The sequence below is a fragment of the Gouania willdenowi genome, chromosome 22 (assembly GCF_900634775.1).
Source record: "Gouania willdenowi chromosome 22, fGouWil2.1, whole genome shotgun sequence".
In the NCBI taxonomy this organism is placed as follows: Eukaryota; Metazoa; Chordata; class Actinopteri; order Blenniiformes; family Gobiesocidae; genus Gouania; species Gouania willdenowi.
The window spans coordinates 22,013,817-22,085,905 of NC_041065.1; the positions used below are offsets into that span (position 1 = coordinate 22,013,817).

At 37.5% G+C, this 72,089-nt stretch overlaps 3 protein-coding genes across 4 annotated transcripts in view; 2 read left to right on the top strand and 1 right to left on the bottom strand.

Moving 5' to 3' along the window:
• Window positions 1–13,366: 13,366 nt before the first annotated feature.
• Window positions 13,367–50,977, bottom strand: tfb1m (transcription factor B1, mitochondrial). 2 transcript variants are annotated; one of them, XM_028438279.1, is made up of 8 exons: window positions 50,920–50,977; window positions 48,251–48,400; window positions 47,550–47,701; window positions 46,231–46,339; window positions 45,980–46,131; window positions 44,606–44,725; window positions 18,602–18,729; window positions 13,367–14,153 (listed from the first exon to the last, which is right to left on the bottom strand). In XM_028438279.1, the coding sequence occupies exons 2-8, from the start codon at window positions 48,381–48,383 to the stop codon at window positions 13,886–13,888; spliced, it is 1,062 nt and encodes a 353-aa protein (XP_028294080.1). In that variant the 5' UTR covers window positions 48,384–48,400; window positions 50,920–50,977; the 3' UTR covers window positions 13,367–13,885. The 2 variants fall into 2 exon arrangements, with proteins under 2 accessions (XP_028294080.1, XP_028294081.1); XM_028438280.1 differs by having other exon boundaries at window positions 50,916–50,967.
• LOC114456495 (claudin-20) lies at window positions 29,320–33,704 on the top strand. The gene is made up of 2 exons (XM_028438281.1): window positions 29,320–29,548; window positions 30,103–33,704. The coding sequence occupies exon 2, from the start codon at window positions 30,201–30,203 to the stop codon at window positions 30,975–30,977; it is 777 nt and encodes a 258-aa protein (XP_028294082.1). The 5' UTR covers window positions 29,320–29,548; window positions 30,103–30,200; the 3' UTR covers window positions 30,978–33,704.
• A 6,518-nt stretch (window positions 50,978–57,495) lies between the features above and the next one.
• The window catches only part of LOC114456788 (filamin-A-interacting protein 1-like), a 22,172-nt gene continuing 7,578 nt past the window's right edge, over window positions 57,496–72,089 (top strand). The window contains exons 1-4 of the mRNA XM_028438770.1: window positions 57,496–57,701; window positions 69,345–69,625; window positions 69,858–70,031; window positions 70,147–70,325. Of these exons, the coding sequence (XP_028294571.1) occupies window positions 69,350–69,625; window positions 69,858–70,031; window positions 70,147–70,325 (629 nt within the window). The 5' untranslated portion in view covers window positions 57,496–57,701; window positions 69,345–69,349. The remainder of the gene's footprint in view (window positions 57,702–69,344; window positions 69,626–69,857; window positions 70,032–70,146; window positions 70,326–72,089) is intronic.

A 72,089-nucleotide genomic window follows, 5' to 3' on the forward strand; every position in this document is an offset into this window, starting at 1 on the left:
CTAAGAAAGCAGTAAGACACAAAAAATGACAAAAAACTATAATCACCCAAAATCAAAAGTAAGGCTATAACAAGGCATATTTTTTCAAAAATTTCAAAAAAAAAAAAATTGAGTTAGGACCATCTTTAGATCCTAAAAACTACTGCAAATATAATGCACATACTTAAAATGGGCTAAGAAAGCAGTAAGACACAAAAAACGACAAAAACACTAAAATCACCCAAAATTAAAAGTAAGGCTATAACAAGGCATTATTTTCAAAAATTTCAAAAAAAAAAAAAATTGAGTTAGGGCTATCATTAGACCCTAAAAACCACTGCAAATATAATGCACATACTTAAAATGGGCTAAGAAAGCAATAAGACACAAAAAATGACAAAAAACTAAAATCACTTAAAATCAAAAGTAAGGCTATAACAAGGCATATTTTTTCAAAAATTTCAAAAAAAAAAAAAATTGAGTTAGGACCATCATTAGACCCTAAAAACCACTGCAAGTATAATGCACATACCTAAACAGGGCTAAGAAAGCAGTATAGCCTTATCTCAGAAAAAAATATCCCACTTTTTAAAATGTTCATGCCTTACCTCTGAAAATCATGACATTTTCAAATATTTCTCACTTTTCATGCCTAACTGCACTTTTACCATAGTTTAAGTGTGCTCATCATATTCAAACTGGTTTTAAGGGTCCTATGATAACTTCATCTGAAAAAAAAAAAATTCCAAATGTTTTCCGTTTTTATGCCTTACTATAGCCTTACCTCCAAAATTTGGGAGATTTTCTATTTTTTCATGCACTACTGAATTTTCACCCCAGTTTAAGTGTGCACATTGCATTTGAACTAGTTTTCAGAGTCTTATAGGTTGCCTTATGTCTTTAAAAAATACAATCTCTCCCTACAATAGCTTCAGTGAGCAAAAACCCTTCCAAAATACGGGACCTGGAAGTCAAAGAGGTCTCCCATCCAATTACTAACCAGACCTGGCCCTGCTGCTCATTGGAGATCTGACAAGATCAGGCAATAACACCATAGTTTAAGTTTTCTCATTATAATGAAACGAGTTTTAGGGGTCATGTGATAGCCTTATCTCAGGACAAATCATTAGACCCTAAAAACTACTGCAAATATAATGCACATAATTACAATGGGCTAAGAAAGCAGTAAGACACAAAAAATGACAAAAAACTATAATCACCCAAAATCAAAAGTAAGGCTATAACAAGTCATTTTTTTTCAAAAATTTAAAAAAAAAAAAAAATTGAGTTAGGACCATCTTTAGACTCTAAAAACTACTGCAAATATAATGCACATACTTAAAATGGGCTAAGAAAGCAGTAAGACACAAAAAATGACAAAAAAACTAAAATCACCCAAAATTAAAAGTAAGGCTATAACAAGGCATTATTTTCAAAAATTTCAAAAAAAAAAAAAATTGAGTTAGGACCATCATTAGACCCTAAAAACCACTGCAAGTATAATGCACATACTTAAAATTGGCTGAGAAAGCAGTAAGACACAAAAAATGACAAAAAACTATGATCACCCAAAATCAAAAGTAAGGCTATAACAAGGCATATTTTTTCAAAAATTTAAAAAAAAAAAAAAATTGAGTTAAGACCATCATTAGACCCTAAAAACCACTGCAAGTATAATGCACATACTTAAAATTGGCTGAGAAAGCAGTAAGACACAAAAAATGACAAAAAACTATAATCACCCAAAATCAAAAGTAAGGCTATAACAAGGCATATTTTTTCAAAAACTTCAAAAAAAAAAAATTGAGTTAGGACCATCTTTAGACTCTAAAAGCTACTGGAAATATAATGCACATACTTAAAATGGGCTAAGAAAGCAGTAAGACACAAAAAATGACAAAAAACTATGATCACCCAAAATCAAAAGTAAGGCTATAACAAGGCATATTTTTTCAAAAATTTCAAAAAAAAAAAAATTGAGTTCGGACTATCATTAGACCCTAAAAACTACTGCAAATATAATGCACATACTTAAAATGGGCTAAGAAAGCAGTAAGACACAAAAATCGACAAAAAACTACAATCACCCAAAATTAAAAGTAAGGCTATAACAAGGCATATTTTTCAAAAATTTCAAAAAAAAAAAAATTGAGTTAGGACCATCTTTAGACTCTAAAAACTACTGCAAATATAATGCACATACTTAAAATGGGCTAAGAAAGCAGTAAGACACAAAAAATGACAAAAAACTATAATCACAAAATCAAAAGTAAGGCTATAACAAGGCATATTTTTTCAAAAATTTCAAAAAAAAAAAAAATTGAGTTAGGACCATCTTTAGACTCTAAAAACTACTGGAAATATAATGCACATACTTAAAATGGGCTAAGAAAGCAGTAAGACACAAAAAATGACAAAAAACTATGATCACCCAAAATCAAAAGGCATATTTTTTCAAAAATTAAAAAAAAAAAAAATTGAGTTAGGACCATCTTTAGACTCTAAAAACTACTGCAAATATAATGCACATACTTAAAATGGGCTAAGAAAGCAGTAAGACACAAAAAATGACAAAAAACTATAATCACCCAAAATCAAAAGTAAGGCTATAACAAGTCATATTTTTTCAAAAATTTAAAAAAAAAGAAAATTGAGTTAGGACCATCTTTAGACTCTAAAAACTACTGGAAATATATTGCACATACTTAAAATGGGCTAAGAAAGCAGTAAGACACAAAAAATGACAAAAAACTATAATCACAAAATCAAAAGTAAGGCTATAACAAGGCATATTCTTTCAAAAAAAAAAAAAAAAAAAAAAAATTGAGTTACGACCATCTTTAGACTCTAAAAACTACTGGAAATATAATGCACATACTTAAAATGGGCTAAGAAAGCAGTAAGACACAAAAAATGACAAAAAACTATAATCACCCAAAATCAAAAGTAAGGCTATAACAAGGCATATTTTTTCAAAAATTTCAAAAAAAAAAAATTGAGTTAGGACCATCTTTAGACTCTAAAAACTACTGGAAATATAATGCACATAATTAAAATGGGCTAAGAAAGCAGTAAGACACAAAAATCGACAAAAAACTACAATCACCCAAAATTAAAAGTAAGGCTATAACAAGGCATATTTTTTCAAAAATTTCAAAAAAAAAAAATTGAGTTAGGACCATCTTTAGACTCTAAAAACCACTGCAAGTATAATGCACATACTTAAAATTGGCTGAGAAAGCAGTAAGACACAAAAAATGACAAAAAACTATGATCACCCAAAATCAAAAGTAAGGCTATAACAAGGCATATTTTTTCAAAAATTTAAAAAAAAAAAAATTGAGTTAAGACCATCATTAGACCCTAAAAACCACTGCAAGTATAATGCACATACTTAAAATTGGCTGAGAAAGCAGTAAGGCAGAAAAAATGACAAAAAAACTATAATCACCCAAAATCAAAAGTAAGGCTATAACAAGGCATATTTTTCAAAAATTTCAAAAAAAAAAAAATTGAGTTAGGACCATCTTTAGACTCTAAAAACTACTGCAAATATAATGCACATACTTAAAATGGGCTAAGAAAGCAGTAAGACACAAAAAATGACAAAAAACTAAAATCACCCAAAATTAAAAGTAAGGCTATAACAAGGCATTATTTTCAAAAATTTCAAAAAAAAAAAAATTGAGTTAGGACTGCCATTAGACCCTAAAAACCACTGCAAGTATAATGCACATACTTAAAATGGGCTAAGAAAGCAGTAAGACACAAAAAATGACAAAAAACTATAATCACCCGAAATTAAAAGTAAGGCTATAACAAGGCATATTTTTCAAAAATTAAAAAAAAAAAAAAATTGAGTTAGGACTATCATTAGACCCTAAAAACCACTGCAAGTATAATGCACATACTTAAAATGGGCTAAGAAAGCAGTAAGACACAAAAAATGACAAAAAACTATAATCACCCAAAATCAAAAGTAAGGCTATAACAAGGCATATTTTTTCAAAAATTAAAAAAAAAAAAAAAACTGAGTTAAGACCATCATTAGACCCTAAAAACTACTGCAAATATAATGCACATACTTAAAATGGGCTAAGAAAGCAGTAAGACACAAAAAATGACAAAAAACTATAATCACCCAAAATCAAAAGTAAGGCTATAACAAGGCATATTTTTTCAAAAAATTTCAAAAAAAAAAAAATGAGTTAGGACCACCTTTAGACCCTAAAAACCACTGCAAGTATAATGCACATACTTAAAATTGGCTGAGAAAGCAGTAAGACACAAAAAATGACAAAAAACTATAATCACCCAAAATCAAAAGTAAGGCTATAAGAAGGCATATTTTTTCAAAAATTTCAAAAAAAAAAAATTGAGTTAGGACCATCTTTAGACTCTAAAAACTACTGCAAATATAATGCACATACTTAAAATGGGCTAAGAAAGCAGTAAGACACAAAAAATGACAAAAAACTAAAATCACCCAAAATTAAAAGTAAGGCTATAACAAGGCATTATTTTCAAAAATTTCAAAAAAAAAAAAAAATTGAGTTAGGACCATCTTTAGACTCTAAAAACTACTGCAAATATAATGCACATACTTAAAATGGGCTAAGAAAGCAGTAAGACACAAAAAATGACAAAAAACTATAATCACCCGAAATTAAAAGTAAGGCTATAACAAGGCATATTTTTTCAAAAATTAAAAAAAAAAAAAAATTGAGTTAGGACTATCATTAGACCCTAAAAACCACTGCAAGTATAATGCACATACTTAAAATGGGCTAAGAAAGCAGTAAGACACATAAAAAGACAAAAAACAAAAATCACTTAAAATCGGAGGTAAGGCATAGTTTTCAAAAATAAAAAATAAAAAAATTGAGTTAAGACCATCATTAGACCCTAAAAACGATTGCAAATATAATGCACAAACTTAAACATGGCTAATAAGCAGTAAAGCACAAAAAATGAATAACAAAAACAAAACAAAAATCACACAAAATCGGAGGTAAGGCATATTTTTCAAAAATTAAACAAAAAAAAAAAAATTAAGTTAAGACCATCATTAGACCCTAAAAACTACTGCAAATAAAATGCACATACTTAAACATGGCTAAAAAGCAGTAAGGCACAAAAAATGACGAAAAATAAAAATCACCCAAAATCAAAAGTAAGGCTATAACAAGGCATATTTTTTCAAAAATTTCAAAAAAAAAAAAATTGAGTTCGGACTATCATTAGACCCTAAAAACTACTGCAAATAAAATGCACATACTTAAACATGGCTAAAAAGCAGTAAGGCACAAAAAATGAATCAAAAAAAAAAAAAAAAAAAAAATTATACAAAATCGAAAGTAAGGCTATAACAAGGCATATTTTTTCAAAAATTTCAAAAAACAAAAAATTGAGTTAGGACCATCTTTAGACCCTAAAAACTACTGCAAATAAAATGCACATACTTAAACATGGCTAAAAAGCAGTAAGGCACAAAAAATGAATCAAAAAAAAAAAAAAAAAAAAAAATTATACAAAATCAAAAGTAAGGCTATAACAAGGCATATTTTTTCAAAAATTTCAAAAAACAAAAAATTGAGTTAGGACCATCTTTAGACCCTAAAAACTACTGCAAATATAATGCACATACTTAAACAGGGCTAAGAAAGCAGTAAGGCACAAAAAATGACGAAAAATAAAAATCACCCAAAATCAAAAGTAAGGCTATAACAAGGCATATTTTTTCAAAAATTTAAAAAAAAAAAAATTGAGTTAGGACCATCTTTAGACCCTAAAAACTACTGCAAATATAATGCACATAATTAAAATGGGCTAAGAAAGCAGTAAGACACAAAAAATGACAAAAAATAAAAATCACCCAAAATTAAAAGTAAGGCTATAACAAGGCATTATTTTCAAAAATTTCAAAAAAAAAAAAAATTGAGTTAGGACTATCATTAGACCCTAAAAACCACTGCAAGTATAATGCACATACTTAAAATGGGCTAAGAAAGCAGTAAGACACAAAAATCGACAAAAAACTACAATCACCCAAAATTAAAAGTAAGGCTATAACAAGGCATATTTTTCAAAAATTTCAAAAAAAAAAATTGAGTTAGGACCATCTTTAGACTCTAAAAACCACTGCAAGTATAATGCACATACTTAAAATTGGCTGAGAAAGCAGTAAGACACAAAAAATGACAAAAAACTATAATCACTTAAAATCAAAAGTAAGGCTATAAAAAGGCATATTTTTCAAAAATTTCAAAAAAAAAAAAAATTGAGTTAGGACCATCTTTAGACTCTAAAAACTACTGGAAATATAATGCACATACTTAAAATGGGTTAAGAAAGCAGTAAGACACAAAAAATGACAAAAAACTATAATCACCCAAAATCAAAAGTAAGGCTTATTTTTCAAAAATTTAAAAAAAAAAAAAAAAATTGAGTTAGGACCATCATTAGACCCTAAAAACCACTGCAAGTATGATGCACATACTTAAAATTGGCTGAGAAAGCAGTAAGACACAAAAAATGACAAAAAACGAAAATCACCCAAAATCAAAAGTCAGGCTATAACAAGGCATATTTTTTCAAAAATTTAAAAAAAAAAAATTGAGTTAGGACCATCATTAGATCCTAAAAACCACTGCAAATATAATGCACATACCTAAACAGGGCTAAGAAAGCAGTAAGACACTTAAAAAGACAAAAAACAAAAATCACTTAAAATCGGAGGTAAGGCATAGTTTTCAAAAATAAAAAATAAAAAAATTGAGTTAAGACCATCATTAGACCCTAAAAACGATTGCAAATATAATGCACAAACTTAAACATGGCTAATAAGCAGTAAAGCACAAAAAATGAATAACAAAAACAAAACAAAAATCACACAAAATCGGAGGTAAGGCATATTTTTCAAAAATTAAACATAAAAAAAAAAATTGAGTTAAGACCATCATTAGACCCTAAAAACTACTGCAAATAAAATGCACATACTTAAACATGGCTAAAAAGCAGTAAGACACAAAAAATGACGAAAAATAAAAATCACCCAAAATCAAAAGTAAGGCTATAACAAGGCATATTTTTTCAAAAATTTCAAAAAAAAAAAATTGAGTTAGGACCATCTTTAGACCCTAAAAACTACTGCAAATATAATGCACATAATTAAAATGGGCTAAGAAAGCAGTAAGACACAAAAAATGACAAAAAATAAAAATCACCCAAAATCAAAATTAAGGCTATAACAAGGCATATTTTTTCAAAAATTTCCAAAAAAAAAAAAACTGAGTTAAGACCATCATTAGACCCTAAAATCTACTGCAAATATAATGCACATACCTAAACAGGGCGAAGAAAGTAGTAAGGCACTTAAAAAGACAAAAAACAAAAATCACTTAAAATCGGAGGTAAGGCATAATTTTCAAAAATAAAAAATAAAAAAATTGAGTTAAGACCATCATTAGACCCTAAAAACGACTGCAAATATAATGCACATACTTAAACATGGCTAAAAAGCAGTAAAGCACAAAAACTGAATAAAACAAAACAAAACAAAAATCACACAAAATTGGAGGTAGTAAGGCATATTTTTCAAAAATTTCAAAGAAAAAATAAAATTGAGTTAAGACCATCATTAGACCTTCAAAACTACTGCGAACATAATGCATATTCCTAAAAAGGGCTAAGAAAGCAGTAAGGCACAAAAAATGACAAAAAACAAAAATCACACAAAATCAGAGGTTAGGTTATAACAAGGCATATTTTTCAAAAATAAAAAAAAATAAAAAAAATTGAGTTAAGACCATTATTAGACCCTAAAAACTACTGCAAGTATAATGCACATACTTAAACAAGGCTAAGAAAGCAGTAAGGCACAAAAGATGACAAAAAACTAAAATCACACAAAATCGGAGGTAAGGCTTTAGTAAAGCATATTTTTCTAAAATTTCAACAAAAAAACAAAAAAACAAAAAAACTGAGTTAAGACCATCAGTAGACCCTAAAAACTACTGCAAATATAATGCACATACCTAAACAGGGATAAGAAAGCAGTAAGACACTTAAAAAAACAAAAAACAAAAATCACCCAAAATCAGAGGTAAGGCGATAGTAAAGCATATTTTTCAAAAATTTCAAAAAAAAAAAAAACTGAGTCAAGACCATCTTTAGACCCTAAAAACTACTGCAAATATAATGCACATACTTAAACAGGGCTAAGATAGCTGTAAGGGACAAAAAATGACAAAAAACAAAAATAACGCAAAATCGGAGGTAAGGCTATAGTAAGGCATATTTTTCAAAAATTTCAAAAAAAAAAATGTTTTCGTTAAGACCATCATTAGACCCTAAAAACTACTGAAAACATAATGCACATACTTAAACAGGGCTAAGAAATTACTAAGGCACTTAAAAAGACAATAAACAAAAATCACTCAAAATCGGAGATAAGGCTGAAAAAAAATTCCCAATTTTTTCCATTTTTGTCTTACTTGAATGCATAAATTTGAAAAAAATTCGATTTTTTTTCCAGAGATATGGCTGTCATAAGACCCTAAATATTTGTTCAAATATGATGAGCACACTTAAACTGGGCTGAAAAAGCAGTTCGGCATGAAAAATGACAAAATGTGAAAACCGCCAAATTTCGGAGGTATGGCTATGTAAGGCATAGATTTCAATTTTTTGTGAGATAATGCTATTATGAGACACTAAATATTAGTTCAAATATGATGAGCACGCTTAAACTAGGCTGAAAATGCAGTTCGGCATGAAAAATGAAAAAAAATTGAAAAACACCAAATTTTGGAGGTAAGGCTTTCGTAAGGCACAATAATGGAAAAAATTTAAGGCCAGATAAGGAGATAAGGCCATCAACAACCCTAAAAACGAGTTCAAATACGATGAGCATTCTTAAACTAGGCTGAAAATGCAGTTAGGCATGAAAAATTAGTAAATGTGAAAAACGCCAAATTTCGGAGTTAAGGCTTTCGTAAGGCATAAAAATGGAAAAAATTTAGAATTTTTTTCCTGAGATAAGGCTCTCATAAGACCCTAAAAACTAGTTCCAGTATGATTAACACACTTAAACTAGGCTAAAAATGCAGTTTGGCATGAAAACTGAAAAAATTTGAAAAACACCAAATTTCGGCGGTAAGGCTATATAGTATATAGTAAATTAAAAAAATTTCAAATTTTTTTTTTTAGAATAGGCTATCATAAGACCCTAAAAACTAGTTAAAATATAATGAGCACACTAGACTGGGATGAAATTGCAGTAAGACTTGAAAAATTAGGAAAAAGTGACACCTAAATTTTGGAGGTAAGGCTATAGTAAGGTAGTAAAAATAAAAATAAAAAGTTTGAATTTTTTTCTGAGATAAGGCTATCAAAAAACCATAACAAATTAGATCAAATATGATTAGCACATTTAAACTGGAATGAAATTGCAGTAAGGCATGAAAAATTAGGAAAAAAGTTGATGTTGAAAAAAAAAAAAAAAAAAAAAAAAAAAAAAAAGAAGTGACCAACACCCAAAATCAGGTTATAATAAGGCATAAAAGAGGAAAAACTTTATTCATTTATTTTTTTAGATAAGGCTTTCATAAGACCCTAAAAACTAGTTCAAATATGATTAGCACAAATAAACTGAAGTGAAAATGCAATAAGGCATAAAAAAGAGAAAAAAAAGTGACAAATACCTAATTTTTGAAAGTAAAGTAAGGTAAAGAAAAAAATTGAAAATCACCCACATTTCTGAAGTCTTACTTTAGGTGTTTTTCACTTTTAACTTTTTTTTTTCTTTCATTTTTCATGCCTTACTGCATTTTCATCCCAGTTTAAGTGTTTGCATCATATTTGAACTGTTTTTTAGGGTGTTGTGATAGCATTATCTCAGAATTTTTTTTAACATTACTTTAATATTCATGTCTTACTATAGCCTTACCTATTTGGAGGATATTGAACCCCGGCTCACAGTGACTTGATGACACATGTTACATCCACTGACTACACCATTAGTACTTGACTTACTAAGGACACTGCTGTGCATCTGACTTTTACCTTAATGGTATTTGAGTTGAAAAACATTCAAGTGTTGACACATGTTATTTCTGATGGAGAAATGGGATTTGATCTCATGCTCTGCTGTACCAGAGTCACAGCTTGTCTCACTACACTATAGCTCCTTTATCTCCCCCCACTTCTCTTAGCGTATTTGACTTTTATTATGTATGAAACTTGAAAACTGTCTAAAAGTTTATAGCTGAGTGAGCCATCAGGGTTTGAACCCCAACCCCTCCTGATCCATGAACAAATGACTATTGCAGCTACATCTTATCCACTACAGTAGCTGCTCACAGTACATTTCATGACTCATGTGGTATTTGACTTTCACATTTGGGGGTATTAGCTAAAAGTTCAACAGTTCAAACAGCAAGGATTGAACCACTGCTTTGCTAGTTAGAGGAGCAGTTCTAACAGGGTGAGCTAAACTCTGCTGCACTCTATCACTATCACTATCATTATTATTTGTGGTGTTTATTATTCAAAAACTGTTTTATGGAGTCTAGGTTTGAGGGAAAAAGGACAAGACATGGCAATCTGACTCAGTGTTCACACGTATATCTATTTATTATTTTCCTTATTGCAATATTACCTCTGATTTTAGGTGTTTGACTGAATCTATAACCTTTAATACAGTCTCATTTAGGTGTGTTTGACATATTTGCAGTAGTTTTTAGGTTCTTTCAATAGCATTATTACATCATATTTGAACTAGTTTTTAGGGTCTTATGATAGACTTATCTCAGATAACAAAATTCCAAATTTTTTCCATTTTTTTTTTTAACCTCATCTCAGAAATGTAGGTGTTTGTCACTTTTTTTCTCATTTTACATGCCTCACTTTATACCAGTTTAAGTGTGCTCATCATATTTTAACTAATTTTTAGGGTCTTACGATAGCCTTATCTAAAACAAAAAAAAAAAAAAAAAAAAAGTTTTTCCACTTTTATGCCTTCCTATAGCCTTTTTTTTCTCCTCATTTTTTCATGTTTCATGCCTTACTGCATTTTCAACCCAGTTAAAGTGTTTGCATCATATTTGAACTAGTTTTTAGGGTCTTGTGATAAAATTCAAAGTTTTTAAGCCTTCCCCCTTCCGTCTCTTTTTTCATTTATTTTTTTTTTTTTTTTAATCAATTACAGCCTCATCAGAGAAAACAAAAAGAATCAAAGTTTTTCCACTTTTATGCTTCTTACCTTTGATTTTGGGTGTTTGTCACTTATTTCTCATTTTTCAAGTTCCAATATTTTCTTATTTTCATTACAGTTTAAGTGTGCTCATCATACTTGCACTAGTTCTTAGGGTTTTATGATAGTCTTATCTCAAAAAAAAAAAAAAAAATCCAAAGTTTTTCCATTTTTATGCCTTAATAGCTTTTCATCTGATCAGGTTTGTCACTTTTCTTACATTTCCCACTTTTTTCCCCAAATTTTTCATGCCCTACCGCATTTTCATCCCAGTTTAAGTTCATGTGCTCATCATATTTGAACTAGTTTTTAGGGGCTTGTGATAGACTTACATCAGGGGAAAATAGAAAAGACACTAAATTATACATTTTAGGATTTTTATTAATCGATATCGGGCCATTCAATGATTTTCAAAATGTCCTGTCATGTTCCACTGTTTTCCAGATTCCTCTCCTAGTTTTTCATCATCACACTTCATCTTCAACAAAAGTGAGTTTCTTCCACTAAGAATAGTTCCTCACTGGTGCCTTTTCCTTCATGTTTTTGACTGTGGTTGAAGATTATCAGCCACCTTTCATCAGAGCTCAGTGAAGCCTTTCTTTGGCAAACGCACCAGCGCGAACCATCTGCCTCGCTGGCACGAGCAACACGCCTTTGTTCAGATGTACAATCTGTGCTCAGCTCAAAGATGAATGATTAAAAACATCTAAAAGGGATTTTATTGGTATTAAATATCATACATAATCATGATATATCATGAATAATTGGGGAAATGAGTGAATAGGCCATTAGTGTTAATACTATGACCACTGACAGGTGATGTTAAGTTTATGTTGTTATTGCATCCATCTGAAATATACCATCCAGATTTCATATTTCATCAAAAAATGGGGGTTTTGTCCATAAATTTGACTTACTGTATCATTATTAATGGGAATAGAAATTTAAAGAGTGAATGTTCATAGTACTATATGATCAGGATCAATGATCCAGATAACTGCTATAACTTATCTGGCAAAGAGGAAATTAGGAACTAGGTGTGCTTTTGTTATTTTGTGTAATTATCTTAATTTTTTGTGTTAATAAAGGTTTCTATTTCACTTGTATATCACTTGTATACCGTTTTATTAAAATTTTTCATTAAACTATTTTTCATTTTAATTATATATTTCAATGATAAAATAAGATTTTATTTGCATAATTATTTCAATTTGGTTCTTGTTTTAATTGGTGTCTTGTCTGAGGATCTAAATTAGCTGTGGGCGCTACCTAGAATCTTGCCTAGGGCACCAAATTGCTTAGGGCCAGTAAATATATTCACCAAATAGCACCACACCACATTTAAAAGCAGTCAGAAGGAAGCAGACTATGTTGTTTTCAAACTTTTACCAATGAAATGAGTGACATGTTGTTGTAGAACATATTCAAAATACATTTTCATTTATCTATTCAAGGTCAATTTACAATTAAAGCTAAAAAAAAAACCCCGAAACACTACAATTCCTAAAAATCCAGACATGGTTGATCACTTCAGAGCCAATCAGAAGCGTGAGAATGATTGTGTGATTTTTGATGCCAGAAAATCCAGGTAAGATTTCTGAAAATCTCATTGGTTAAAGCAACAGGCTCATTTCTGTTGATTTTATCATTTAAACAGTCCAAAGTGCATCAACAAATGACAGCTAACAACTGGATTTTATCAAAAAAAAAAACACAACTAAATCTACAAAATCCAAAGGGAAAAACTATGTAAAGGAATAAAAACTGATTATTTCATAAAAATAGCAAAAATATTAAACATTTTTATATTTCTGAATGTGTTTAAGTCAGCAGCAGGCGGTCATCACTGGATAAAAGGTGCTACATGTCATGCAACCCAATTAGCTTTAGCACATTAATACTATCATTATTTGCGTGTCATGCTAACCCTCCTCCTACTGTGGAAAAAATAAATATTGTTCCGATTAAATGTAGTCTAGTTGAGAATCAGTTTTATCATGTTTTTTGTTTACAGCCAGATAAAAACAATGCAAACATGGTGAGAACATAAACTCAACACAAAAACTGATAATTTTCTAAATATGTTTCACGATGGCTCCTTCATATATAGTTTACAATCAGGAAGAATCTGGCACTTTTTAATGTTTTTATTCTCAGTCACAAAATAAACAACAAAACAGCACAAAAGCAGACAAACCTGAGGCACAAAACAATATGAATAGTCTGTTCTGAGAGTCTCTGTATTGAGCTCACATCACTTTCTTTGTCCCACTAAAGCTCTGTATCCCAAGTGACAGTAATGCACTCTGGGAAAAAAAATGACCTGGATCTAGAGCTGCCATGTTCTCATTCTGTGCCTCACCCTGAAAACTCTGTTTCTCTTCATTTCCCACAGGACCAGGTGTTACGTGGGAGCGTATAAAGCAAAAACAGGGACTTGAAGAGACACTTAGTTGTTTTAGAGCTGCTGGGGGAAACGGCTGTCACTGCAGGGTTTTACATCCTAGAAATTGTTTGTGGAGTCCAGGATTTTTCATTTGTCCCAGGATTCGTGCGTGAGTCGATTCTCGAGCTTTTGCCACGAAAATGCACGTCAGGTAGCAGAAAGCATCAGTCTGACAGAAGCTGTTAGGAGCTGCTCTGTGGCTGTCTCTACAGATGACTCTCTCTACCCTCTGATACGTCCATTAAAGCCTGCGTCTGACTGGAACTTTCCCTGTTCAGGTGCTTCAGCCGTAGCGCGTCCCTGTAGTCGTAGCCCAGTAGATCTGGTTCTCGGGTACACAGCTGAGCGTATGCGTTCGCAATCGCCCTGAAGTTGGGGATGGTGAGCTGGGTGGGCCTCAGCAGGGGGTCCACGTCGGCCGTCTCCATCATCTCCTCCGTCAGCTCCACGCACCGCGACTCAGGGAAAAGTTTCCTGTGATGAGGGAAAGGAGAAGATCTTTTTTTTCTTCAGTTTGTTTATTTAATTTTTCATTGAGAGGATGAACAACAACAAACAACAACAATTCACAAAACCCTCCCTCAGCAATACAAGATTATTGGCATTAACAAAGAAAAAAAAAAAATCACATAAAAACGGAAGTGATCATTATGGTAGCCCCTTTCCACCAATATAAATAAAAATCATAATAATTATGAATTTCTTAATCATAATTAAGACGATCTTTCTCATAATTATGAATTTCCATCTCATAATTAGGACTTTCTTTCTCATAATTATGAATTTACTAACTCATAATTATGACTTTCTATAGTGATTTTTTTCATTTTTAGAGGCAGGAACGGGCTTCCACCAGCCCTTGTCTAGTCGCAGGCAATTGTACGTTTAGGTCATCCATAAAGTGTAAGAATTGATTCCACATCTCATACAAATTTCTGAGCTTTGCCTTTGACTCTATAAATCACTTTTTCTAACAATATATTGAGAGATATTTCCTTAATCCACTGACTGCAGTTAGGTCCCTCAACATCTTTCCACTTTAAAGCAATCACACGTTTTCCTTGCAACAGACAGAAAGTGATATGTTTGAAGAGAAGCCTTCATAGTAATTATGGAGTAAACATAATTTTGCTTCCATTGGAAAAACACTATTTGTCAATTTAGAAATCAGGTAAACTACTTCTCTACAGATCACATGGAGCCTTTGACATTCCCACATGCAATGGAACAGAGTACCAATTTCCTCTCTGCATACAATAGAAGCGATGTAATTTAACTGGTGTAATATATGTCCTGAGCAACCATTTATACTGTAACGGTTTGCCTCTAGTATTTATGGTTTGAGAGGAGAAGATCTGATAGCACTGATTCCAACATTCAGGTCACTTTGATATCTTTAATGATCATGCAGGATTAAAAATGGCGTCACTGAGTTCAAACAAAAAGAAGAAGAAATTATCTCTCGGCAATGAATTCAAATGTCTGGCATTAATTGAAACGACAAAAAGAGCAGCTTTTCTTTTCCTGTGTGATCTTTTTCTGCTGTTATGTTACAGAGAAAACATACTTACACCTACTTACAACACTTTTGTTTTTGCTCCCCTTTTTCATGAGCTGAACTCAAAGATCTAAAACATTTTCTATATACACAAAAGACCTATTTCTCTCAAATATTATAGAAAACCAGTCAGTATCTGGTGTGACCACCAATTGCCTCACGCAGTACAACACATCTCTTTCGCATAGAGTTGTTTCATGTTGTTGATTGAAATGTGGAATGTTGGTCCACTCCTCTTTAACTCACTCAGTGCCATTGACGAGATATCTCGTCATTTGCATTTTTTCACGGGGATTACTAGAAAACACCCTGGCGGAGGTCTCTCATCAATATCTAAGCTGTGGGGTGTTGTAGTGACAAACTGTGTCCTGAAGATGGCAGCAGTGCACCTTTAGATGAGAGATTAGCCACTGATGCTACCCAGCAAAGGAGGAAGAAGCAGGAAAAGAAGTTAGATTATGGCTCTATGAAGTGATATTGCGACGTATCCAGCAGCTCACAGCACCACATACTAACACAGAACATGTGTGGACCTGAGTGGATTATTGATAATGTTGTGATCGTGAGATAAAACCATCAACTAACCGGGCCAAACGGGTCATCCCTGCGTGTCGGGGAGCCAGATAGCAAAATAATAGGTGACATGTAGGAGGTAGCAGCGCACCTTTGGATGTGAGATCATCCATGCTCATCGGAGCTCAGAGGGAGAAAGAAAGGCGTTTACAAGACAAAAAATGGCGCTACGTGCAGAGCTGACGTTCCCAGCAGCGCACACTCCGACCAGAGCAAGTGTGGAATTCATGGATAATGTGGCGATTGTGAGATAAAACCATAAAAACGGGGTAAGCAGTGACACTCTGCATGTCTGGGAGGAGGAGGAAGTTGCGTGTGTACAGACTGACAGGAGAGAAAGTTGGAGGAACGCCAAAATACAATAAGAAATCCATTCAACTCTGACCCAGATAGATAAATAATAATAATTTTGCCATCAAAAGCCTGGTCTGTGTGTTTGCATTTTAGTTTTAAATAAGGAAACAATGTTCAGATGTTAGAGTTGTCACTAAAGCAAAAAAAAAAGCTTTAAAGTCACTGACAGGGTTTTTTTTTACAAAAAGGCTTTTTTCTCAGCTTTTTGCTCTGAAACTGAAGATTTGTGTAAAACTTGCTCTATTCAACGGCTGATTACAAAAGAACAAAACAAGCCAGAAATATTTATTTTTTTTGATGAAAGTAGAGGCTTCAATCTTTCAGAATCTGGTGTCAGATTTCAGATAGTCACAGTAGAAAATATTCTGTGGGTCTTTAAACATCAGTCAAAATGCTCAAAAACGGCTGGCACTGAGGGGGGTAGAAAATCTCAGAATGGCTGGCACTGAATGAGTTAATGGCTGTGCCAAGTTGCTGGATATTGGCAGGAACTGGAACACTCTGTCGTATACGCCAATCCAGAGCATCCCAAACATGCTCAATGGGTGACATGTCCAGTGAGTACGCTGGCCATTCAAGAACTGGGATGTTTTCAGCTTCGAGGAATTGTGAACAGATCCTTCCAACATGGGGCTGTGCAGTATCATGCTGCAACATGAGGTGATGGTCGCAGATGAATGGCACAACAATGGGCCTCAGGATCTCGTCAACAAATCTCTGTGCATTCATAACGTACGCCTGCCCATACCATAACCCCACCACCACCATGAGCCACCCACACAACGCCAGACACGTTGTCTGCCATCTGCCCTGAACAGTGAAAACTGGTTGATTCATCCATAAAGAAAACACCTTTCCAACATGCCAGATGCCATCAAATGTGAGCATTTGCCCACTCAAGTCGATTACGACAATGAACGCAGTCAGGTCGAGACCCCGATGAGGACGACAAACATGCAGATGAGCTTCTCTGAGACAGTTTCTGACAGTTTCTGCAGAAATTCATTGGTTATGCAAACCGATTGTTGCAGCAGCTGTTGGGGTGTCTGGTCTTAGATGACCATGGAGGTGAACATGCTGGATGTGGAGGTCCTGGGCTGCGGTTGTGAAGCCGGTTGGCTATATAGTCAAATTCTCTGAAACGCCTTTGGAGACAGTTTATGGTAGAGAAATGAACATTCAATTCACTTGTAACATCTGTGGCATTGTGCCGTGTGATTAAACGGAACATTTTTAGAGTGGCCTTTTATTGTGGCCAGCCTAAGGCACATCTGTGCAATAACCATGCTGACTAATCAGCAACTTGATATGCCACACCTGTGAGGTGGGATGGCTTATCTTTGCAAAGGAGAAGTGCTCACTAACACAGATTTAGACACATTTGTGAACAATATTTGTGAGAAATAGGTCTTTTGTGTATATAGAAAATGTTTTAGATCTTTAAGTTCTGCTCACGAAAAATGGGAGCAAAAACAAAAGTGTTGCGTTTATTTTTGTTCAGTGTAGAAACATACTCTTTCTATGGACGCCAGGGCTATGTGTAGTATTTTATTTATTATTTAATTACATTACATTTATGTTCCTAAACCTTCACTGTTCATTTATTTATCTCTATCTGCTATTTTCCCCCCCTTAATTTTACCGTCATGAGGACCACAAATAGAAAGTAGCTCATGGCTAAATCTGACACATTTACACAATGTGTTCATTAGATTGCACTGTCCTCTCCAAATAAAGTAATCATTTATAATACATTTTTCTCTTCTTTTCCCAACCCTCCCAGTTATTTTACACACCCCCTTTGGGTGTCTTGTTGGGATATTGCACTGTTGTCTTTGTCATCGTCTTGTTTGTATGTTTCAAAGTAAAATAATAATAATACCAAAAAGAAACGTACTTAGATGAAAGTGGCTCGGACGGGGATTTCAATTTTTCATCCATTCCTCCTGCTTTTACCCTGAAAACTCTCCCGTTTGGTCAATACGGAGTGGCAGCCATTTATTTTTAAAGACTCTTTCCTTTCCCAGAATGTTCCTGTATTTCTTCCCACACACACACACACACACACACGCACACAGAGCAGTCCAGATGCTTTTTAATGCTGCCACCAACCCGCTGCAGTTACATAAAGCAGCCTCTTCTTGCTATGCCACCTCCATGAGTCATAATTGCTGCCCTCCTCCACGCAGCCGGCATTCCTTTTTGTTACACAGGCCTATGTGTATGTGCTTTAACACTGCACATGCATGTGGGAGTGTTGCTGGTGCCGTTGCTTTAGAGCCGAGCTGCAAAGTTTAAACAAAGGCAGTGGAAGTCCTTTCTGATCAGTGACGAGTGCAGACAGAGAGCAGGGTGACAGATGCAGAAAGGGAATGACAGATGAGGAGGAGACGAGTTTCTAATAGTGAAACAAGAAGAAGAACAAGCTGGTGCTCACTCTAATCCTTTGTGGCAGTACTTCTTACGAAACTGGAAAGCGTTTCTGACCACTTTCTCCACCAGTTTGAAGGGCTGTTGAATCTGAGGCGTCACCAGAGGGGTGAAGTGAACCACTCCAACATCCACCTGCACACACACACAGAATACAGACGCTAGGTTAGACACATCAGCTTAGACCAGAGTACTGATGTATCCTACTCAAGTAGAAGTACTGTTACTTGACTTAAGTAAGTCATACATAAAAAATTCACGAACAAGTAAAAAGTAGCTCAGTTAAATAATACTCAAAGTAAAAGTTACTAGTTACTTTCACCTTCTACGAATTATTTGTAGGAAATTTTTTGTAGTTTCACAATATCCGTTGATCATTTTCAAACAAAACTTAATAATTTACTCAGTAATGGTTGGATGTAGAAATGTAACAAATTACTTCTTTTAAAACAATACTTAAGTACAAGTAAAATGACCTATTCAGAAATATACTCAAAAAAGTACAAGTACCCATAAAAGCAACTCAATTACAGTAACGTAAGCACTTGTAATCTGTTACTTTCACCAGCACACACACAGAGAGAGAGAGTGATTGACAAAAGAAGGAGTGAGGATTGATGGATCAACGCGTTGACATAAAAGAGAAAAAAAAGACGACGCAGCAGAGCTGGTTGGTTGGTGAGCTCTCGTTGCCACAGTAACACCTGTGCGGTGGACCGTAGAGTCCCAGCCGCGTCACTACACAGTTTCTGGATACCTGCAACCCTGACTCACCGTCTTTTTATCCCGCTGCTGTTGTTTACCTGAATCTTTCAATTTATCCGTAGAGCGATGCAGGATCTACACACACGCACACACACACACAGACATTTGTAGCTACTGCAACTAATTTCTACTGCTGACTCCCTCTGAGAATAATGATGTGGCAAAAAGAGTGGAAAAAAAAAAAAGTGAGGTCTGTGAGTGGAGCTTTTTGAAGGTCACCTTAACACAATCACTAAACAAATGTCACAATGAAAGCAGTTTAACTTGATTCATTGTTGAAAGGTGTTGGGGAAAATCTAATTAAGAGAAAATGGCAAGCATTCTACAATAATAGGTGTAGCCCATTCCTGGGCTGCACAGACTCACTAACAGGTGAAAACCTGCTTATCTGAGTGTGATAGACTGGACTCGTGTCACTGGTTTATTGATCCTCTCACCATGTGTGAGCTGTACAATCAGTTCATGCATCCTTCGCATTCTTGGAGGGCAGACATTCTGAAAGCAGGAAACTCTCATAAAATAATAGCTACTACAGTTAGCCAATAGGGGGCAATAGTCCAATAGTACTGAACAAATGCATAATATTAGGGTTTCTTAAACCGACTTACGTGAATGAACATCAGATAATTGGTCTAAAGCTGAATAATAAAACTTTGCTAATTATGCACAAAATGTATTTGGAGTCGTTCATACTTACGTATTTGTACTTCTTCCCACTCGTTTTCGAAAACATAAACTGAAAAATCTAAATTGTGTTGAGAATCTTTTTGTTTTCTTTGTTTCTTATGATATTCCGAAATAATTAAATAAATCTATCAAAAAGCATCACCATTTTGGAGATTTCAACCAGTTAGTGTTTGCATTAGGCTTGGACGGTATCCAAATTTTGATACCATCAAACCTCTTCCCTATTATATGGCGGTATACGGTATTACCGTGACTAATTAAAAATAATGATGTAAGGCTCAAACAGCGGCACCAAACTTTTGGCTTGTGCCTTCACCGTTCTGAATACCAAACACAGATCCAAGTTTTTGTTTGTCCGCTCACATTACTATTTAAAACGTGACCTATATCAGACTCCAGTGTGAATGGTTTGTAGCTCCAATGTGACCTGCATGTGCATTGACGTGTTTGTCTCAGAGTTTTTGTGCAGTGGAGCCAGAAAATGAATGAGCAGGTGCAGAGGAGGAGAAACAAGTATTTTGTTTTGGCTTTTTGTGGCGCAGACTTGCTTTTAAACACAGACCATTTATGATATGAACCTTATTCAAGCTTTGACCAGAACCCGACAAAGCAAAACTGAAACCTACAAGTCCGACAGACATTAGGTATTTGTATTTGTGCCCGACCCGAAACTAACAATTAATACCTATTTTTCCCCTCATACAAATGACATATATACGTTTGTTTTAGTGATAAGCCTGCTTTTATTAATAAACTGTTACTGTCAACATCAGATCAGCGCACAGGGAAACAAATGCACATCAAACACACACAGGTGCACAGTGCGCGCCGTTGCACCAGAGACAGCAGTGGATCTATTTACATAATCCAATTCAAATATAAGGATAATCCATGTTCTTGTGCAGAAAATGGATTGATTCAATAGTGGGTGCTTGTGCTTCAAGCCTGTCTTAATTTCTTCCCCTTCTGTTCCGATCAGATGCAGCCAGCACTCACTCACACAGCTGTTGCTGGGCATAGAATCATGTTTAGGCATTAAATAAATTATATTTGATATGTATTCCTTATCACCTATATAAGTGAATTGCATTTTTTTTTTTCATTAAATGGTCTTGAAACTGATAACGTTGCTGTTTTATGACACAGCGATATACAATATTACTGCCCAAGCCTATTTCGCATATCCATATTTTGCTCTTATAGAAAGTCTATGGAAAGATTACATTTCAACTGGACGTGTTAAAGCTTAGTTATATGTCATTTAGTTCCATAGACTTTGTGACGTTATTCCTAAGAAGACCAGAAACATTAAGGTGGATGGATTTTGATGTAGCACTTACCAAGAAACAACAAATCAGACTTTAAAAATGCCATTTGGATACCACTATCATCCATCTTACTACAGATCCAACACATGCCTTCAAGCTGAATAAAGAATACACCTGAAAACAGGTAAGTCTACACTACCATGGGAACCATTGGATTCCTTTAACCTCATAAAAACCAGTTGGAGTTCCATGAATGGAACACCTTCTTTCGTAATCAGTCCATGTTGAGCTCCACAAGCATGTGTTTAAAAAGCTTTTTATTGCATCTGCAGCTTCCAAATCGCCTCTCATTCCTACGAGTAAAGGTTAATTATTATAGTCTTTCGGTTGAATTGTTTTCGTAATTTATAATTATTTAAAAAGTCAGATTGTTTCACTGCATTGGTTCTGTTTAAATTTAATAAAGTAAACAAGAGGTTACATGATTTTTATCATAGGCACATTTTTCAGTTTTTATTTGAAGATGACAAATGGATCATTTTCCGATCCCTGGCTGTTGTAGTCATATTCATTGTGGTCAAAACAAACAAAATGAGTGCATAAACAACCTATTTCTGGATCCCTTAGCTGTTGTCTTTGGAAGGCCTTTCACATGATGCCATTCAGCACTGCAAGTTATAGCCTGAGGGAACACTGCACAATCAGGGCGATATTTCACTGTGTGGACCAAAAGCCCAACCAGACAGTGTTCAGCAGAGCAGAGCACTCGCCTGTCTATCTATCCATAGTTGGTAATAGCGTTCCTTCCTCAGTGAGGGAGGGTGCTGGAGGACTGGCTGAGCAGACTGAAAATGAGGCTCTGTGGAGACGCGTTCACTGAGTTTGTCATCATAATAATGTGTCTCATTGCCCTTAAGTGCTTTTCAAGACTTTTTTTTTAATAGCAAGAATAAACAAACAAAAAAGTGTTCCCCATCTGAAGAAAATAAAAGGCTTGAGAATGCACAAATGAAGATCAAAGAGAACCAAATAGAGAAGCAGTACATTAAAAACACAACAGTGTAATGTAAACTATAATACCGTGTGCAGAGATAGAGTAAAGGACATCTGATTGTGCCCAACAGCCCTCCTGTTGTGTCTACAAGCCCTGCGGATCTCTGTGTGCATCCTCACAGCTTATTTTTCTGAAGAGTGTGACTCAGTCTCATTCACAGCTGTCCTTTGCTTTCTAGGCTCGGGGCTGATGCTGATAATGAGGGCAGGCAGAGGAAAGTGGTTTAGGGGTGTGAAGAAAGGATTCCAAATGGCCTGTTTGGAGTCGTTTTTTTCTTTTTTCTTTGAACAAATGAGGCGGTACTCAGGACTGCAACGCTATCTCTTATCAGATCTATAGATCCTGATGATCCTGATCCATGGCGGTGTTGGTTCGCTGCCGCTAAGCTTCCGGTTGCAGTGGCAGCTAATGGGCCGGCAGCAACGGATCTTTTTTCCCCTCCTTAACAGAACCAGGGGCTGTGGGTTAAAATATTCCAGCACAAAGCTGTTCAGCAGTGGAGGGTTTATCATTTTGAACCGTTAGGGGTTTGCATTGCCATTTATCTGACGATACGATACGCAATTTGCATTTCACAATACGGTATATCCCGATACTAAACAATACAATATATGTCGCAATATCAATAATTAAACATTTTTAGATTTAGAATTTCAAAATAGTATTTTTTTAAACTTGCAAGAACAAGTAAATGCCAACTAACTGTAATTCAAGTACCAATATCAAAAATATATCAAATTATTTTTTCCCAAAAGTTTAACTTTTGCTTCAACAACAGATTGTGATTCTGTTAAGTTCTTAAATTCTTAAAACTAAGTAATCACATACATCTATAAAAGTGCCCAGTGCAATCAACTTGCAAGCTAAAATGCATTGAGGAGTGAGGTAGTTTAACAAGGTCTGATGTGGTTCTCTGACACCTAGTTACCAGGCGTTTACGTTCTATGCATATGTTAGCGCAATTATTATTATTATTTTAATGATGAACATGATTTAAATAATCAATTTGGAAGTTTTTTGGATCTATACGATAATTGCGCGGTGGAATATTGCAATATATCGCTGAAACGATTTTATCTTACACCCTTAGTTACAGTGAAGCTGATGATAATAATTTACTCTGTATTTTTGTGTTATTGTGCTAACCATTAACAGGATTCAATTTAAATATCAAGAGTTGTGTCTGCGTCATTGGATTTACAGTAGAGGGAATCCCATCCTCCGCCTGTCACATACGCAAGAAACTCATTCTGTCAGGACATCATTTCTATATTTGTAGAAAACCTTAGTGATGCATAATCAGATCAACCCTTTGGAAGATGGCATAAAAAGAGACGCCTTTAATTTCACTCTCTGTTGGGATAATTAGGCCATTTATATTCCACACTTTGTGATTTAAGAGACGAGCATAGGAAAAAGTCGATATTGGGACTATGGCGGCAGGAGCATTTCACCAGTCAGCCTGTCCAAGTCACTTTGCAGCTATGATTTATGTATGGCCTTGCAACATGGCTTCACAACGTAGTGCCACAGTAATATATCCCAGTGGAGGCCATTCATCTTTCCTTTGATAACCTCAACATGCATGGGGAACTCCACCCTAAATCACGCAACGTTGCCTGCTCCTTCCACTGGAAATGCTATAAACATGTTGTGACCAGTATAGCCCTCACATTAACACCTCTGGAATGGTGCCCATCTGTATGGAGATGCTGAATGTGGAAGGCAGACTGACTTTTTACATCATTCGACAACACACTCCTTCGTTCACTCCTCGAATCCCTGTTTTCTGTATGAGAATAGTTAGTGTGGATCACACAGAGCCAACGGAAAGGCACTTTGAAGCTATGATGATGACCGTTTCCTGTAGGGTTTGGAAACCAATCACATTTAAATGAAAACAGGAAAATCATTACCATTAATGTCCCTCTGAATATATACTCAAGTGAGGAGTCATAGAAAACATCATGAGCATGATTTAGACTGTTTAATAAGTTGCATATACCTTGACATGCTTTCGTTTAAACCTATAATTATTTTTTCCACCTTGTCTGCACATGCTGTTGAAAGTCAACATTACATGTAGTGTAATCTATTAATGACAGCTATGTTTTATTATTGCAACAAAATAAATACAATTATTTTATTGCTCATGGACGGGTAAGAAAGACTTTATTAAAGGGAGAATAAAAAAGACAGGGTAGTGTTACACCTTGGTAAGGGGGGAAAGGAATAGGGGAGGGGGAGTCAGGGTAGGACAATAAAAGGGGTGGGTAAGGATCAACTATTTTGGCTGTGCTGAGAGTGCAATGTGCTTTTAACCTAGACATAATAAACAATGTCTCTTGAATCTTAAGTGTTGCATTAACACTACATAGCCAATATGTAAACCATATCTGACTTTATTCAGCCAAAATCAATCCAGGCAACCCTCATTTGTGATTCTCAAATAGAAAAGATTAATATCGCAATGTATTGGAATTTATTTGCATCAATAAGTGGCATGAATCACTGCTCTACAGCAGTGGAAGCAGTGAGATACAAAATGAAATGCAAACACTGCAGATACAGTTGATAGTGCACACTTTCTAAGTTGATCCTTACTGGAACATGCATAGCATCCATACAAGCTTCTGTATGGGGGTCACTTTACCTTCTGCACTTTATCTCAGGGACTGACACATCATACAGGAGCGTGAAAGCCATTGTGTTGTAATTATCATGTAAACAGGGGGAAAAATCGAAACTGAGCATAAAACCATGTATTCCTCATTCAGGAAGAACATTAAACAACCATAGACTGTAAACACATCGTTCATTGCCATTTTTCATGCATTTGACCTTCTTGAAGCTCACCAACCACTCATACAGCCCCTGATTCTCCAGCTTCTCTTCAACGACCTCATTTCCCATCCAATGCATCTTTATTGGTGACTTCTAGCCAGAAGGCATGTGAACACCAATTCGTCATATCCCTTGGAGCAGAACCAAGATGAGGTGGCAGCAGCGCTGGGGCCACCTGAACCACCAACACTTGTACTTATATAATAACAGGTTCTAAAAGAAAAGAAAAAAAGAGCAGGCACAGGAAGCGTAGCGGCCCAGGGAATGCAGGGAAGATATTCTCCAACTGTTCATCAAAAGGATGGAGGAGCTGCATTAATGATGACAATACCTTGGGAAGACAACCTCCATTACGCCAGGGGAAAGAGACTGCAGCAGACAGCAGTCAGTAGCACAGAAAATACCAGGCTGATATTGCTTAAGGACTTTAAGGAGGAGAGACTTTGGCTTCCTGTACTGGCAGTCTAGCATGCTTCCCACCAAATCACCCATGGCAAGCACACAGGGCTTTTAAAACTGCTGCCCTCTTGCTTGACAAGATCATTTCCTTAGAGAGATGCTTTCGTCAGAGAGAAGCTCAACTTTAGCCACGGAAATAAACTTCACTGCATCAATGAGTAATGGAAGCACGGGAGCTAGGGATTCTTCCATTTTTGCAGTGTTGCTTTAGACAAAGAGTCAGCCTTAGTTCATATTTCATCATTAATCGTAGTTTAATATAAACTCAAGAGCAGTGGTTCTCACCAGTTGTCAGTAGGTCACAATGGTTTACCCAACACAAAAGTTATCTATTAACTTCTGAATAGTAGGTGGCACATTTTTGCACGCAACTTAACAAAAGCACAAACTTTTATCTCATACAGTCATTCATTCATTTGTGTATCTTTTGCTCCCAGTTTTATCCTGTACCCGGGTAGCTGGGCTCTTTTGTTGCCTATCTCATCTAAGGGATTGATAGAAAAAAAAGTTCAAGCGATGTCCAAATGACACAGTTTGAGAAACATTTCATAATAACAGCCTGGTGAATTAGCAGCAGTCTACAAGAATCACTAGAATAACAGCTGATTCTCCAACTTTAATCAGCATCTTTAATTTACAAGACTAATTTCAAACGTTCCACACAGAGGAGTATTCTGATTATGTTTAGGAGAGTATTTTTAATCTAGTGAAAGGATTTAATTGTAGTTGTCATGTAGGTATTACTTAATTAACATTTGTTGTTAATCGGTGGTGATGATAATCTACTAAAATCGACGACAAAAAAATTATTCGTCGACTGAATTATCATTGAAATTTTTCAAAAACGTTGAAGGTGTATTGCATGCGTCATGTTTACACAATCTATGTTACTAGAGCCTTCCACTTACCAGCAACAAGATTGTGTTGACAGCAACATCACAGCTATCATGTGACACCTTGCGTGTGAACTATGAACAAAACCTCCATTGCAAGACGACGGGCGCAGAAACCAATTACAGAAGGGAGGACATAAAAGAGGAAAATGCAAATGGGACGATAAAAGCTCTCATGTGGGAGTGAAAAAAAGAAAAAAAAGGAGTGTGGCCGGTCCGGCTTTGCCTCGGAGCTATGCTGCAGAAACGTTAGAGAGCTCTGCTGTGAGGTGATAAAATAAAGGGGAGCACGCTTATAATAGCCTGCAATATCTTCCCACATCACCGCGTCACACATCAGCACTCAACGGATGTGTGTTAACTGCATTTTGCTCCTTTCTCCTTCCCTTTCCCCCCTTCCTTTCATCCTTCCCTCTATAATCTATTTACTTATTTATCTTACTCCCCACCAAACAACACCAGCATCAGCACTTAGGATCTCATCGGTTACGAGCCGACAGGTCACACACGCCATACGGTGGCGTGTCTGCAGGAAACGGGGGAAATTTCTCCTGCTGCTGCAGCGGCATCCCACGAGGAGTTTGCAGAATGTTGAGCTGAAGGTCGACAACAGCATCACACCAGTAGGTAATGTGATGTGCACCATTCCAGAAAGCCCACAAGCTGGTCTGAGCTCCCTCCCTTAGGGGCCCGAAAAAAAATACTGGAAAGGCGGGGCGGGCAAAGCAAGGACTGGGTCAAATTAAACAAACAGATCAATGGCTGAGAAAATGAATTTCTACCAATCTATTACTACATAAGTACTTTCCCTTGGTTTTCAAAACTGGCCCCTTTGTTTTGTTTTGGCTGTGCAGCAACACATCTGAGATAATAAGTAAATTAACAAGATTAAACAACCTGCCTGATTATTTTTCCACGCTCTTCCTCCACTGGTCCTTTTTGTCTCTACTGAAACAAGGTCACTCCTTTCCTGCTGCATGTCCTCTACAGAGCAGGGAAGGAAAGACAGCCAATGACAAGAGCAGCAGCTGTGCGTTTTAGTCTCCCGCTGACTGATGAAGTTCACCCTCCAGGGAGAGTTGCTTTAGGCATGGTGGCATCTGAACAGCATGGGGAAATTTTGACCAGCTCATCTGGCAATGAGAAGAGGCTCCCCCCCTCTTCATAGATAAGCCATCCCAGTTGAATCGTGTTTCTCTGATTGGAATCCTTATCTAGACTTTGCATCTCCGCTCTTCCATATCTTTGGACAACAGTGGTTGCAATAGGGCTCTGACTACGGAGCAGCTCTTTGCAGGAATGAGATGAATGGAATTCCAAAATAGTTGGTGAAGTTACTGAGAAAGAATTTTTCTGCACCAAAAATAAAGTCTGACGAACTGTTTGGACAAAGATGTACATTATTTTTTAATGACTCCAAGGGAAGAACCATTAAATCAAGAGTACAAAAATATACATATAGTATAAAGTTCTGTTTAGAGCAAGGCGACAACTCCATGGATAGGACTTGTCCCTCCAAAATGTACTTTTCCAAGTGAGTTCTCAGAAATTTGAAGCGAAAGCCACACAACTTCTTATCTTAAGTCTCATACGACTCCTGAACATATTTTCTTTGTGCAAGAAAGAAGCTTTACAAGTTCAATAAGGCAATTGTTTTGGTAACAATCATGATTTAGGGTCAGGGTACATGTCAAAGTACTTCCATGTAGAAAGCAGGACTAAAGGCTTCACTGTGCATCAAACTGGTGCCATAGATTTCCCAAGTGCACCATAGACGTGCATCTAACCCTCCAGGAAACTGAAAAAAAAAGTGAATCCTCCAATCCAACATTGATTTTTTAATACATCAGCAACACAATTATCCGCTACTCTGATTTTTCACCCTCTGATACTTGGGGTGAGCGCTCAGATATCCTCAACTTCTGACAAAAAATGTAATCGTAGTTTTTCAAGAAAAAAGATGACAAACAGTTACTGCTGAACACAATCTAGGTAAAAGTTACCAAGAAAGAGATTAGATTAATGTAAATTAGACACTAAAATAATTTTCAGTTGAAGAACATAGATTTTTAAAGATGTGACCATGGGGCATTCTAGACCATGGAGCTAAAAGTAAGTCACAAAAATGTTTGGGTAAGACGAAGATTTATGATTCCATCCATCACAACACGTCACCAGACCATCAGAGGCCTAACACCAATATAATCATGGGCACACATACAACCAGTCTGCAGTCCAATGGGGAGATTCATTCACACACGACACTGGGGTTGAGTTATCGTTGTGATTTGCCTAGTTTTGAAATATATTGGGGACAGAGATCAAATTGATAAGACAATCACGATTCTATGCAGGAAGTCCTGGGAACTTATAAAACCAACAACCTCAAAATCTCACATTTGAAAACCTCTGGAACAATCTGAAAATGCTTAAAATCAATAAATAACGTCTGCTGAATAAATACTGTGGCGCATGTTAAAATTAATAAGCAGGAACTCATATTTGTAAAGTATGAAGTAAAATTCAATGTAATATTGAGAAAGGAAGAGTTAATATAATTTGTATTTAAACAGTAGAATTTGGAAGTCCCGAGGTGTGCGTGCACACACACACACACACACACACACACACACACACACACACACACACACACACACACACACACACACACACACACACACACACACACACACACACACACACACACACACACACACACACACACACAGTGGAGTGACATTGGAGAGAGGCAGGGGGAGAGAGAGGAGCGCAGCTCAGAGCTGGAGAGCAGAGAACGCAGATTCAGAGACGGAGGCAGACCGTTCTCCGGTCCGCGTTCCTGCTGCAGCTGAGCGGACATGGATGTCCTAAGAAGCTCCGTGGTCCGGACTACCCCATCCTCAGCAGCCTGCTGTGTTTCTGATCGTTTACAGGAATCCCCGCGAACAACGTGACGTGTCGGTGGCAGCTCTGCACCAGCCAGGGTAAGAGATTATTCCACCAGTTTATTTATTTACCTCAATTTCCTGGATCATTAAACTAATGCAGTCAATTAAGACAGATTTCTTAGATTACTCATTTAAACCAGTTAATTTAGCTCTATAAAGATCCTGTACATTCACTAACTTTAATTCTAAGGCAGTTAACTGTTCCAAAGCAAGGTAAACAACCCTGAAATCAAAGTGTTACATTGTTTTATTAAGCTGAGGGGTTCTGCAGCTTTAAGTCCACATAGCTACTGAGCATAGCAAATGCCACAAACTCTTTTCTCCCTCTCCAGTAACAGCTCACAGCTTTATGGGGCTCCGGAAAGGCAACGGCAGCACATACAAAATGCACACATGCACAACAACCCCCCCACCCCCCACCACCATGCGCTGCTTACCTACAATCAGACACTGACGGCTCACAGCTCGTGCTCACACAGTCCTTTGTTTCCAGTAGAATTTTAAAAAGTGTGTATTTGTGTGTGTGTTACTTAGTCAAAGAGAACAGCTCATTTTAAATTATTTTTATGTTCTTTGCCTCTCTCCTCCAGTCTAGGAGAGTCACAGCCAAGGAGCTGAGAGACGCAGCTCTCCTGATATACTGTCAAAGGAAAAGGCAGGAAAAAAGACTGGCGGGTGTTGGAGTTGAATGCTGCCCCGTGAGGACAGCAGAAGCACCGTTGACTTGAAGCAGAGCATGGCATCCACGGGCATGCAGATATTTGGATTTGTTCTCGCTCTTCTGGGCATCATGGGAGCAACGGTGGCAACTCTGCTGCCCAACTGGAAGGTCAGCGCAGACGTGGGCTCCAACATCATCACGGCCATCTCTCAGATGCAGGGGCTGTGGATGGACTGCACCTGGTACAGCACAGGCATGTTCAGCTGCACGCTCAAGTATTCAGTGCTGTCGCTGCCAGCTTACCTGCAGACTGCTCGCACCACCATGGTGTTGTGCTGCGTGATGGCTGCCATGGGCCTCTGCCTGGCATCACTGGGACTCAAGTGCACGCGGTGGGGGGGTGGACGGCGCTCCAAGCGACACGCCGCCATAGCCAGCGGTGGCTGCTTTGTGGCTGCTGGCTTTTTGTGTCTGGTTCCAGCTTCTTGGTTTACCAATGAGGTCATCACCAACTTCCTGGATTCCAGCGTGCCAGAGAGCAATAAGTTTGAGCCTGGGGGAGCTGTGTATGTGGCTTTCATTTCAGCAGGCTTCCTTTTTGTGGGGGGGTCCATCTTCTGTATGTCATGCTCTGGAAAGAGACATGGACCCCAGGACCTGATCCTGCTCCCTCCTCCTGATAAACTGCTGCTCCAGCAGCAACAGCAACAGCTGCTTCAACAGCAGCAGGAGCTCCAGCATCAATACTGCTCTCTCTCCCCATTAGACAATAAGACCGGCTACAGCCTGCAGGACTATGTGTAATACAGCAGCAATGTGTACGCCACGGCTAAAAGGAGAGGAGCCAGAGGGAGAAACCGTCACAGCTGCACACAAGTCTCCACTCAAAGTGGAGGTGGGGAGAAGATGAGAGAGGAGGGCAAAAACTTTAAATTCATCCCCCTCCTCTTCTCAATCTTTCTCTTCTTTTCTTTTGCAAGCACAATTCAGTGGAGGTATTCCCCAAGCAGCGCCTTGGAACAAACAGTGTGAATGTTTAAGAAGCTGAGATGTGGTGCTGCAGGATGGAAGGGAGCTGCTAACCAAATGCAGAATCCTTCATCAGTGAATCAACGAGAGGAAGAGTTCCCTGGGGATGGATTAAGTAAATAAGGAAGCCTTCCTTGTAGATCTCCCACCCCCCTTGCCAAAGGTTTGAATTGACAGATAAAAGCAATCATTTAGCTGCTATTTACAATCGTCCGGCTCACACCCATTTTGCAAAATGGGCTATATAACGCCCAAGAGCAGTAAGTGCAAACCTTTCATAGCAAGCCATTGTAGTGTTTTGTACTTCTCTCCCACTAGAATGCTACGTGGAGCTGATTAAAATAAATGGTCATATTTTGTTAGCTACTAGAATGATGTTATTATGCCTCTAGAGCATGCAGTGTGGAGCCAGTCTGTGTATCAATACAGCGGCATGCCTGGTAGAGGACTGACAAATTGCCACACAATGCCTGTGCCTGAAAAAGCTGTAGAAACATTACCCTGCTGTAAGTGTTCAAAGAGGAGCGTCAGGAGGAGGCAGATGTGGGCTGCTGGGCTGGAAGTGAGTGAGGAGGCGCAGACAAGCAGACGCCTGTGTCTCTTCTCTGCAGGTTAAGAGTATGAGAGAGATGGAGAGGAATGTGACAGGCAGAGATTCAAGGCGTTTTACCACAGAGGACCATCTTATGTGATGTTATCGGATTTTCCGTTCAAAACACAAACAATCCTTCTGTTGTAATCCATTCAGAACATGCACATCCCCACACGTGCACAAATGCTCCTCGGTGTCTTTGTGAACACAGTAAACACTAAGACGTGCCGGCTTTTCTCCCCTCCTCTTTGCATGTGCTTTTCTCTCCCGTCATCCTCCTCCACACTGCCATGGAAACAGCATCCAACACATCCTCATTGTCTGGAGCCATGTGCATGTCAGTCAGCGGAGTTGTTTGGAGGGGGGTCGTCTTTTCTTGTGCCGTAAGCTTTAATCACACCCTTCACTTGCACTAGCTTCACTAATCCCCCTTATTAGTCGCTGACACGAGAAACATCCCATCGTCAGGTTGTGCCAAGTGCTTCACTCCTGCCGTGCTGAACACAGATGGTTTGGTGATGGAGCGAGAACAAATCTCAAGCAGAAATAGAGGGATTTTGAGACACAGTTGAGTGGATGGTTGTGTGGCAGGTGGTTGAAAGTAGACATGTAGAATGACTTCAACCTTTTTAAAGTACGCCAGCAGTGCAAATATGCATCCACTCTGCACCTGCAGAGGGTTTAGGTGTCTTAAATTGCAGCCACTTGATTGTCCAACCGTTACTTGTGTCTTCTTATCCGTCCTGCTTAGTATTCAATGCTAATGCATGTTGAAAGCATGTCTTCCCAGCACAGACAAACCTCCTTCCTCCTCACATTTCCGACGCACGGCTTTTCATTCCTAATCACTCCCATTAATGTGTAGACTCCTTTCTGAGGGAGGCGATTGTTTTCGTGCTGCACACAGGCCTTGACAGTGATGTATAGATTTGCACACACACTCTCCTCCTCCCTCATAAATATGAAGCTTCCTGGGGTAGAGCAGATGGCTGAACCCCACTCGCCTCCTGCAGGTTGCAGTCAGCACGGGCATCTCTGCGGGCATCCCTGGCAGCCTGCGTTCACTCAGCTCAGAATCGAAGCCAAGAGCCCAAATCCTCCTGACATCCACTCACTGCCCAGGCACCATGACCAATGCAATAAACACAGTAAAGAATGTGCCATGTCATCATTTAATACAGACAGATTATGTGCTTCAAGAATGTGCCAAATCCTCTCATGATGACGCATTTCAGTAATACCTTTATGTTTTATTTTTTTATTGCATTGTTTGTACGTGAATTATACGCAAGCAAATATTTCACGGATTTCCGACGTGTTCTCAAGTCAACTTGATGCTCGTGTATAGTTGTGTGCAGCTTTTCGAGGGTTATTTTAAATCCTCTTTACTTCCTATTCCCCAAAGCACAGCAAGACTTCTATGGTTATGAGGGTATCACAGGGACTCACGAGTGGAGTGTTTTCTTAAGAAAAAAAGTGGGTTTTTTTCAGGAATTTTGCTTCACTGCAAGTCAGTGACTACAGAAGCATCAAGGAAATAATGAGAAGCTACCACACTACCATGTTCATACCATATCTTCTTTATAAGAAGACTATGCATTGCACTCGTGTAGATTTTTTTTCCAAACAGTGTAGTGTAGCCTAACTGGCTAATGAACCATTACACATACACAGATGGAAGCATCAGTCTGCTAGTATTCAGCAGCTAAAGATTTCTTTCTTAGTGGCTGTCCGTCAAACATTAGCACGCAGATGAATTTGCTTACAAATGAACACGGTGCAAAAAAAAACGTCAGATTCACACCTGTCCTGCATCACTAATGTAATGAGATTGATAATTTATTCTTTAATAAATGCAGCTTTTTTGTGTGGATGCTTTAGCACTTCTTACTTTGCCCCAGCAGATTTGTGATGACTCACAAGTTCAGATACAGTTTGTCTTGATGTGCTTGTGCAAGTAGTTCTATTTTTTACCAATAAAACTATTTTGTGAAAGCTACCAGGCTTCTGCGTGGTTTCTGGGAGGCTGATCAGGATGGAGAGAGGCTGCCAAATGTACAGATTGCCGGATGGTACAGGTTGTGCTTAGCACTGGCAGGAGGGTGGGCTGGCAACACACTGCTTATACACACAACACTCACAGGAAAAGGCGCATCAATTCTAGTTAAACAGACATCCATAAAACATGTCTATGTGAAAATAACTGGATTTTGATGAAAGGGTTCATCCAATACAGCACCCAAATCCTTGAAGCATTCCTCCATGAGCAAATAGTGTGAGATGAGACGTGAATGAAACAACAACAACACGTCTGGCAGTTAACGTGAGTGGGAGATACGTGGGTTGGCTGGTTTATTTGACATGATGTAATGAGTTTACAGACACGTGTAAAGCACTTTAGGCTGATGGGTGTTGAGCAACAAATTAGAACTAATTTAAAACTATCAAAAACACAGATTACAAGTTGTGTTCAAGTATAAGGCGGTAAAATTAAGTCAAACATGTAAAACACATCGAATTTCTATCAATGGGCAAAATTGTATAAATCAGGAGGTGAACTGAACCGTTCAATAGAGTTCAATTAAAGCTAAATGGTAAATCAAAACAGCTTTTTCTTCACATGTTTGTAATTCACATTTTCTGGTTACAATGGCCTTTGTTCCATGTGAGTTAAAAGAAGATTTTAGAAGATTAATTGGGAAGTTTGTTTCAAGGATACAGAAATCACAGGGAACCCATTATGCTGTTTTAGCATTTCAAAGTGTGAAAAAAAAGAACTGGGAAATATTTTGTAGCTAGAAATCATACCCCTGAGCTATATTTTTCTTTATAATTTACTTATGATAATTTATTCTTATTTATTTTATTCTTTTTTTTTTTTTTTTTTAAAACCACCGTTACTTACCTTTATGGAGAGGGTATATTACCAAACTCCCAACAAACATTTCAAGTACAACTTTAGTTGAATTGTTTTGTTATTCTTATAAACAACATTATAAACTTACAAATATTATTTAAAAAAATGAGTAATTCGTGTAATGATGTTATATGGACATTTGTTATTCTATCATAACAAGTCCGATGTATAGGTCTGTTTATAAGGAAAAATGTCAGTGCAAAATGTATGTGAAACGTGAGGGTTTTTTTTCACACATTTAAGTAGAAGCTATCAAATGAAACTGGTGTATTTTGGTGTGACTTATTTATACTGAAATGACAAATAATTACATCTTCTTGTGAACTTTTTATTGAACAAATTTAATTAAAAATGTCCCATGTGTTGTACATTAAAGGCACCATAGTTTGCACTATTACTGGTTTAATAAAGTCATTACAATCACAATCAACTATTGTTGCCAGAATCTTACCTGCCTGTGACACATATAGCTCCGAGTCCTAAGCAGTGATTACTCATGCAATCCACCTGCTGGGGTTTAGGTAGAGACAGTACAAACTCTTTGTATTACGTATGACTAGTTATTTTTGTACTGACTTTCATTTAAACAAATGTGAGGTACTATTTTTTTGTTTTTAAATTTTATTATCTAAAAAAAAAAAAACGGATTTCACCGATTTCAACCCAAATGAGAGACTCATTTTGATCTCTGATTGGATAATCTGCTTGAGAATCATATGAGGTCGGAGGACTGTCCGCGCTCCTCTGACCTTATATACTCGAGCGGACTTGGAGCGGAACGTCAAAGTGATTTCCTATGAAATCTCCTTAAAATCCTAAATTTCCCAAAATTCTTTCCCGACAATCCTACAATGCCACAATCCTTTACGTGCTGTTTACTTTTTCAGTAATGACGTCCTACACTGACGATGAGGAAGAGGAGCGGCTTTGGAGTGTATTTGACCAAAATTGCCCGATCTTTTCTCTGTGGTGGGAGCGCAAAACAATTATCTGTGGCTGAGCTGAGCGCTCCGGAGCTGTGCATCATCCACAGAGAAGCGTGATGTGGTCGTAGAGACAGAAAACTTTAAACCCTGATATAGCCTCAAGTTGAGCTTCAAATTTAATATTTTCCTGCTTTGCTTAATTTGTCATACATTTCCTGTATAGTTCGTATATAGCCCCTATTACATTAATTATACTCTCATTACCACTGATTGAGCAGGGTGAGAATCTTCTTCCTGAAACAAACATGGATTATTCAAGGCTCCCTGACATTTTACCGCTTCTCTTGGTTATGTAACAAGAGTACAGATCAAATAACGACTTCTCTTGTGGGGAAACGCTAATAAGATCTTCTCCTCTGTGTATTTAACCTACATTTCCCATCAAAGGCTTTCACCCCATGTTGCTGCTTTGACAGATCTTGAAATTGAGTTTTAAATGAGGAGAGGTGAGTGCATCTTTATTCCCGGGAAGGGTTAATCTTGTGTCAGGGTTCTTTGAACTCGTCAACTGCATGAAATCCTCGGATTATGTCAACCTTTCAAACTATTAGCAAATTACCTCTGGAAAGGCCAACACCACAAAGCAAAAAAACACTAGATGATGTGAAGAAGGCAATGATAAAACAACCAGGAGCTGCAGGACAGTGTCATACTGATTTGAAAATGTGTTAAGGATTCATCACCGTTCATGAAAACTCCATCACTATAACCCCATTGCTCTGCGCTCAAATGGTTCTTGTACATCACCATATTTGATGGTCCTCTCTCCGTTTAGGACAGCCGTTAGGCTCGTGAACGTTCATGCCGGAGATAAAATGCGATCATCAAGAAATGAGGGAGGATGACCTTCCTTTGTCGACGCCGCTCTCACTTGCTCGTGCATTGCTGGGGAATAATAGCTCCGACCTTGGCTGCGCAGTAAACTGCTGAGAACAGCAGTAAAAGCAATGGAGATGACAAAGGGGGAGCTTGTTGGAAAACAATACACTCCGACAGTTCAAAGGAAGCGCCGAGAGCACGGGATGGGACGCGAGGCTACGAGGGGAGGCTAAATGCTCGAAAGCCTTTTTTCTGGAAAGAAAATGAACACTAGGCTAATTCTGTGTTATGCTATGAAAGGCTCCAACAGAGAGTGAAGACCAACCGAATCTCCTGTATAGAGCGAGAAATCCAGTGTGGAATATGTTGATTTTTATAATTGCTTACACCTTCAGTCCCAAATGAGAGGCTGAAGGTAAGTCATGTAATCAAATTAGAGCATTCAAAATGCCCTTGAGGAGTAATAGCTTCTAGATTGATACCTCTCTTCACTAATTATTTGACTTTCTTTGTTACTCATTTTGTAATGTCATTTTCAGCTCTGTTTTAGTATTATTCTTTAAAATACCTGCATATTTCCCACCCACTTCTTGGCACGCTTGCCAACTAAGCAGAGCTGATTTTGCTAAACTGTGTGCTGAAAGCACAGCGCGCTGACTGAACAGTTTCTTGCTAAGAGAATCAAAAGATCTCTGGAGATGTTCATAAGCCTGCTTTGCCAACCTCTGCATTATGTTTAAGAAGATTGAAGAGTAGATTTTTAATCTTTGTCTTTAACATTTCACCTTTCATGAGTTAACTGAACCTTTCTACTTTATATACCTATTCTATTTCATTCTGGCAATGGGGAACATAGCATCTAAGAGCTGCTGGCACTTTTAGTCAAGGGGTGATTTATTAAATGGTTCTGAATTTACTGAGTTTCGAGTTGATATATGCGTTTCCATAGCATTTTAAAGTCCCTGCTACGTACACATGACCTGCTGTGACGTAACAAACAGTAACAGGAAAATCTGCATTACACCTCTGATCCATTGGCGGTACGACAAAATGAATAAAATCACAGTGATTGGACTAAGAAGCCAGCTTGTTACTAACTTTCACAACTAGAGCGTCATATATTTGTTGGTATAATTAAAGTGTGTCACTGTGTTTGTGAATCAAGATTGGCCAATAGGGTGATGCTAGACAGAGATCAGACTTATGTTTTGCAATATTTAAAGAATTCCCGGATCCTTAACGGAAGAAGCTAATAAAGGAAAAAAGATGGAAAACGTGAAAGAGAATGGTAGATAATCAACTAAAGGGGAAAACACCCCAAAAAACAACATTTACCCCATGGGCACCAGTGGGGCAAAGCCAGTTACAACCTGATCTAACACAGATAAAAACCATCACAATCGCAGGTGCACACAAAATATTATTTTGTTACTGCCTAACCTGACTCTTCCTAACAAACACCAGCTATGATCGATGTTCATTGCAGCATTAACAAATTTAATTTAGCCACAGATCATCTGGCCTGACGCTCTGTGTACAAGATGAACATCTGTAGGGCTCTTTTCTTCTGAGGCTCAGGTAGATGTTGCAGCCATTAGTCAGAGCAGACTCAGACAACCATCTGCTAGATCTACCCCTCACTCCTCCTTCAGATCAATCTCTGTCATGAATCCGATTAAAGCTCCTCCGTGTTAGGATGTATTAGATGGTGCAGTTAATTTTTTTTTTTTTTTAACCAATGATCTGTTAGAAGAATCACATCCAAAACATGCAACTTTTTATTGTAAATAGTACTAAAGTAAAATATACATTCTCAGCTGTTCTTCACTGGAAGAAAAAGTCAATAAATGCTTGATAATAAACACAAGTCAAATATTTCTGCCTCCTACAACACAGATAGATTTCATCAAAACACTCTCACTGAAGGATTTCTTTGTCTTAGCTATAGGAATTTATAGAACTGAAATGTATATATGAACAGCAAGAAGGTTCTGGGTTCAAGCCGTGGGGTGGACACTTGGGTCCATTCTGTATGGAGTTTGCATGTTCTCCCCATGCTTGTGTGGGTTTTCTCCAGGTACTCCTGCTTCCCCCCACAATCCAAAAACATGACCGTTTTAGGTTGTGATTGGCGTCACTAGATTGAACCGTAGGAGTGAATGTGAGTGTCTGTCTGTGTGTGTTTTGCCATGTGATGGACTGGCACCCTGTCCCTCGCCTAGCACCCAATGACAGCTGGAGATAGGCGTTAGCAGACCCCTCCGACTCTGAAAAGAGCAAGCGGGTCGGAAAATTGATGGATGGAAAAGTGTCTGAGACTCCAACCAATGAGCCATCACAAACCAATAAACTATTTACACAAACATTAAATCCAAGTCACAAATTTCAATAGAAAAACACAAACCAGGACAACCAGTGGAACCCAGCTAGAATTAAAACGTGTGTACTCTGAATACTGCATTGCAATGTGTCGGTCTTAACAGTGAAATCATTTCAACCTTTTCCTCTCCTCTCCCTGAGCTTAGGTGTGTGGCTAGAAAAGGAAAAAGGAAGGAAGGGCATGCTAATAGGAAGCAGGACAGTGCCTACATTTCTCCATTCTAAAAAACACGGTGAGCATGAAGGGCTCATTGGGTTCCTATGATGTAGACATTTCTCATGATTCCCAGACGCTATCTGTGAATGACATTGGTTGTTTTTCATCATCACATTTGGCTCTGATTCAGTAAACACACCATCTTTCCTCATCCAAAAACATCAGACTTTTTGAACTATGAAAGCTTGGAGATGGCTTGGTGGGTATGCAGAAAATGGAGATGCTCAATGGCACTCAAACAGTCCTTGACCCCTGAGCAGAATATAAATTAGAAGATGGATATGTGACTAAAACATGAGCAGTGAAGCCATACCTGGTCTTAGCTTTCCTAAAGAGATTTTTCAGATATATATGTATAGCAGAGAATGACAGAAGCAATTTAAGAAGCGCTCGAGGTGTCGGTCTATGCGGGAATTAACGGGACACGGGTGTGACTAATGGGAAGAGGGAGATAGGTGTGATGTGTGTTAGGACAGACCTAGGGCAATCTGAGCCTGAGGGAACACCATCAGATCAGCCAATCGTGGCTTTCGGAAACCTTCAAGGACAGTCTCAGTCGCTGAATGTGACACAATGGATGTGCAGAGCCGTCCGGAGGGTGAGACGGATAAGACGGATAAATTAACCAGCCTATCTGCTCGCCACATGTCAATATGGATCCTCGTAGCAGCCTTTTTCATTATCCCATTAGCTGGCATTGGTCATCTTATCTTAGTTCAACTCAGCCAATCAACTCACACTCCCTCTTCTTCTTTCATTAAAATATACCATTTCATAGCTGAGCTAAGGTTATTTAGAAAGGCCCAGTAATTTCACTGCTGCGCCATCGTTTTTATTTTTTTTTCTTCCAAAGCAGTATGTTTGATTACACTCTATTAATGCACTTCAGATGTGTTTCATGCTCCACTAATTACCATATGTGTGCCATAGCACCTGCTGCTGCTGCTGCTGCTGTGTGACATGCAGTCGTGTGAAAACCATGAGGGAATGTTGGGGGTGGCACATTTAAAACCAAACATCTACATGTACAGATATAAATAATGTCTTTGTGATGCAGTCAATCTAAATGAAATGGATGTTAACTCGAAAAAAAAAAAAAAACCATAGAAAGAGCCTTAAGTGGAAAAAATGTAAATGTTTGCTTTTCCAGGGTTGTTAATCCAATGGGAGTATTATCAGATGTGTTCATCCTGTGATACTTTTCCGAAATGATACAAAATCAAAACGATGTAGTTTTAAAGACCGAGCTGTTGTTGTGACCGTATCTTTACCTCAAGACTGAACAGAGGATGCAGTTTGTGTTCTAGGGCCTCATATACAAAGACGTGCATGGAAAATGCTGTGGAAACATGAGAAAACCTAAATCCAGAAAAAGTATACGCAAAAAAAAGATTCAGATATATGAATCTGCGCGTATGCATGAATTTCCTTTGAACATGTGAGCACCCGTCTACGCTTTGAAGATTTATAGATTTACAACACCGAGAGTTGTATAAAAGCAAGTCAGCCTTGATACAACAGTGAGAAAACTTAAATTTATTTAAAGGTAAAAAAATCTACACTTATCTACGTTTATTTGTTTGCCTCCTCAATATATCACGGACTTATTGTGCCCCTACACTTCAGGGCGCACCCTTCGGTCTCCTAAAGACCCCAAAAACGTATTTTAAAACCCGAGGAGACCTGGCGTTCCAGGCTGTGGCCCCCAGACTCTGGAATAACCTGCACCAGTCTCTATGGGAGCTTAACTGTGTGGACTCTATTAAGATAAGAAACATTTGAAGACTTCACTCTTCAAAAAAGCTTTTAGTTAAATGGATTTTAATATTTATTATCCTTTCATGATGCTGCCCCTGTTGATGTAAATGCATTTTTGTTTTATTATTCTTTTATAATGTTGCTCATGTTGTTTAATTTCTCCTCTGTTCTGTACAGCACTGTGATTTTATCTGCAAAAAGCACTTTATAAATTACTTACTAATTACTTATTGTCATTTGCACATTATTGTGTTTTTTTTGTTGTTGTCTTGTTTTTTCCTAATTACGTCCACCGTACAGTTCTTACATTTTGCACTATTATCTTATGTTGGTATTTATTTGTGTTTGTTATTGTCTGCTCATTTTATTGTGTTGCTTCAAAAGTGAATTTCCCCTCTGGTGATTAATAAAGGCATATTCTGTTCTATTTATTTGTGTTTGGGAAGCAGAGAAGGTAAAGATATCTCTACGCTACTAGGCCAATGCTGCCAATATTGATAATAATAATACCAGCAAAATACTGTCTGAGTAACAATAACAGGAACCAGAATGGAACATAATAGGCAACGCTTTTCTCACAACAGCGCTTTGAGAATAAAGCGCTATAGAAGTCCGTTTACTGTTTACCCTCCCCCTGTTTGTTGATGAAGGAGCTCTTCAGCAGTGAGTGGGAGTGTGAGTGTGTGCGTGTGTGTGTGTGTGTGTGTGTGTGTGTGTGTGTGGGGGGGGGGCGCTGTCAATGGTACAGGGATGGAAAGTGTTAAAAATATGTGGTTGGACGTAAAGGTGGCCATTACACAGCGGACAGATGGCAGACAAAGTGTGGCGATAACAGGCGGACTGTTCACGGTCAGGTTGGGAACATGTGCATGACTCAGATTAGATAAATACATTTTTAACACACAGCAAATGTGTAAATGTCACAAGTCAACAGCAGCTCACTGATGTATTGCATTATTTGAGTAGTAAAAACACATTTAAAGGCATGAGAGGAAACAGCCAAATGAAAACAGCTCTGACAGTTTCCCAGCATCACCACTGAGTGTCACTAAAAGCATCAATAGCTGTAGAAATGTGCACACGCCACCCCAGGAGATGTGGTAAAGCACCGCACAGTTCCTCGCACATTTTCACTTCGATACATCCCGATGTCGTGGAGAACTCAGAGGGCACCTTTTTTGCACGTGAGGTCTCTCGTCTTTCTGTGTATATTTTCTTTTTAAACAAACATCAATTTGATAATATAATCCTTGCTTCTATTGAACTCAGAGAGTAAATACTTGTGCCAGTAAACTTTATTTTTACTTTATTTTCCTGTGTAATACCAGTAATCTCATACCAGTGCAAAAACTTCCAACTCATACCTGTGCAATATGGAACTTTCATTCAATTCCAAACAGTGTTTATTTATATATTGTGAGCTTCAATATTCTATTTATATACTGTTTTTTTTCCGGCACTACAAGGCATTGCTACTCAAATCTTATTACAATTGTGAAATAACAATGAAGCTTTTTCTATTTCTATTACTGTGGGAACCTCTGGGTACCTCAAGATACTATACGCAATACAAAGCTCACGATAACGATTACCTCACAATATGACGATACTGCGATTATCGATATATTGGTCAGAAATCAATCTACGATAATCTATAATATAAAAAGATTAAGTGAAAAAATACAATATCTATTTTATATCTCTGAAAGACAATAAATTGAAGAAGTGTCCTATGAACAGTGGCACTATTTTAGTGCAACATTTCTGTAAATAAGTGTCAACATACCAATGTAAATGAATAAGTATCTCCTGTAGTGCTTTCTGTAAACCAAAAACTAGTGTATTTCTTACCAGTGACACCAGTATAGGGCAATATTCCAGTAAACAATATATTGGATCCTTCAACAAACAGTGACAACATTTCTGTGAAGACCTACCTGCACATTTTAGTGAAAAAGCTAAAAAGGTTTTGAAAAAATAACATAAAATTACCGTAAATAAAATTTAAAAAATCAATACTTAGCGCGAGCATATCGATAATCGATCGTGCAATAAAACATTGCGATATATCGCCGTGTCGAGATATTATCACACTCCTAATTTCTATTTAAACATCCGCCTCTGTTCGTCAGGTGAGTGACAGGATTCACCCTACTTTGAATCATAAACAGTAAACTGACAAAGAAAAACAGATCAAATGCACTATGACAGAAGATGACAGACATTCATTATTAGTAATAAATAATAGTAGATAATTTGATTTCCCACGTTTGTTTCACAATGACAATTTATTTTGCTGTGGTGGTATAATCTCTTTCCCAATGCTAGCTACCTTAACTATTGTTAGTAGACAAAATAATTATTATGTCTCTTTGATGTATCTCCTATACCCATAGTTAATCATAATTTAATAATTTTGTATTGACAAACATTAAACCCACAAAGAAATCTTTCCTTTTGGTACTTAATGTCATCATCTCCATCAGCTTCCCCCACAGCGCTCCCTGATGTTGCCCCGTAGATCAAACAGGACGTTTTTATTGTCCAGGCAATTCTGCATAATCACTCTGCTGTGCACCAGTAAACAATGCAGAGCCATCCAGCTTTTATGAATTATATTGAATGACATACTTGTAAAAAGGGGGCTTGCTCAATGCAGAAGCAGTCCTAGCAGCATTAATATAGTGAGTGGGCCCTGTGGTCTTTATAGGACACGGGCAGCAGGAGGCCTGCTCATCAAAGAGCCATCATCTTTCCTAATGATATCATTTCAACCGACGGCGACTCGCCATTGAAACATCAAGTGGGGGATAAATGGTGGTAGTCTGTGAGCAGGGCTGATTCATCCACACTGTGTACATACATGTTTATCCTGACACGTCTGTACGTATTCATACAGCACAAACAAACTGATTAAAGCTCATTAAGAGCCTCTTTGATTAAAACACACCCCCCAAATAAAAAATCTGACAGACAAGACAACGGCAGTGTGATTAAATAATCATTTGGAGTGAACTCTTCTAAAAGAATGAGCAATCAGCTTTTGTCCTCTTCACTCAGCTGCTTTTAGACCACAAAGAAGATTAAATATTTACACATAGGATCTCACAAGAGCTGAGGTGTTTTCTGACCACCTATTATTTCATTAGGCAAGAGAAAAACAAATTAATCTGCAAAGCTAAAGCAGTCATTCAAAACATATGAACATGTTCTAACTAGTGCTTTCAATAAGCCAACACTGATATTTCACACAGGCTGGGTCCTTCCACTTTAAACTAAATACAGAACTTTTGGTACTGAAACACACACACACATGAGCACACCTAAATGAAGACAGCGAAAGCAGACCTTGAAACAGAACAAGAGCCTTATTACGAGGTGCATTTGACTGCGTCACACCTCAAATACCCAACAGGCATCATTACAACCTAGAAAAAGTCCAGAGACAATCCAACAAGATCCTAATGAAGTCTTAGAGGGAGAGAGGTAAAGATGGAGGGATGATGGAGCCACAGGAACAAAAATGGGACGAAGCTCCAAATATATCATTGATCCTAAAGATCTTTTAAATAGACTTCATATTTGTTCATACTCAAGCTGATGATTCAGTTTGATTTCAGATGGGTTGATATCCAACTGCAATGCTTTTAGAAGCTGAGGATCACAGCTAGATTCTTGTCAGATGCAGCTCCAACTGTCTGTGTCTTTGAGGTGAAAGAAAATCAAAAATGTTACCTCTGGTTTGGGAATGAAGGCACGTCCTGGGATGGTGAAGCAGCTGTGGACGGTGCAGAGATACTGAGACATGATGGATAGACGACTTCTCTGCCGGCTGCCTGTGCTGGCTGTCAACCTCTGCACACAGAAGGTGATGGAAATAAGGTCATCTGGTTTAAAAGCAAGACAGGTCTTTGACTATCTGTGTTTTCTATTCATGTATGGGGAGAGATTTATTCACAAAAATATCCAGAATTCTCACGTTTTTCAGATTTTCACGTTTTTTTCTCTTTAGCAAAATGTCATCAACCCACAGATTAAGCCTTAGGGTGGTTCACAATATGATGGTAAAAGTAAAAATGTATCTAAATTTTGCCTTGTTCCCATTTTGAACATCTGTACCAAAAATGTAGCCAAAATAACGTCACTTTTTCACAATTTTCATTGCTAAACAGAAAAACGCGTATCTTTCAAAGAAATCAGAAACTGGTATGATACCAAGGAAAGTATGGGCATTAATAGTCTCTCCCTGCATTTATACTAAATGAGTAAAAACATTAAAACAGTCCAAAAACTATTCCTGAAAATAGAAACATCAACATTGTGAAAAAGTCTGCAACCCCTAAATATGCAGCAATTGACTCCATTTTTGGTACGGATGGTTACAATTTCAATTAGATCTGGCAAAAATTGGTGACAATTAATTTTGTGAACCACCCTATAATGCCCCTTTACCATCAGGTTGAGGCGGACAACATGATAAAAGATCATTTTTGTCAAACACAGCTGTATTTCGAGCAGCAGAACTAACATTGTTCTCTATGTGCAGCGCAGGGACCGTCTGCAACAATTTTGTGTATCCATGACATTTTGTTAGAGTTATTGATGCCAGAAGTCCGGATATGTGAATATCTTTCCAACTTTACTGAACTCTTCAGGTATAAAACTCCCAATAAAATGAAATTAATCTTCAGCAGAGACTTCAATATTGCTGCCGAGTGGAGGAGTGGTGCTTTCCACACACATGGATTGGAACCCTTGTGTGTGTAAATCTGAGCAAAACTGTGTTCCGTTTGTCTCGAGCAGATGCACAAACGCACAATTGAAAATTTACAAATGATAACACACATTATAAAATACATGTGTATATTGTGAATATTTTTGAGACAAATCTCTCCCCATATTCATGGACAAAGTTGAAAAATGTGCATCTCTGTTTGAAACATTGAGAATAAATGTCCTGTTTAAGTCAAACTTCAGTCAGTGAGAATATTAATGCATTAAAGGTTGTTTTTATGAGAAAAATAAATGAACACACAATAAACGTTGCTGATCTTTGGTTTCATGCACGCTGGAAAACACAAAAACAATTGATGGCACATGTTGGCGCACCTCTGCTACTTCCTTCTGGAAGGTGAGTGTGAGTTGGGTGCGTCCGTAGGAAAAAGGCCCTGTTTTGTTTGCAATGTCCTCCAGCCACTTGATGATGAGGGGGGTCGAAACGCTGAATGGGAGATTCCCAATAATGTGCAGGTTTGGCGGCTCTGTAAACACACGCACACACACACACGCACACACTAAGTAATGTGTTTTTATAGCCTACCCTGACACCTGTTTCCAGCTAGAGAATGTCATTATCTCACCTTCCTCCCAGGGCTTTGAGATACTTGCTGGGAATCCTCGATCCACCCTGTAGGTGAGAATGTCACCGTGGACAATCCTCACTCTGCCTGGGGCCGCCTCCGATAACATCTGTTGGAATTACAAAATAGGATTTCAAATGGGGTTTTAGTTATATTTGATTTCATTTATTTATTTCGATCATGTAAATGACAACTTAAAAACTGTTAAATAACAACAAAATAGCATCTTGAATCTTCAAATTCTTACGCATCTCAGTTTACATGAACGAAAAGGAGTAGGAAGAAGTATAAACTTATTTAATACCCCTTCAATTTCTTTCCTAACTTAAATGTTAATAAAGTCTCTATTTACTAACACTTTGAAAACTATAATGTGAATAAACCATCAATGCAATACAATACTCACACAGTAACCATGCAATAATTGTGTTTTACATTAACCATAGTTCCTTTATAAATAATGTAACATATTCCACAACCTTTTACTCCAAATATGTTAATTATTTATCAACTCACCTCTGAAAACGATTTTCTTTATGCCTCTTTTTAAAAAGACATATGCTCTGAATTATTTTAAATTCAATTCCACAGTTTAACTCCATAGATGTAACACAGATGCTTTTCTTTGTTGTACGAACACTGCAAACCTTTAGATTTCATTTCCCTCTTAAATAATAACCTCTCTCTCTTTCATGATGCATTTCCTGAATGTTTTTTGGTAACAGACAATTCCTTGCTTTATATAATACATGATGTTTTATGCTCCATCAAAGTAAAAAAACTTCCGTAGCGCGATACTCGGATCAATTCAAAATCCATCCATATCGATTTTTTTTTAACCTTTATTTAACCAGGAAAGTCTTTTCCACTGCAGGAGACATTTTAACTGCACAAAGAAGTGCGTTGAAACCTGGGCATGTTGACCAGCTTGTGTTTTTTCAGCAAAATCTAAAAAGAAAGTACTAACTTTCTGCAGTTATTTGTTGTTCTAGGCATAAACCTCAGTTAAGTTGCACTAAAGTCAAAGTTGGTTTAAAAGGCACAGGCAAATTGTATGTTAAGTTTTTTTTTGTAAAATATGCCAATAAAATATATTTCATACATATTATCATGAAGGTGTACACATTTACAGATTAGTTGTTTCTTAAGTCATATACAGTATTAAAAAATAAAAATCGCAATAATCGCCTTATACTTTAATATTGGGATATATTGTATCGTATCGTGACCTATGTGTCGGGATACGAATCGTATCGCCAGATGCCAGGCATTACACACCCCTAAAAGCTGAGATAATTTTCTTTTCTCCTCAGTTTTACCTTGAGCCCAGGGATGAAGCGTGAATCCTTCTCTACTACAAGCAGATCCGTGGCCCCAGCATTGAGTATGGAGCGTGTGAGCCCCCCAGGACCAGGACCCACTTCACACACGTGTGCGTTCTTCATATCACCTGCACGACGTACTATTTTATCTGTTAACCAAAGCAGAGAGGCAAGACTTAATATCAAACCAAGATCTTATTTATTAAAGCGGTCTGTAAATAATAAACACAATACACTCTCTAAAATGACTACACCCGCTCCGTTCAAATGAGTTCATTAGTTTCTCAGGCGTCTCAATTGTGATTAATGGTCTGCGAGGTTGCAGTAGCTGTTTGCTCCTGTGTGATGAGGAGGAGATGCATTAATCTAAACACTCACCTTGTCCAAGGACAAGAAAGCAGATCTGCAGCGCTGCATCACTGATAATTATATTAAAGCCCCGACTCTCAAGGCTCCAAACAATTGAGTTGGTCCGTTTACATTACCAAGAGATCTACATAACGTCAAACACACATAAGTATAAAAAAAAAAGCCCGTCACTTTCAATGGCTTAAAACAAGGCATTGTGAAGTTGAGCACTCAGGTGTGAAATGAAAAACACGCCTTCAATAAGGACTGAGGACAGCCAAGCCAACTACGTTTCAGAATTCCTCAAGAGGAAGTGGGAAATGGTGTACTAGAAAAGAAAGAAGGGCTACCGGTAAGCTTCAGGTCCAAAAGGAAGTTCTGGGAAAGCTGCTTCTTCGCTCGCAGTCTGTACAGCTTTAACAGCTCGCCCACAGTGGGCAGCGGAGGAAGACGGAGGGACGACAGGGTTCTGGAGGCAGCCATTGTTTAGAATGTAAATTCTGAAAAAGACAATCAGATTACATTCTCAACTGTAGCTGTACCACAAAGTAATGAAAAGCAGTGAAGGACAGTAGTCATGATGGGTAAGATTCATTAATGCACAAGGTGAGAGAAGGCTTGCTGACCTCTGTAGTAAACAGCTTACATAGGGTCAGCTTATTGTTGGATTTGGTCGCCATTTTTCAGTATGTGATGCATATTATTTAGGGACCTACACAATATTAGAAAGGAGGTCATTAAGCCATAGCTTATTATTAGTTGTTTTTTTAAATATATAAAACTAATAGAGGTCGACCGATATATGGACTTTTTTCAAGATCGGCCATAAAAAAAAAAAAAAAAATTCTTTTTTTTAACCATCACCAGCCCTCCCTAAGGAAGGGTAACAAACACTTTACTATAGTGAGGATATAAAAAGATAAAATGAGGGGGCAGTGTTACACCTAAGTGAGGGGGGAGGGAACAGGGAGGACAGACTCAAGGTAGGAAATGGAAAGGGTGGAGAAGAGTTGATTATTTTAAAGTGAGAGTGAGATGTGATGTTGTAGTTAATATATACATTTATATCATATGAGTGTTTCATGTTCTTTCATAATCAACGTGCTTTAAAAAAAAAAATTGGATAATATCGGCTTCAAAATTGGCTTTAGATATAGGCCATCGGCTGAATTATTTTTTTTATTTTTTTTTTAAATCGGTATCGACATCGGCATTTGAAAATTCCATATCGGTCGACCTATAAAAACTAATTAGTCAAATAATCCCATATAGGAGAGTAGAGTAGGGTAACTTTATTGATCCCACAGTGGGGAAATTAACTGTCATGACAGCTCGGATCAGACAAAATGCAAGTAAAAAAACAAAAAAACAGAAGGCAACACACAGAATACCCAAAAGACAACCAAAAAATAGTGCAACGGAGATAAAATAAACAATACAATAACAGAGGCTATATATATATATTGAAAAATAGTAGAAAAAAAGTATAAGAATAAAATTATCCTTCACAAATGTAAGAATATAGATATATACATATTTAAGTAAAATGTGAATCAGTATACACCAGTCTAGATTGATCACATTTAAGTTAACATGTTCTTTAATTTTTTGGTCACAAAGTGGTTAGTTTGAATTCTGAAACAGAAAAGTTGTCCAACATGTTTAATCATCTTTAATCTATTGATTCTTGTCAATTTAGGCATTTAAATGTTACCACTTTCATTTACTTCTACATCAGGTCATGGGATTGATTTCCAATGTTGTGTCCTAAAATGTGATTAAAGGCAGTGGTTAAGAGGTAAAGAGTGGTTTGATCTTGTGCACCAAGTGGAAACCAACAAAACAACACAAACATGTCCAATTACGGTAATAACTCGCCTATTGAAACATTGTGATGTTTGATTTTATTGAGTATTACAGTGTCAACTACACCACTATTTAAAATAAAATATATATATATATATATAGCGGAAGGGAGAATTCTTGAGTCAGGCGCTTAGACCACGTGGCCATCCTGGCACAGTGAAAACACAGGCGTATGTTTCCGTGTCAATAGTCCCGGGGCCTATGATACGTTTCCGTATGGATGGACACTTCGTTCATTTCATTCTTATCCATTTATACAATTTGATATTAGGGATGTCGCGATACAACTTTTTCACTTCTGATGTGATGCCGATATTGTAGCCTTGCATATCGGCCGATACCAATATTGATCCGAAACGATAACAGCACGAATCATACATACTGTACTTTTATTACTTATTTTGTAGTGTGGAATGTTAGAAAAGGCTTAATCAAGAGATGTTACTCAAACAGAGAACAATAGTCAGCAACAGTAGGTTACTTTGTGGGAGTGTGAACCACCTATGATAGAAGTGATGCAGTCCGATAAAATCTGATCCGTTCTCTGGCTGACATCGGACCGATATCTGATATCAATATTGGATCGGGACACCTTTATTTGATCTATTTCTAGCTGTTCCTGAATGTACAAACTATACTAATTTTGTAACAAAAAATGGGTATTACATACACAAGAATTAGGTGGTTAGTCTAATCTAGGCTTATCAAAAAATAAGCAAATACATTGAATGAAATTCTGGGTTCTTCCCAAGAGTTACAGGAAATCACATAATGGCTAATTTATGGATATTACTTTTTTTTTCTCTTCTTTACCAGGATATTAATTTTAAAAACAAATACCCACCATCTATATATCCCACCCAATAACAACAGCCATTGACAAGGACCTTTTAAGGCATGTAAACCTCTCATCTTTAACTTGTATCCACTAAAACTAAACGCATTTAACACTTGGTGTTTGTCATTCTCTGACCCATTTGTTAGCCTTTGCTGCTATTTTTTGCATCTCAGGCTGAAAGCCTTTCAACATGCCTTTCTGGAAACCGTATCAGAATTAACTCACAATGATAAAACCCACGATAAAGATAACATTGATTCAAAAGCACCGACTGACGACCACACAAAGCTGAAAGACAAAAAAAGGTTTACCCACGTTTCTCTGCTGTGCTCGTGTCCTGTATTTCCTTATCGTCACTGTTGTGAAGGCTGGTCTATCCAATAGGATTGAAGGAAATCCACCATCCACCAATAAGAAGGAAGGGGTGGGGCTTAGGTTTGCCCTTGAGCTGAGTGCCGGTAGTTTATTTTTTCTGTTGATGTAATTATACATTTTTACCGAGAGAGGGCGACATTTCGTCATTAGCGCTTCAACCCTGCATAGTCTGAACTGTAAAATCGACTTTAAAACATCCTTATAATAAATCTGAGAATTATATCTAAAATAAAGGCCATTCTTTTATAAATGTTTTAATAGTTTTGTATATTTAAATGATGCAAGCTGAATTTTTGACATAATTAACAATTGTATTGTTATGTTTTGCACTTCTTCAGTCCACTCACTTCTAATCTTTCATTTCACGATATGAAATCATTGTTGAAGTATTTTGGCACAGTGCACAGCTGTTACAGGGAATGAACCCTGGGACCCAGTGGCCCACACTGGGTCACAGGTGTCACAGCTCACGATGAAAATAAAATGACACTGAGGCTGTTGCTGTGGCTGACCTTGGGAGAGAACAATTCTGGAGTTGGCTGACAATTGTGTATGTCGAAGCTGCAAAAAAAAATAAATAAAAAATCCCTGATTTGAGTCAAACTTTGTCATCAAGCTAAAAAGAAATGTGTTAGATTTTATGCACGCAAGGGTTTCAAAGCTATACACATCTGTAGTGAGTGATCAGCCAACACAGGAAATGAAACATAAGTAATTAACATTTTTGCAAGGGTCTGTCATCGCTGAAGCTAATGCATGAGGGAAACAAGAGGCAGAAATATTTGAAAGTATTTTATGTACAAACCAGTTTACGTTTTAGAATTAAAAAAACTAATTTGGATAAACACACGCACACACACACACACACACACACACACACACACACACACACACACACACACACACACACACACACACACACACACACACACACACACACACACACACACACACACACACACACACACAAAGCATCATATCTTGGGAAAAAGCACCATTAAGAGAATAGTTTGTTGAGTCTGTGTTTGTGTTTTTCTGTATTTAGTAAAGACGCACATAACACCTTTAACTAAATCACCATAGTTAAAATCGTATAATGCAAAAGCGTATGTATTTTTAATTTTTTCAAATTTTTTATCAGACACTACACTGTTGCGTTATAAGTAGATCTATTACAAAAACAACAAGAAAAAAAGAATACTCACAACCCAATCCTTTCCATTAAGAGTCTTTTTATTTGTATTGCAGTGCATCATTAGACTGAGGAAGTTGTGGAGTAAAAATTTGTATTCAATAAAAAATAAATAAATATGTATGCACATTGATTGTATTTGGGTTCAGGATATGTTGAACCTCTCCATCTACTATCAAAAACAAGTCAGACGATGAAGGCGTGGGTCCAAAATAAAAAAAGGTTGTGGTGCCTCAGCCCTGAAATTCCTGTGGGAATGATTGTGATGGTGTCATACATGTGCTTTGGTATTTTGTGGTAACCTGAGAATTGTTAGCCTTTTTCAGGGAATATTCACCATAGAAGCTGGTGTACTGTGCAGTTAATCAGATCTAGATGGCTGGGAGGATATCAAGAGAATGGTTTAGCAACTCGGTTCCCAAAGTGGGGTACGGGTACCCCAAGGGTGTGCAAATTGTCATAGGGGGCACCTAAATAGAAATGAAAAACACTGACATCATTGGAAACTAGAATATAAATAGTGCAGTTAATGCTAATGCTAGGCTAATGCTATTGCTTGGCTAATGCTATTGCTACGCAAATGTTAATGTTGATGCTAGGTTAATGCTATTGCTAGGCTAATGCTAGATAATGCTAACGATAAGCTAATGCAGTGCAACGCAGGCCAGCACGTGCATCCTCATTTGTATTTTCTTCAGGAAAGGCAATTGTTGTAGTTAAGATTATTATTATTCCTCAACAGGATAGGTAAAATTCACTGTAGGGCTACATTATATTTGATATTACATTATTATTGTTTTTAAGTGCAGGAGTAGGGGGTACATGACTTCAGGTTTAATGTCTAAGAGGTACAGGATTGTCGAAAGTTTGGGAATCACTGGTTTAGCAGTTGTTCCCTTAAAATGGAATAAATGTTACTCCACATATAATTTAAGCAAATGTGTAAGTGAAGCATCAAGGTTAGCTTAGCTGGAGCTAGTTTATTTATAGATTCAAAGATACTGACTATTTCTGTTAGTATGTAATCAGTCAGCTCTTAGGGAACAGTTAACTAAATCCAACAGAATGGTTATATATTTTAAAGGGTATTTGGCAACTCTAGTCATATCTAACTAACATCCCCAAAATGAAGGCATTTTAGTGTGTGTGTGTGTGTGTGTGACCCACACAATTTGAGGTAGGGCCTATTATTGGAAAAGCAATAAAAAATCAGCTTTAATTCCTTTGAATTCAAACAAAAAAACAGGATGACACGCTCACCCTACAATAAGGAAGAAGCAGGACTGTTTGTTAGGGCAATCAGTGGCGTTGTCCATGTTTAAGTAGATGTTTTTCAGGTAGAGCATTGAAAATAAAACTCATAAATAAAAAAATGAAACTGCTTCTTCAAAAAAAGAATTACAAAAAGCTGAGGAATATACTGACGTATTTTGTACTCGATATGATGCATCAAGAGAAATGATTCTGTTTTTCAGCTAAAAGATTGTTGGATAGCTTCTATTAGAGGTCAACCGATTTATGGACTTTTTTCAAGGTCGGCCATTTTATTTATTTAAAATTTTTTTTTAGCACTTTAGAGTATCTATTAAAGGGAAGAAAAAAAAATAAAAAACATCCATTCGGATGTACGAATATACAACAAAAAAAAAGAATAATAATAATAGCATGTGCATGGGAGAGCTAGAAGCCAATGGGCTTACAAATAAAAAGCTGATATAATAGGATAATGATATCATATAATAGTGCCTTATCCTATGATAGGATATAATAGATAAGGATATTTAATCGGGATATTTGATCAGGCACCCATGTGGGAAGCTGTAGCCCCCGCTTGACTAACGGAAGGACCCCGCATTTATATCATATGAATGTTTCAATCGTCTTTCATAATCTATGTGCTTTAAAAAAAAAAAAAAAAGTATATCAGCCTCAAATATTGGTTTTCAAATTTGGCTTTAGATATTGGCCATCGGCTGAATTAAAAAAAAAAATCAGTACCTGCATCGGCCTTTGAAAATCCCATTTCGGTCGACCTCTAGCTTTCATTCTGGATTTTCTGTGACGACTTTGAACATTACTTTTTATTCTATTTTATTTTGTCTTCTAGAGTGGGTTGCAAGAAGATGTACATGTGAAGCAACACTCGTAAAGATAAAAAATTTAAAAACCTGTTTTTAAGCCTTATGTCATTAAAGTTTCCCTGTACTTAAATTAAGTCACTCTAGTGTAACAATATCCCTCCTTCCACTTTCCAACCCACTTGCTCTTTTTCAAGGTAGAGGAGGTCTGCTGGTGCCTATCTCCAGCTTTCTTCGGGCACTAAGCGGGTGTACACCCTGGAAAGGGCGCCAGTCCATTGCAGGTGTAACATTGTAATTCCAGTGAATAGGAGTTGGCTTTCAAGTAGGTTATGCAATGATTAGTAAATAAAAAAAATCTTTATTTGCTCGTATATTTTGCTGCACAGCTCAAATAGATGTTGACAGCAAATCAAGCAAATTTGCATATATATATATTTTTTACTTTCTTCATGGCTTCAAACCAAGAACATCAAGTTCCCCACTGTCCCTCTGCCTTGTCTGATCTTACTTTGCATGGACAGCTCATTAGCATCTGTCAGCATACCCTAAATTTATAGTGATCCCAAGAGATAGAGCTGAGCTATAGAAATGTGCACAGATTTCCTAACATTACAGTGCTGCACCAATGGATGTGTGAGTGACCACAGTCAATAATGCTACAGTAAGAGACTTGTACAAATCACTAAGTTTAATAAAATACATGTTTCCATTCATTTTATTTGAGCCCTAAAGGTTTCCTTCAATACATCCGATAAAGATCTAAAGCTTTCTCTGAGCTGACAGTCTCTATGGGTCATTCTGATCATATCGCAGAATTGCAGGAATTGATGCCTCTCCAGCCAGCACACATGATTCACTGCAACGGCAGCCCCTGATAAGCCCAGACAAGACCACGGTCCTGTGGGCATTGTGTACAGAGTGACATCACTGCAAACCTCGTCCACACCCGCCACAATGACAGCATCACTTTGGGTGTGGGAATGATGGCATCTAATCAAAATTAGCATCTCATGACCTCAGTTTGAATGGTTCTCACTCTATGATATGGATGTGAATGACTTCATCAGTATGGTGAAAGGTGGTTGTCAAATAAATAGGCTTTGCTTTTGTAATTTTTCTGCACTGAATCACTTGGAGTGTCCAAACTGATAAAAGCCACTTGTGTCACATCTGCTTTCAAATACATAAGGACAAACAGAAGAGAGCAAATGCATCCATTGTGAAAACTCCTGGAGGAGTGGCTGCTGCTAGGTTTTTATTTGCTTTGGTTATAAGGGATAAGGGAGTCATACAGATCAGGCACTTCTGTTCTGTTCAGTACAGTCAATAAACATTCTCCTGAAAGTGAAAGAAAAATATAGACACCCAGTTGAAAATATGGACAGTCAAATCTTTTGCAATGGCAATTTATCACTTGATGAGCAGATTTTATCATTTCATTTTTCTGTTGTGGTTGCTCTGACACCTCAGGGCATGTTTTTCCCCACCATTTCATATATGATGCCCCCCTCCTTCTGCATTAAATAGGCTAGTAATTATTCTCCATTTAACTAATAAACCGACCATGGTGCTAACCACACAACTAACACAAACAAACTATTGAACTAACCAATCAACCCATCCAGAAACCACTCAACCAACCAAACACACTCAACCAACCAACAAACCAACCTAGAAACCAGCCAACTAACCAAGAACACCCCACCAACAAACCAACCAACAAACCAACCCAAAAACCAGCCAACCAACCAAACACACCCAACCAACCAACCAAGCAACCAACCCTGGAACCAAACACACCCAACCAAACCAGTCAACCAATTAACCAAACAACCAACCAACCAACCAGCCAGCCAGCCAACAAACCAACCAACCAACCAACCCCAAAACCAGCTAACTAATCAAGCACACCCCACCAACAAACCAACCCAGAAACCAGCCAACCAACCAAGGACAACCAACCAACCAACCAATCAAGGAACCAGCCCAGGAACCAAACACACCCAACCAAACCGGCCAACCATTGAACCAACCAACCAACCAACCAACCATCCAACCAACTAACCAGCCAGACAGCCAACAAACCAACCAACCAACCCCCAAACCAGCAAACTAACAAGCACACCCCACCAACAAACCAACCCAGAAACCAGCCAACCAACAAAGGACACCCAACCAACCACCCAAGCAAGGAACTAGCCCAGGAACCAAACACACCCAACCAAACCAGCCAACCATTTAACCAACCATTTAACCAACCAACCAACCATCCAACCAACCAACCAACCAACCAGCCAGACAGCCAGCCAGTTAACCCACCAACCAACCAATTCAGAAACCATCTAGCCAACCAGCCAACCAACCAACAAGCAAACTAAAAAGGGACATACAAATGATAGAAACAAATAATTGAACAAACTACATTGCAGTATTTTTTATGTTTAAAAAAGTTTACATTTACTACATTTTTCCCTTGAAATGTATGAACTATGTAACGTCAATAAAGATGTCAACAAAATGCCTTGACTATTGAATCAACCCACAGAAATCTGAACCAATTACTAGTGTGTTTATTTCCCAGTGCAACACTACACACCCAAACACAACAGCCAAAGGCTATTTCCATTGAGGCAAAGCACAATTACTGTACCACAAATTTAGCTTGCTACCCGAAATTAGAGCCTTTTCTCCAAGCAGAACCAAACAGAGTGAGGAGCTGCCAAAGTCTTGGAGAGTTTGGCCTCACTCAACACTTGCTTAGGCTCGGGTCACTGCTGTCATCCGGACTTTCCCAGCATTAGAGAGCGGCAAAGTGCGGTTCAGCTGTCACTAAGGGTCGCCAGGAAGAGTTAGCCTTCTGACTCGTGCTCAGCTAGTCTCAGCTAAAGTGGTGCTAAATATAGAGCTTTACATTTAGACTGTGTGTCTCTTAGGAGCACAGCGGGACACTGATGGAAGTGAACAGATTTGGGTCCCATAACAAAAGGCAGCATGCTTACTAGACATTACTGGGTATTGGTTACGTTCAAGACCTTGTTTTTGCCTTTTTACTCTCTTAGTCACTCACTGACATCTTGTATAGAACGGAGAAAACACTGAAAGAGGAGTGTGTAAGTTTGATATATAGGCAGACGAGCTGGCTGGATAGAATGTGGGAGTGAAAGAGGGAGGGAGTGTTTGAGCAAGAAAAGGAAGGAGGTACAGAGCTGATGTTGCTCTTGTTCATTCCCTTCTTGACCTGAGGGGGGGAGAGAGAGAGAGAGAGAGAGAGTGGACTTTGATGGCTTGATGGCTCAGGGCAACACTCAGTTGCAGACAGCACAAGTGGTTCACAGAAGCTTGAGGATATAAGGATAAGAGACACTTTATCTCAACTCTATTTGTGACTTTTCTTGGGATTACCAGGTGTGACTGCAAATCACTCAAGCCTGGAGACATCACCACACCAGGTAGGTGACCTTCTTAAAAGTTTTTCTTGATCTTGTTTTCTCTGCTTTTTTGGGGGACAATCAGCTTTGGGCTGCTGTCCTTACACTGAGGTACTGTCCATTGACTATGATCAATTTTCTAGCATTAATATAAGCACTGTGGAAAAAAATTCACTTTTTGGGCTCAATCGGAGCAGTAGTTAGACCTGTTCAGCACCATGTGATAGGAACAACTATTCCCCTAAGCATTCTATTATTCCACCTCACTCTTTCGTCTGTTTAAATCATGCAGATTTCCACATTTTACATAAATGACACTATCAGAGGACAAGTGATTTCTCTCAGGGCCGTTAGATAGAAGCACATTTTTGGCTTTGTGTCAGAAAAGAGAAAGTCGTGAATCAAACATTTCTCAATGAAATGAATGTTATAATGTGTGAAACAACCATTTGTTCTGTGTGTGGGAAGTAAAGCCCACAACTTGGACAGAAAACAGAAGATGCTGCTTCGCTGAGACGTCGGTGATGGAGAAGATACCGGACTACGTTGCTATTAAATGCACCATTTTAATTTCACGATGAAGCTTTTCTGAGACCCTTGTATGATTATGGCTCATGCCTCTGTCTAGCATTAACCAAGCTTAAGCCTTTATGATGTGTAACAGGACGACATCTTTCATCTTGAATATTTATAGTTTACAGACAGTGACGCCAAAATAAATTCCATTTGTATGAGTGAGCTCATCAATGTCTTCAATAGAAGACATGCGGCTCCTGTTAGTCGGTGTTGTAAAGAGATACATCACTAGAAAAACATATTGAAATACAGATGGGCCCTGAAATACCTTAATGACTGTCCAAGTTTACTCAGAGATATTAGAGGTGTCTCGATACTACTTTTTCACTTCCGACATTGCAACCGTTGTTGTTGGTGGGTACTGATATCGATCCGATACGATATCAGCACAAAACATATATACTTTTATTACTTACTTTGTAATGTGGAATGTTAGAAAAGACTCGATCAAGTAATATTCTACCAGTAATACTCAGAAAATGGGAGAAGGCCAGTCAGAAAATGGAGGGACAAATAACCTCAATAAATCCAATAAAAACAATATATATCATTTTGGAAATTTTAGATGCGGGCTGATAAAATCCGGGACTGATCAGTCCCGATCCAATATTGATATCAGACCGATATCAATATTGGATCGGGACACCCTTATGAGGTTTGATACAGTTAAGACAATTGTATGTAAAGTATGCTTTCTCTGTGTACGGTTCGTTGATTAAAAATTTGATTAAGAAGCTTCTTTACATTGGTGTGTTTGGTAAAGGTTATTCAACATGTTTTATCAATTAAAAAGATCACACTTTTATTAGAATTACTGATGTTGTATTGTAGTTAAAAGTATATCAGTACAAATGTTTTCCAGAGCGTGAAATATGGACAAGTTCAGGAAAAAAAGGACGAATTTGGTTCCCTAGACATTGGTTAAAAACTCAAAATAATATCAAACAAACTGATAGTTTGGCGGCATGCAGTGATACCAGAACAAACCAAATCCTGATGATTTTCACATTCAAAATTAGATTAGTTGCACATCTTTGTGTAGAAACAATGCTCACTGGTCATACTGCTCTGTTTGTAAACTTGAGGAAAACATCCAAAAAACCAGATAAAGTGTCTGATTGTATCCAGAGATCTGTGTTATCATCACCACCATCTTCAGACAAATAGAGTTGCAGAGATATTTATTGTTACCATTGTAGCACCTGCACAAACTCTAACATGGAGCCACTTCATGAGTTGAGGTTGAACACAGTTCTTGCCACCAAAAAGCCTCTGGGTAAAGTTCACTAAACAGTTATTGCCCAAGCTTGTAAATGAATAAGCTTTACTGTAAATCAATGATGTGACCACAGCTAAAAATGATGTCTGTGTAGCTGAGCTTAGGCTTTTTGCCAAGTAGCATTGATTTGAGATGCACTAAACATGTCACTAGCTTACCTCATGACATTACTTCAGCTGTGCGTCTCTCAAATGGTTTGTCATGCAGGAGATGAGATGAGTTAACATATGATGTAGGAATGATGTCATATCACCATCACAAGACGTACAGTAACACCATGATTCTTTTTTTGCTCCTTGCTACAAAATCCTAATAATACACTATGTACTGTATATAACTACATTTAGTTCTCCATAAATTAATTTCCCTTTTGACTTCCGATAAATGCCTTAACATCTAGATGTAAGCGACATTGCATCAAACTTAAAGCTACTGTAAAACCTTGCTATTTTTTTTTTTTTTTTTTGCTGTATACTGTGGTACAATATAGTTTTGAATGGGTGGATGAATGAAATTTAGTTTGGAATAAAATCCACTCAAAACTATGTTAGAAAAAAGTTTGCTTGTTTATTCATTTATGCTGTTGTTTTAAATTACAGTTGTTTTTTGTTTGTTAAAATAGTTTTTAATGTGTTAAGATTTTGCAGATGCATTAAAACTCCTGGTTTCAGGACTACTGTGTAATTTAATTATACAGCTATTCGTCAAAATTTTGTACAAAACAATTTCAACATAATTTATTGACATTGCAAAAACTATTTTTTGCAAGTTTTCTTTTCTTTCTTTAAATCACCTCTAAACTTACTGAGCCCTATTTGTCAGTGAAAGTAATAAATCTATGTTATGTGGCCATGCCTGTGCCCGTCTTTCTATATCTATCTTGTATATGAGCAGAATAGCTGGGGGTGGAGCCGGGCATGCCAATAGTGGGCGTCCTCTCTGTATGTCTGAAAGGCCTCAACAACAGCTGCTGCCAACACATGTACAGCTCCTGCCTATAAGAACCTCTAGTCTTGAATTTCAAAAATGCAGTTTAGACACATTGGGATGTTTAAAGGAACAGATCCGCCATTTAAAAATAAGTCCCTAAACTCCATAGCAACTCAAGACCGACTCGAGATCATCTGCTTTAAACAAGTGACTGGTTAATTAGCTGCTGACAGTTAACAAATACATCTGGAAGTAGTTTAGGAGAAAAGTTTTTATGATAAAGCTTTGCACCATTCGAAGGTTATCATGGTAGCATTACAGACCTTTATCCCTTTATTTTCCTGCTAACCAGGTGGTGAAGGCAGGAGAAACACAGAACAGTTCGCTGACTCATTGCAAGGCCCAGACATTCAGAAATAACACAACAAACACACATTAACTCCAACTGTAGAGGTGCACAACTGTTATGACAGTGGGGCTCAGAAAAATGTGAAAATCTCAACCGACGGCCACATTATCAACATGCATGTCAGCATTTAAAACAATGGTCAATTTGAGCATTGATACAAGAAAGAACAAAATGTTTTTGTGATTCTTTTGTTTATTAGTTGTTATGTTGTGTGTTTTAAGTTATATTTTGTGTTATTCTGTAATCATTTTTTGTGTTTTTCTCTTTGCGCATTATTTGTCTTTTTGTGTTTTTTGTTTGTGTTTTGTGCATTTTTTTTTAAAGTCATTTTGTATATTTTCCTGTCAATTCGTTTTTTTGTGTGTGTTATAAGTCAATTTGTGTATTTTCATTGTCATATTGTGCTTTCGGAGTCATTTGTGTGTATATTTGTGTTCGTTCTGTATTTTTGTTGTCATTTTGCACAATTTTCTGTAATTTTGTGGTCGTTTTGTGAATTTTTGAATTCGTGTTTTTTGTTGTTTGTGTGCTTTTCGATTCATTTTGTTTATTTTTGTATTCTTGTGTATTTTTCCATGGGCCACCAGTTGCCCACTTCTTGTCCTACAGGGTAATTAGATGCAGTCACCGTACTTAATTTTAGTGTAAACGCTCTAATATGCACAGGGAGAATATGTAAAGTCCCTAGCATCATGCCACTGTGCCGGCCTTGTCCTTTATGTCTGGCTTTGGACAAACGTCCTCTGTGTCTCACAGGGAGAGGATCATGTGGGTGTTTGATTCCACTCATTTCTGAGCTGAGTTGGTGCTCAGAAGCTCCTTAAGCAGCCCAAAGTTTCCTCCAGGTATTGCTGACCAAAATATGAGTCGCTTTTTAATGTTTATTACTATATTATATATACTGTATTATTTAATGCAGGGATTCTCAACTTGTCTCACCCTGGTACCCACATTTTGCCACGGTCATTAAATCGTGACCCACTTTTTTTTTTTTTTTTTTAATTAAACCAAGCAAATTTCGTTTTTCAAAATTAGCTGTTGAAAACACACATATATAATCTTTTTTAAACGTAAATTTTTATATTTTCCTGTGCAACATGCATTTCAAAGCATACCTGTCAAAAGAAAAAAATATTTCAAAATAAAAGACAAGTCCAACATGAGAGACATTAAGTACATATTTATTTTTGACCAGCTGTCCGCAACCCACTTTTGGGTCCCGACCCACCAGTTGAGAATTGACGGGAATTGACGGGCGTCTGTCACTGTAAAGGACTTTATGACGGAAGAATAAATTAATGGTTTGAAAAATTTTATTGCTCTTCATTCATTCATTCATTCATTCATTCATTCATTCATTCATTCATGGCAGTGGCTATTCGTCCAGTTGTCGTATCAATATATCAACATTCTATCCGTAGGCAGAGCCCCTCATTGGCCAGTTTAGGTCACGTGATAGGTCAGTCATTGGCCAGTTTAGGTCATGTGATGGGTAAGTAATTTGCCTGTAAGTCTAAACCTCTCTCTAACTCTAACCCTAATCCTAAAAATTGTTGCGATATAAGATTATAACCTAAACCCAACCCTAAATCTAATCTTAATCCTAAAATGCTACTCACGTGTACTTCGGTAAACGTACCAATAGCACGGGGGGTTATTCGTACGGCAACCGTTCCGAATAGCCACTTCCTTCATTCATTCATTCAGGCTAATTTTCAGATCCATGAACCTGCAATGCATAGGCATGTAAAAAACAACAGTATTTAATCACTAGATTGAGGATACAAGATTGATCAAAAGTATAGCTGAAATAATATATTTCACCACATTTAAACACCTTATTCAAAGGTGGTCTTGCTGTTTCTATTTATAGAACAGAACTTGATCTGTTACCTAATCTTGCATTCGGTGAAGATATCCAGTCTTGCGTTCCGTGGGAATCTGTATTGGAATCAGGTTCCATTAGTTCACAGATGCTTGCTATGGGGAGAGGTAGATGGTCATAAAACTATGGCTGTCTGTGCAGTTTGCATTTCCAATACAGAATACATGACTGCTTGATGAAAGCAGTACCAGTTTTATTACATGACAGAAATTCAATAAAATATGCCCTGGTAACGAATCCCCTCCGCATAAGTAGCCTACATGTGGGAATATTTCTACATAAATGCACACATTCAGCGCTTAATTGACTCATTTATGTTGCCCACTGTGGACATCTAAGTAATAAAGACAGATGGGAGTGAGTCGTGTTCTAACAGCTGCACCAATCCATATGCATTTGAGTGAGTGTAACCCAACACAACATGTATCAAAGTCTCCCTCCCACACACAACAGCAGCAGTGCTCGTGATGCATGACCCAAATTAACGTTTATGCTTCAACGTGTGAGGGTCTGCTACCGCTCCCATGGATTGATACATAAATTATATACCTTCATTAAAGACAGAGGTAAGTATTTACCAAACTGCCACCAGTGTCGTTTTATTTAAGTGCTACATTTCATGTGTTTGATTGAGGGACCGTCTCTGTTGAGAAGTTTTTGTCACAAAAAATTGAAAAATTACAAAGGGATGATTGCTATCCTCTAAGATGGCTTATGACTAAAACTGTTGCCATTCCAGTGATGGGTGCAGGTTAATGTGACTCTAATATTGAAATCGTGAACGTTTAGGACTACGTTTGGTTGGACTTTCAGAGCAGCAAATTCCTATTTTTCATGAACTAAACCTTAGACTTTAGATTATTTACATTAGAATGTAATAAACTGTAACAATTTAGAATAGTTTGTTACTTAAATATTTCTCTGTTACACTGCTACCATTGGCAAATATATTGGCCTACATTAGAGCTTGTATTAATCATATTTCAGTCATCAGTATTTGCCAGGTTATTAAGCAGAGTCTGCTTTAAAGGTGCAGTCCGCCTCCAAACTTTCAAAAGTCCCTCCCTCAGAGGAGCTAACAAGCTAACGTTAGTCCGACAGCAACATCACAGTAATATAACATGCTCTGTCCTTGCATAGTGACAGCTTTAGCAAATATGACAAAAAGTCAGTTTTATGAGAGTTGCAGACCTCACCTTTAAGGTCTTCAGAATTAGTAGTATCACCGAATAAGACCTGTAATAAATAATATTCTAGCAGGTGATCATCAACATAACTTTGCTTAGATGTTCAACAAATAGGTAAATCAATCTAGGGTTACACTGTCTATAGTTTGTTATTACTGATGGTGTGTTAATACAACAGTAATCCTACATTTTTGTAGATTTACCCACTGTTTCACCAGTGTTGGGCGGTATCGCGTTACCGCCCCAACATCACTTTTGACAGTAACTAGTACTGTAACGCAATATATTTCTAAAGAAATAACGCCGTTATCGTTACAATATGGTGTGTCTGTCCGTTACTTTGCTAGCTGCAGTGCACTTCCTGTTTACAGTGGCGCTACATATTTTTGTCAGCGTGTTTCTGTTTACATCACGTGCGCCAATCATGGCGAGTCAATGCGAGAGCAGGACGAGCTTCTCAGAGTGGAAATATGCGCATTATTGTTGTCTCCAAAAGATGCATCAGTGAAGCTAAGCTAACGCTGCGACTGGATTTTAACGGACTGTGACTGTTATCCAGGTACAGGTCAGCCAAACTATTGCACGGTATGTTGTTGTAAATATGCAGCCTGTCGCTGCTGCTGAGTCACTGCTAACAGCAGCTCATTAGCCTGATATGTTTAGCATTGTGTAGCTGAGAAAAATGCTGTGAATTTGTTTTTCCACATTTATTTTCACAAGCATTTTCAACAGCAGAATGAGCACCTGGAATATGCACAGCTTACTTTACATTACTGTGCTAAGGCTGAAAATTTACTGTTTTAATTTTGGAGCAGCTGTTTTGTGCTTTATATGCATATCATTTATGGTTGTTTTATAGCAGTTAATCAACAGTGGAATATTATATTATTACAGCACTAATATGAAGCTGTATGGACACAAATGACCCAAAATAAATAATACATTCTTTAATTCTAAGTAACTCAAAAGTTACTTTTTCCAGTAACGCATTAGTTTTTGGTGTAAGTAATCAAAATAGTAACTGAGTTACTTTGTTAATGAAGTAACTAGTAACTCTAACTAGTTACTTTTTTTAAGTAACTAGCACAACACAGGTTTTCACTCTAAATGGGTATTGTGCAAGTAGAAGATCACTTGGTTAAAGAATAACTTGAAAAACATTTTCAAAAATAGCCAGTCAAGGAAAAACAGACATAATCAGAAAACCTGTAGTAAATATATGCCTGGGATGAATTGACCTAATGCATTAGCCTCATTGCATGTGAGTGGGCATCATTACCGTACTTGAAACTTGAGTTACCTTTCTGTCAGGCAACAGCTTATTATACTGGAGTAGTGCATTATATTGTCGTTTTTTAGCTGTGGCACCATGTTTGAACATCACCCAGAACACTTGTTGTGAATTGCCTGAGCCAATTCTCTTTGATAACTCATGGAGCTTTTAGCTGAAGAAATAATCATATACAATTATGTAACGTGCATTATTAAGATAACATCATAACCTACATTAATTGTGATTTAAATCTTTATTTTTTTCAGTGGGTAAAGGATCAGTTCTACTTACACATAACCCCTTTGGCTTCATGAACCTTAGCCCTTACAAGACCTTCAATATATTGCGGATGATCTTGGATTGAATTTGATTGTAGAGAGATAGTTTAATCCTCAGGATTTGATTTAATTAGATCTTCTATGTCTGGGCACCCTTATATGAACGAGGCCTGCATGCACATAACATATTCTGCTCTTTATATGGTCAAATGAGGTGAAAAAATATAAATAAAGCTGATATTTCCAGCTGCTACTTTTGTCTTTTATCTAAAAAAGAATTATTTGAATGCATGCCGACACCAACGTCCCCCAATTTTTCACGGACGAAGCCAGAAAACGAATATCGGATATTATCGGACTCCATCTAAAATCACCGATATAAGCTCCCCGATAAAACTTCCGCTCCAGCACTTCTATCGATAGGTGACTGTGGTTGACACGCCAACAAAGTAACCTACTGTTGCTGACTGTTGTTCTCTGTTTGAGTAACATCACTTGATCAAGCCTTTTCTAACATTCCACTCTACAAAAATAGTAATAAAAGTATGTATGATTCGTGCTGATATCGTATCGAATCAATATTGTTATCGGCTGATACGCAAGGCTGCAATATCGGTATCATATCAAAAGTGAAAAAGTTGTATTGGGACATCCCTACTGCTGTTTCACATTTTATGTTCACTCATCATAAGAAATAAATCACATGTAAAAAATAGACAACAAATTAAACTGCGCACCAAACCATCATGTAAAGTAAACCACTATCATATGCTTTTGATTGGCTGATTGATGCCGCTGAAGACTTTAAAGGCATTTCTGATGTCGGTTAGTGTGTAATATTACTTGACCAAGCCTGGGCCACATGTGGTTTTAAACAATGCAATGATTACATATGAAGTTTTAATGTCCTCTTTCTTGTTTATGGGATGAGGTCACATGCAATGTGGTGGCCTATAAATATGTATAAATGCAACAGATGACAAACCCTGGGATAGATTTGGGGGTCCCACTTTGCATTCATTCTTGGGTCTTAAAAGAGGACTGTCAGGGTGTCTGGGCCCTCTACTCCAAGGTTTTAGATGCAATATATGCATACAGGGATTGAGTGTTTAAAAATGTATTGTTTTCAGATCTTTCTTTATTTTGATTCCCATGTGGATACATGGGAATGTTGCACTGAAAAGAAGGTCCAACGGTTCAATCATTTCTACCTGTTTTTCTGGAGGTTTTAATTTAGTGACAGGTCAGTGAATACAAATGGTGGTGGTGTTGGTGATCATTGTATTGTGTATATATACTGTATATATACAGTAATCATGTGAAAAACGTCCTGTGTAATGCACGAGATGGCACCTATTTTTGTCTCCTTTATCAATAACGACAACAGTTCTTCCAAGAATACGACTGTGGTTATACTCGTTTGTCTTTTCAATGTTAATATGCTAAAAAGATGTAAAAATCATAGTTTATAACCTCTATCCAGGGTTGATCATCTATATGTGCAGCACTTGACCACCTGGACAACCGTAAAGGGAGTAAAAGTATCTGCTTAACTCACAATAACTCAGATTTCTTAAATGAATCATTCATCACAAAGAACAAAGCTATACTTGCAAAGTAGTGGTGCCAGGTAAAAGTTTTTTCTCACTCTCTCACTCAAAACTACTGTATATAATGCCTAAACTGCCTAATGAGCTATGTACTGACCACAGGTGACCACCTTATTATTATAATATTTCTCATGCATGTCTCGAGGTGGTGATGTCCCAGCTATGTATGTACAGTGTGCATTGCAAACACATGCTCCCTGTTGCTCAGTTGAACTAAAGTGACACTGATCTCAGAGTTACAGTAGCTTCTCTGCTTTTTCATGGCACCATCACAGAAGCTAAAAATAAACGTGATATCTTAAAACTCAGCATTAATCGCTTGGTCACTAAGTATCTTGCTTCCATTCACCTACTGTGCTGTGTACTGTATGTTCTTGGAGTTGTAACGATGCCAATCTCTGGGCATCTTTTAAACACTCTGGTATTGACTGAATGATGCCAGTAGACCTGTAGGTGCAACACTACAGTAGACTCAATGATAGTGACTCCAAAGCTGTATCTACCAGATTTGGACAGAAAAGTCTGCTCTAAACCCAAGTGGACATGGAGCTGATTAATTTTCCTTCTTTTTCTGTAAACTTGGAAGGAATAGTCACCGTTATCATGCACCTCTTTAGCAATCATCAATATCTTTCCTTAAAACAGACAGAATTGGAATAGATTAGTTTCAGGGTTCATTAGTTTTCATTAGACCTATCAAAGAGGATGATGAAAATGATCCTTAATGCAGCCCAAAAAACTTTCAGCACCATAAGACTCTTAGATGAAAGGTGAAACAACTTCAAGCCAAACATCAAGTCGAACAGACTAAACTAAGCTATCTACTCTCAGGCTTCTTTGGATTTTAAAATATAAACATATAATTTCAGTGTGCAATGCACTGGTTGAATGTACATGTTTGATACTGTTGCTATAGAACCAGTTAAGAAGGAATCATGACCACTTCATGATCTCATTTAGGATGTCTCGAAGCATAATTCATAGGTCAGAAGTGCAATGACATCAACTGAGTTCTTTGTTAGGGTGGCTTTGCTAGCTCCAAGGATGCTTTCAGGAAATCAGCTGATGTCATGACTTAAATGGGTGTCTCATGGCTTACTTTTCTTCAAAATGAGTTCTATCATGTATTGTACATAAAACTCTACATCTATGCATGCTTAGTCTGTGCCAGTCTGATACAGGGAAAACACAGAGATAGAAAATCACAGGTTCAGAACAGTACTCCTACAGTCCATTTAGAGACTTTAATTAACTCACAAACACTGTTTGAACATGCAATCTCTAAACTCTGTTCAGAAAGACATCGAATGAAGTCTTCTTGCTAAAGGGCAACATCTACTGAAATGATACTTTGTACATTTTTATGCATTATTTTAGTGGTAGTTGCTTTTTGACGTTGAACTTTTTAGAACTGGAAGCACTTTTATCAATATTCTATTGACACATTTACCTGCCCTGAATTTTTGAGATTTGACTGATCTGACAGAGCATTCAGGTTCTCATATGTGCATAAGTTTGGGTATTTTTTTGTTCCCCTCTGCCACAGTAAAAAAGCGGAGTCACAAAATTGACCGGAGTGTTTTTCAGTGTGTCCTGGGTTGCTTAATGATGCATAGTTAGTCAGTCAGTCATGAGCCACTAATTTACAGTGCTTAGTCATCAGAATGTTACTACACAAACATGGTATCCTACACCACAACTGCATTAGTGCTGTTGAATGTACAACGCAAACCCAGTTTTAACATTGTGAATTTAAGGACCACTCGTCAAAAGATTTATCCCACTGTTCTGAATGAAATGTTTAACTTGGACTGAAGAGTGTGGTTCCCAGACCATCATCACTCAGCATGAAAACACAAGATGTGATTATGAACATAGCTGGAAGGCTCAGTTTCTCATAAAATGCAAAAAAATGTTGACGGGAATAAACTTAAGATCAAAAAGTTAAGAAACTATGAATGAATTTCTGCTTTGTGTAATGTGTGTGTGTGTAGGATTTATGATAGCAGAGCTAGTCACGGCCAAATGTCTTCATATATTATGATCATATAAACAGACAATTGAAAGTGTTGTAATAGACCAAGAGCCACTTTTGATCTGACATAAAAATACTGGCCTGTAAAATCTAACCTTAAGGGCCTCCTAATAAAAAAAATGAATATTTGATATATTAGTAAACATTTTACATTGTAATGTATTTTAGTTCTACAGCATCTTTCTTTTCTTTTTCTGTTCAGATACGATGAGATCCAAAAGCAATGGGGTGAAGTACCCAGCCAATGCGGTGCTTGGGGTTCCACAGGGTGACTGTGACATCAACCAAGGGCAAGATTTGTCTGTGAAGAGCATAAAGGTCAAAGTTCAGCAGAATGATGAAGAGGATGAGGTGGAGGTGATATGTGATAAGGAGAAAATGCTGCAGGATTCACCTGAGATGGGAGAGAACAAAAGTAGCTTCATGGATCTGACCAAAAAGGAATTGTTGAAGATGCTTGGGATGATGGAGGGAGAAATTCAGGTGGGCTTGAGGATGTTTCTTACTGGGTTTAATATCTTATGACAAAAAGAAGAAAGAAAAACAAACTTTTGAAAAGGCTCATTTGTGTTAGAAATATTAAATAACTTTTACACAACAGCTCTATCTAGTGGTTGAAAAATGTTACTTCGCCATAGATGAAAATAGCACTTCCAACGTTTGGAATGCATTTTCCCTCTTTCCCTACAACATGTTGTACCATTTATTTAACCAGGCTAGAGAGGATGTGATCTGTCTGCTGAAGTCCAAACAGACCACCCCAGAGGACCTTCAGTCTCAATATGGCGCTGCATCACCTGGCTCAGCCCTCCAGGCCCTGCAGAGGGACACAGTCATCTCAGGCACTGAACCTTACAAACACAACGTCTACCAGAGACCAATGGTGGAGGTCAGTAGTTGAGTTTTAAGAAAAGTAACAGTCTTTCTGCTCATATATGAGTCATTTATGTTGGATCACGGTTCATGTCTTTGTGTTTCCCTCATGGGCCTCTTCCCTTTACCAGTTGGATCATCTGCAAGAGAAGCACAAGGAGACATACAGACGGATGCTGGGTCAGCTGCTGCTTGCTGAAAAATGCCACCGCCACACAGTCCAGGAGCTGGAAATGGAAAAACGGAAGCATGTTGACTACATGAACAAAAGTGATGATTTCACCAACCTCCTGGAGCAGGAGAGAGAACGGTGAGGAGATGAGAGAATGAGGAACACAACTGCAAGAGTTCACGCATCTCAACTATTTAGTGTTTATGCAAGTTTGAATTTTCAAGATATGTTATCTTTTTGGGAAGATTTAAGCTTGAAGTTTGCACAAACTGTAGAATTGTTTAGTTGAGTGATAAATAGTAGGCAAAAGGAAAACTATATGGAGTTTTTACAGCAAATAGGCCATATCCATGTTTCAACTACAGATTTTGATGCACAACTTCTCAACAATGAAGTCAAAATTCATTGAATAGATAGATATGAAGGATGTTGAACCACAGTAGATTAGGTGCTGAAAAGTAGAGATGCAGATACAGGGGAGCAAAGAACTGTATCTTAATTCAAGAATGTGGGAAAGATGGCCTCCTCATGCCAGGAGGGTATGAGAGGAGGAAAAGCAGAGGGAGGTGTTGCTTACTAAACTGATAACACCGCATACCTCAGCTTGGCAGAGACATGCACAAATTAGAGTATGGCAACTGAGCCAAAGTTAAACCATTAGGTTAGAAAGAGGGTGAGGCTCTTTGACATTAGAATGGAGGGATTCAGGTGTAGGAAAGGGAAGACGGAAAGACAAGTGAAAGACAAAAGGGTTTTTTAAGGTAGAATAAATGGCCCATGATGTCATAAGGGTTGGTTCAAAGAGAGGAATGCTTACATCAGATTGTATACAGGGCCTGTCAGAGATTAAACAAGCTTCCATGAGGAGTGTTGTTTACATTGAATTCTTATGCCAACAAAATGGTTTATTTCAGAGATTATCTGTATTTTAGGATGGTTTCAAGGTATTTTAGAGGCATTTGAGATTTAATGCTGAATTCTACACAAAAAATTTAAATTGTGGATTTTTCTCTGTAGTTCATTAATGCTAGCCTTAATTGAAAGTGGTTAAGGGTTAGTTTACTCTCTATGGATTAAAAACAAAGCCAAACTCAATCGGAAATATTCAAGCCCATTGATTCAAACTCACTAAATTGTTGCAATTTCGCCTTAGATAATAAGCACACTACCAAATGCCAGCAGCTAAACACAAGTTGTGGTGTTGATCATTTGATTGACTAGGATTTTAAAATCGATTGTGATCCTATTATACTCCAACTGTCAAAGATTTCATTTGTTGTGCTTGCCCTTGAATAAGCTTTTAATGCAAACCACTGGAGACACTCAGCTCAGTCTGAGTCATGTTGGCCTGGTTAGCATCCCACATTGTGGAGAAGGTTGAGAGATGAGCATCACACTGTGTTCAATTTCACTGTATGGTTGTGTCTTTGGTTATTTCAAGCCAGTTATTTTAAAGTTCTCACGAGCAACTCTCTTCTAACCAGACTTTAGAACACCTTTGACCTGAAGCTAAATGCATGCATGAATGACTACTAAAGATAGCACTGGAGATAAAACGAAGGTTGATGATTTTCTTTTGGCATGCAAGAAAATCGGTTTATTTTCAGAATTTAAGCCAAATTAGACATGACAGCATCACAGAGCTTTAGGGTAGCTGTAAATAGGAACATGCATGTGTCTAGAATTTATGCTAATCAGCCCTCTATCTCTGATTCATTGGCTTCTTCCTAGTTCAGCCACTCCCAGTAAAGTGCTGTTGGACTTCACCATATTTTGTGTTTGTGCTATTGTGACTACTGTGCTTGCTGACACACCTAAATGCAAAAAAATAGTAAACCTCTGTTGAAGCAATAAATGTAGATGTTCGGTATGACAGGTTTAGCACATTTCATAGTGGGTCCA

Bases quoted from the DNA above. Each gene is read 5' to 3' on its own strand.
- tfb1m (XM_028438279.1), bottom strand. From the start codon at position 48,383: ATGGCTGCCTCCAGAACCCTGTCGTCCCTCCGTCTTCCTCCGCTGCCC. The intron at 46,340-47,549 runs GTAAAACTGAGG...TAATTCCAACAG, and splicing joins GCTTCATCCCTGGGCTCAAG to ATGTTATCGGAGGCGGCCCC. The intron at 18,730-44,605 runs GTAACATTTTTG...GTGTGTGTGCAG, and splicing joins CCTTCATTCCCAAACCAGAG to GTGGATGTTGGAGTGGTTCA.
- LOC114456495 (XM_028438281.1), top strand. From the start codon at position 30,201: ATGCTGCCCCGTGAGGACAGCAGAAGCACCGTTGACTTGAAGCAGAGC.